Here is a 71,454-nt window from a genome sequence, read left to right as displayed (position 1 = left end):
TTCATGGGTGCAAATAAGCCCCGCGATCATCCGGCAGTAGTCCGTGGCACTTCAAAATTTCCCGGGAATTTTGTCTAGTTAGTGCCACGGCTGCGCCACGTGGCACTCCTCCTCCATTGAGATGCGCAAGCTCAATGGAGGAGGAGTGCCTCGTGCGCAGCACGAGGCACTCATACTATTGCTCAGGCTTATTATTTATTAGTGCCACGGCTGCGCCACGTGGCACTCCTCCTCCATTGAGATGCGCAAGCTCAATGGAGGAGGAGTGCCTCGTGCGCAGCACGAGGCACTCATACTATTGCTCAGGCTTATTTATTAGTGCCACGGCTGCGCCACGTGGCACGCCTCCTCCATTGAGATGCGCAAGCTCAATGGAGGAGGAGTGCCTCGTGCGCAGCACGAGGCACTAATACTATTGCTCAGGCTTATTAGTGCCACGGCTGCGCCACGTGGCACTCCTCCTCCATTGAGATGCGCAAGCTCAATGGAGGAGGAGTGCCTCGTGCGCAGCACGAGGCACTCATACTATTGCTCAGGCTTATTATTATTATTCCATATTCTTCCGTAAAAACTTCGGCGCGTAACTTGTCCCACAGCTTTGACAAAACGCGAAAAGTAAAAACGTAGAAACGTGCGCCTTAATCGGGAATCGATGGGTATGACTTTTATTAGCGATTGGCGTGCACGTTTTTGCGCAACGTGCACAAACGTGCGCTTTTTGCCCCATCCGGAACGCATTGCGTGAAGTTTGGGGCCTCACCACTCGCACACCGTTACTCAAAAAATTCTGAACCGATTTAGAAAGTTGTAGGCCCTGAATTTAACTACAGTCCTGTGGATTTTCAGAACGATGGCACGAATAGTTTTTGCACGAAGTGCAAAAACATTTCCAAATTTCCAAACTAATGGGGAGATTTTCCCATGTATTTGTATGGGGCAGCATTTCACACTTTGGGTGGGAGGAGGTTAAAAAAAAAAAAAAATCACCTTTTTTCTGAGTCACGTATCTTTCTCATACTTGCACGTAGAAACGTCATTCAAACTTCAAAACGGAGGAAAACTTCTCTTCTCTCTCCAAACCCGAAACAGTTTTTTCCTAAAATGTACACTTTTCAAGATATGAGCCCTCAAGCGAGGACTGGAAATCACTTTTTTTCAAATCTAGAGCACGGGAGTCAGTTTGCTAGAGTGTAGTTACACTGAAAAAAAAACATGATTTCTTATTTGTAACTCGAGGTCACGGCCAAACCGTAAAAGGTAGACAGATAATTTTTGGTCAGAATATAGACATAGGTGTTGTGATTTATAAAATGTGACTTTGACAGGCGTGGTGTGCACAAAATTTTAACGGGGGCGCCAACAGACACGCCAGTTCCTGTCTCTCTCTTCATTGACTCCCATGTTAAATGAAGTTTTCTTAAAAAAAATCTCATTTTTGTTTTCGAATTGCCGTTACTAACACATTTTAAGGAATATCTGTATGGAAATAACATTTAGATAATCTGGTAGGTTCTCTGTTTCTCAAAATGTTTTCGTTTTTCTGCTAAGAGCTACGGTTTGAGCGCAAAGTGGAGTGATTTCAGGTTTGTCACAACCAAAAATCCAGCTGAGTCATTCCCGCTCCCTCTGTATCAGGTTCTTGTTGCCCCTAGCAACCAGAGCTCAGCTGTTGACTGATTAGACTGACCCAGAACTGGTCACATGACTCACTCAGTACAGAATTCATAGTATAACCTGGAAAATGGAGAAATCTGAACCCTGACCTTTTAACCTTAGATGAACACACACACACACACACACACACACACACACACACACACACACACACACACACACACACACACACACACACACACACACACACACGATAGGTGTTATTATGGGATGTCAGGTGTTTTTATAGGATGTTAGTGTTATTATGGGATGTCAGGTGTTTTTATAGGATGTTAGTGTTATTATGGGATGACAGGTGTTTTTATAGGATGTTAGTGTTATTATGGGATGTCAGGTGTTTTTATAGGATGTTAGTGTTATTATGGGATGGCAGGTGTTTTTATAGGATGTTAGTGTTATTATGGGATGGCAGGTGTTTTTATAGGATGTTAGTGTTATTATGGGATGTTAGTGTTATTATGGGATGGAAGGTGTTTATTATGGGATGGTAGTGTTATTGGTGTTAGCGGTCCCGTTAGCGGTTCTGTTAGCGGTCCTGTTAGCGATCCCGTTAGCGATCCCGTTAGCGGTCCAGTTAGCGATCCCGTTAGCGGTCCAGTTAGCGACCCCGTTAGCGGTCCCGTTAGCAATCCCGTTAGCGGTCCCGTTAGCGGTTGTTAGCGATCCCGTTAGCGGTTCAGTTAGCGATTCCGTTAGCGATCCCGTTAGCGGTCCCGTTAGCGGTCCAGTTAGCGATCCCGTTAGCGGTCCAGTTAGCGACCCCGTTAGCGGTCCCGTTAGCGGTTCCGCTAGCGGTTGTTAGCGATCCCGTTAGCGGTCCCGTTAGCGGTTCAGTTAGCGATTCCGTTAGCGATCCCGTTAGCGGTCCCGTTAGCGGTCCAGTTAGCGATCCCGTTAGCGGTCCAGTTAGCGACCCCGTTAGCGGTCCCGTTAGCGGTTCCGCTAGCGGTTGTTAGCGATCCCGTTAGCGGCTTGGTTAGCGATCCCGTTAGCGGCTCGGTTAGCGGTCCCGTTAGCGGTTCAGTTAGCGATTCCGTTAGCGATCCCGTTAGCGGTCCCGTTAGCGATCCCGTTAGCGGTCCAGTTAGCGACCCCGTTAGCGGTCCCGTTAGCGGTTCCGCTAGCGGTTTTTAGCGATCCCATTAGCGGTCCCGTTAGCGGTTCAGTTAGCGATTCCGTTAGCGATCCCGTTAGCGGTCCAGTTAGCGATCCCGTTAGCGGTCCAGTTAGCGACCCCGTTAGCGGTCCCGTTAGCGGTTCCGCTAGCGGTTGTTAGCGATCCCGTTAGCGGTCCCGTTAGCGGTTCTGTTAGCGGTTCTGTTAGCGGTCCTGTTAGCGGTTCCGTTAGCGGTTGTTAGCGGTCCCGTTAGCGATCCCATTAGCGGCTCGGTTAGCAATCCCGTTAGCGGCTTGGTTAGCGGTCCCGTTAGCGGTTCAGTTAGCGATTCCGTTAGCGATCCCGTTAGCGGTACCGTTAGCGGTCCAGTTAGCGATCCCGTTAGCGGTCCAGTTAGCGACCCCGTTAGCGGTCCCGTTAGCAATCCCATTAGCGGTCCCGTTAGCGGTTCCGCTAGCGGTTGTTAGCGATCCCGTTAGCGGTTCTGTTAGCGGTTCTGTTAGCGGTCCCGTTAGCGGTTCTGTTAGCAGTTGTTAGCGGTCCGTTTAGCGATCCCATTAGCGGCTCGGTTAGCGGTCCCGTTAGCGATCCCGTTAGCGATCCCGTTAGCGATCCCGTTAGCGATCCCGTTAGCGATCCCGTTAGCGGTCCCGTTAGCGGTTCCGTTAGCGATCCCATTAGCGGTCCCGTTAGCGGTTCCGTTAGCGGTTGTTAGCGGCTCGGTTAGCGATCCCGTTAGCGGCTCGGTTAGCGGTCCCGTTAGCGGTCCCGTTAGCGATCCCGTTAGCGGTTCAGTTAGCGGTTCTATATTTTCTGTAATAACTTTTGAATGGTTTGACATAGAGAGTCATGGGTGGTGTCATTGGAATCTGTATCGAGTCCTTGACCTTCATGGGTGCAAATAAGCCCCGCGATCATCCGGCAGTAGTCCGTGGCACTTCAAAATTTCCCGGGAATTTTGTCTAGTTAGTGCCACGGCTGCGCCACGTGGCACTCCTCCTCCATTGAGCTTCGCAATGGAGGAGGAGTGCCTCGTGCGCAGCACGAGGCACTCTTAATATTGCTCAGGCTTATTATTATTTATTCCATATTCTTCCGTAAAAACTTCGGCGCGTAACTAGTCCCGCAGCTTTGAGAAAACGCGAAAAGTAAAAACGTACAAACGTGCGCCTTAATCGGGAATCGATGGGTATGACTTTTATTAGCGATTGGCGTGCACGTTTTTGCGCAACGTGCACAAACGTGCGCTTTTTGCCCCATCCGGAACGCATTGCGTGAACTTTGGGGCCTCACCACTCGCACACCGTTACTCGAAAAATTCTGAACCGATTTAGAAAGTTGTAGGCCCTGAATTTAACTACAGTCCTGTGGATTTTCAGAACGATGGCATGAATAGTTTTTGCACGAAGTGCAAAAACATTTCCAAATTTCCAAACTAATGGGGACCATGTATTTGTATGGGGCAGCATTTCACACTGTGTGTGGGATGAGGTTAAAAAAAAAAAAAATCACCTTTTTTCTGAGTCACCTATCTTTCTCATACTTGCACGTAGAAACGTCATTCAAACTTCAAAACGGAGGAAAACTTCTCTTCTCTCTCTAAACCCCAGACTGTTTTTTCCTAAAATGTACACTTTTCAAGATATGAGCCCTCAAGCGAGGACTGGAAATCACTTTTTTGTCAAATCTTCAGTGCGGTTCTAATTGATCAGAGTGCGAGAGACTTTAAAAAAATGATCATAATTTTTATTTGTAACTCGAGCTCACGGCCGAACCGTAAAAGCTAGAAAGATAATCTTTGGTCAGAATGTAGACATAGATGTTGAGATTCAAATGATGTGACTTTGACAGGCGTGGTGTGCACAAAATTTGAACGGGGGAGCCAAGAGTCACGCCAAATCCTGCCTCTGTCTCCATTGAGTCTAATGTTAAAAAAAGTTTTCTTCAAAAAAATCTCATTTTTGTTTTCGAATTGCCGTTACTAACACATTTTAAGGAATATCTGAATAAAATTAAGATTGTCAGAATCTTCCGGGTTCTGTCTCTCTCACGATGTCTTTGTTTTTCTGCTAGGAGCTACAGTTTGATTACAAGGTGAAGTTATTTGAGGCTTGTCAAATCCGAAGAACTAGCTGAGTCATTCCAACACAATATACACTACCATACTTCCGGGTCATGTGACCCAGAACTAGTCACATGACCCACTCAATGCAGACTTCATAATACTTTACCTTGGATAATGGAGGAATCTGAACCCTGACCTTTTGACCTTACATGATCCCCAGTCCTGCTGGGGACAGGTTCATGGGATATATATGTATATTATTATTATTATACATATAAATATTTACATTTGTATATTATATATACATATTAGCCCCGCCCCTTCTTCTGATTGGCCGATACGTTATAGTCCAATATCTTTTGAATGGTTTGACATAGAGACTCACGGGTGGTATCAAATGACTAAGTATCGAGCCCCTGACCCTCATTGGTGCAAATTAGCCCCGCCCCTTCTTCTGATTGGCTGATACGTTAAAGTCCAATATCTTTTGAATGGTTTGACATACAGAGACATGGGTGGTGTCAAATGACTAAGTATCGAGTCCCTGACCCTCATTGGTGCAAATTAGCCACGCCCCTTCTTCTGATTGGCTGATACGTTAAAGTCCAATATCTTTTGAATGGTTTGACATACAGAGACATGGGTGGTGTCAAATGACTAAGTATGGAGTCCCTGACCCTCATTGGTGCAAATTAGCCACGCCCCTTCTTCTGATTGGCCGATACGTTATAGTCCAATATCTTTTGAATGGTTTGACATACAGAGACATGGGTGGTGTCAAATGACCAAGTATCGAGTCCCTGACCCTCATTGGTGCAAATTAGCCACGCCCCTTCTTCTGATTGGCTGATACGTTAAAGTCCAATATCTTTTGAATGGTTTGACATACAGAAACATGGGTGGTGTCAAATGACTAAGTATCGAGTCCCTGACCCTCATTGGTGCAAATTAGCCCCGCCCCTTCTTCTGATTGGCCGATACGTTATAGTCCAATATCTTTTTAATGGTTTGACATAGAGAGTCATGGGTGGTGTCAAATGACTAAGTATCGAGTCCTTGACCTTCATGGGTGCATCCCGCGATCATCCGGCAGTAGTCCGTGGCACTTCAAAATTTCCCGGGAATTTTGGTCTAGTTATTTATTATTATTCCATATTCTTCCGTATGAACTTCGGCGCGTAACTAGTTGCGCAGCTTTGAGAAAACTCAAAAAGTAAAAACGTAGAAACGTGCGACTTAATCGGGACTTCATGGGAATGACTTTTATTAGCGATTGGCGTGCACGTTTTTGCGCAATGTGCACAAACGTGCGCTTTTTGCCCCATCGTGAACGCATTGCGTGAACTTTGGGGCCTCACCACTCGCACACCGTTACTCGAAAAATTATGAACCGATTTAGAAAGTTGTAGGCCCTGAATTTAACTACAGTCCTGTGGATTTTCAGAACGATGGCACGAATAGTTTTTGCACGAAGTGCAAAAACATTTCCAAATTTCCAAACTAATGGGGACCATGTATTTGTATGGGGCAGCATTTCACACTGTGTGTGGGATGAGGTTAAAAAAAAAAAAATTCACCTTTTTTCTGAGTCACCTATCTTTCTCATACTTGCACGTAGAAACGTCATTCAAACTTCAAAACGGAGGAAAACTTCTCTTCTCTCTCTAAACCCCGGACTGTTTTTTCCTAAAATGTACACTTTTCAAGATATGAGCCCTCAAGCGAGGACTAAAAAGCCCCCTTTTTCAAATCTAGAGTGGAGGTTTTAATTGATCAGAGTGAGCAGAACCCTGAAAAAATGACCATAATTTTTATTTGTAACTCGACCTCACGGCCGAACCGTAAAAGCTGGACAGATAATTTTTGGTCAGAATGTAGACATACATTTTGGTATTCTTAAAATGTGACTTTGACAGGCGTGGTGTGCACAAAATTTAAACGGGGAGACTAAGAGCCATGCCAATTCCTGTCTCTCTCTCCATTCACTGCAATGTTAAAAAAAAATTTCTTCAAAAAAATCTCATTTTTGTTTTCGAATTGCCGTTACTAACACATTTTAAGGAATATCTGAATAAAATTAAGATTGTCAGAATCTTCCGGGTTCTGTCTTTCTCACGATGTCTTTGTTTTTCTGCTAGGAGCTACAGTTTGATTACAAGGTGAAGTTATTTGAGGCTTGTCAAATCCGAAGAACTAGCTGAGTCATTCCAATACAATATACACTACCATACTTCCGGGTCATGTGACCCAGAACTAGTCACATGACCCACTCAATGCAGACTTCATAATACTTTACCTTGGATAATGGAGGAATCTGAACCCTGACCTTTTGACCTTACATGATCCCCAGTCCTGCTGGGGACAGGTTCATGGGATATATATGTATATTATTATTATTATACATATAAATATTTACATTTGTATATTATATATACATATTAGCCCCGCCCCTTCTTCTGATTGGCCGATACGTTATAGTCCAATATCTTTTGAATGGTTTGACATAGAGACTCACGGGTGGTATCAAATGACTAAGTATCGAGCCCCTGACCCTCATTGGTGCAAATTAGCCCCGCCCCTTCTTCTGATTGGCTGATACGTTAAAGTCCAATATCTTTTGAATGGTTTGACATACAGAGACATGGGTGGTGTCAAATGACTAAGTATCGAGTCCCTGACCCTCATTGGTGCAAATTAGCCCCGCCCCTTCTTCTGATTGGCTGATACGTTAAAGTCCAATATCTTTTGAATGGTTTGACATACAGAGACATGGGTGGTGTCAAATGACTAAGTATGGAGTCCCTGACCCTCATTGGTGCAAATTAGCCACGCCCCTTCTTCTGATTGGCCGATACGTTAAAGTCCAATATCTTTTGAATGGTTTGACATACAGAGACATGGGTGGTGTCAAATGACTAAGTATCGAGTCCATGACCCTCATTGGTGCAAATTAGCCCCGCCCCTTCTTCTGATTGGCTGATACGTTAAAGTCCAATATCTTTTGAATGGTTTGACATACAGAGACATGGGTGGTGTCAAATGACTAAGTATGGAGTCCCTGACCCTCATTGGTGCAAATTAGCCCCGCCCCTTTTTCTGATTGGCTGATACGTTAAAGTCCAATATCTTTGAATGGTTTGACATACAGAGACATGGGTGGTGTCAAATGACCAAGTATCGAGTCCCTGACCCTCATTGGTGCAAATTAGCCACGCCCCTTCTTCTGATTGGCTGATACGTTAAAGTCCAATATCTTTTGAATGGTTTGACATACAGAGACATGGGTGGTGTCAAATGACTAAGTATCGAGTCCCTGACCCTCATTGGTTCAAATTAGCCCCGCCCCTTCTTCTGATTGGCCGATACGTTATAGTCCAATATCTTTTGAATGGTTTGACATAGAGAGTCATGGGTGGTGTCAAATGACTAAGTATCGAGTCCTTGACCTTCATGGGTGCATCCCGCGATCATCCGGCAGTAGTCCGTGGCACTTCAAAATTTCCCGGGAATTTTGGTCTAGTTTATTATTATTATTATATATTCTTCCGTATAAACTTCGGCGCGTAACTAGTTGCGCAGCTTTGAGAAAACTCAAAAAGTAAAAACGTAGAAACGTGCGACTTAATCGGGACTTCATGGGAATGACTTTTATTAGTGATTGGCGTGCACGTTTTTGCGCAACGTGCACAAACGTGCGCTTTTTGCCCCATCGTGAACGCATTGCGTGAACTTTGGGGCCTCAACACTCGCACACCGTTACTCGAAAAATTATGAACCGATTTAGAAAGTTGTAGGCCCTGAATTTAACTACAGTCCTGTGGATTTTCAGAACGATGGCACGAATAGTTTTTGCACGAAGTGCAAAAACATTTCCAAATTTCCAAACTAATGGGGAAGATTTTCCCATGTATTTGTATGGGGCAGCATTTCACACTGTGGGTGTGAAATGTCCGGTGAAGGTTAAAAAAAAAAAAAAAATCACCTTTTTTCCGAGTCACCTATCTTTCTCATACTTGCACGTAGAAACGTCATTCAAACTTCAAAACGGAGGAAAACTTCTCTTCTCTCTCTAAACCCCGGACTGTTTTTTCCTAAAATGTACACTTTTCAAGATATGAGCCTTCAAGCGAGGACTAAAAAACCCCCTTTTTCAAATCTAGAGTGGAGGTTTTAATTGATCAGAGTGAGCAGAACCCTGAAAAAATGACCATAATTTTTATTTGTAACTCGACCTTACGGCCGAACCGTAAAAGCTGGACAGATAATTTTTGGTCAGAATGTAGACATACATTTTGGTATTCTTAAAATGTGACTTTGACAGGCGTGGTGTGCACAAAATTTAAACGGGGAGACTAAGAGCCATGCCAATTCCTGTCTCTCTCTCCATTCACTGCAATGTTAAAAAAACATTTCTTCAAAAAAATCTCATTTTTGTTTTCGAATTGCCGTTACTAACACATTTTAAGGAATATCTGATGAAAATTAAGATTGTCAGAATCTTCCGGGTTCTGTCTCTCTCACGATGTCTTTGTTTTTCTGCTAGGAGCTACAGTTTGATTACAAGGTGAAGTTATTTGAGGCTTGTCAAATCCGAAGAACTAGCTGAGTCATTCCAATACAATATACACTACCATACTTCCGGGTCATGTGACCCAGAACTAGTCACATGACCCACTCAATGCAGACTTCATAATACTTTACCTTGGATAATGGAGGAATCTGAACCCTGACCTTTTGACCTTACATGATCCCCAGTCCTGCTGGGGACAGGTTCATGGGATATATATGTATATTATTATTATTATACATATAAATATTTGCATTTGTATATTATATATACATATTAGCCCCGCCCCTTCTTCTGATTGGCCGATACGTTATAGTCCAATATCTTTTGAATGGTTTGACATAGAGACTCACGGGTGGTATCAAATGACTAAGTATCGAGCCCCTGACACTCATTGGTGCAAATTAGCCCCGCCCCTTCTTCTGATTGGCTGATACGTTAAAGTCCAATATCTTTTGAATGGTTTGACATACAGAGACATTGGTGGTGTCAAATGACTAAGTATCGAGTCCCTGACCCTCATTGGTGCAAATTAGCCACGCCCCTTCTTCTGATTGGCCGATACGTTATAGTCCAATATCTTTTGAATGGTTTGACATACAGAGACATGGGTGGTGTCAAATGACTAAGTATCGAGTCCCTGACCCTCATTGGTGCAAATTAGCCACGCCCCTTCTTCTGATTGGCTGATACGTTAAAGTCCAATATCTTTTGAATGGTTTGACATACAGAGACATGGGTGGTGTCAAATGACTAAGTATCGAGTCCCTGACCCTCATTGGTGCAAATTAGCCCCGCCCCTTCTTCTGATTGGCTGATACGTTAAAGTCCAATATCTTTTGAATGGTTTGACATACAGAGACATGGGTGGTGTCAAATGACTAAGTATGGAGTCCCTCACCCTCATTGGTGCAAATTAGCCACGCCCCTTCTTCTGATTGGCCGATACGTTATAGTCCAATATCTTTTGAATGGTTTGACATACAGAGACATGGGTGGTGTCAAATGACCAAGTATCGAGTCCCTGACCCTCATTGGTGCAAATTAGCCACGCCCCTTCTTCTGATTGGCTGATACGTTAAAGTCCAATATCTTTTGAATGGTTTGACATACAGAGACATGGGTGGTGTCAAATGACTAAGTATCGAGTCCCTGACCCTCATTGGTGCAAATTAGCGCCGCCCCTTCTTCTAATTGGCCGATACGTTATAGTCCAATATCTTTTGAATGGTTTGACATAGAGAGTCATGGGTGGTGTCAAATGACCAAGTATCGAGTCCTTGACCTTCATGGGTGCATCCCGCGATCATCCGGCAGTAGTCCGTGGCACTTCAAAATTTCCCGGGAATTTTGTCTAGTTATTATTATTATTCCATATTCTTCCGTATGAACTTCGGCGCGTAACTAGTTGCGCAGCTTTGAGAAAACTCAAAAAGTAAAAACGTAGAAACGTGCGACTTAATCGGGACTTCATGGGAATGACTTTTATTAGCGATTGGCGTGCACGTTTTTGCGCAACGTGCACAAACGTGCGCTTTTTGCCCCATCGTGAACGCATTGCGTGAACTTTGGGGCCTCAACACTCGCTCACCGTTACTCGAAAAATTATGAACCGATTTAGAAAGTTGTAGGCCCTGAATTTAACTACAGTCCTGTGGATTTTCAGAACGATGGCACGAATAGTTTTTGCACGAAGTGCAAAAACATTTCCAAATTTCCAAACTAATGGGGAAGATTTTCCCATGTATTTGTATGGGGCAGCATTTCACACTGTGGGTGTGAAATGTCCGGTGAAGGTTAAAAAAAAAAAAAAATCACCTTTTTTCTGAGTCACCTATCTTTCTCATACTTGCACGTAGAAACGTCATTCAAACTTCAAAACGGAGGAAAACTTCTCTTCTCTCTCTAAACCCCGGACTGTTTTTTCCTAAAATGTACACTTTTCAAGATATGAGCCTTCAAGCGAGGACTAAAAAACCCCCTTTTTCAAATCTAGAGTGGAGCTTCGAATTGATCAGAGTGAGCAGAACCCTGAAAAAATGACCATAATTTTTATTTGTAACTCGACCTCACGGCCGAACCGTAAAAGCTGGACAGATAATTTTTGGTCAGAATGTAGACATACATTTTGGTATTCTTAAAATGTGACTTTGACAGGCGTGGTGTGCACAAAATTTAAACGGGGAGACTAAGAGCCATGCCAATTCCTGTCTCGCTGTCCATTCACTGCAATGTTAAAATAAAATTTCTTCAAAAAAATCTCATTTTTGTTTTCGAATTGCCGTTACTAACACATTTTAAGGAATATCTGATGAAAATTAAGATTGTCAGAATCTTCCGGGTTCTGTCTCTCTCACGATGTCTTTGTTTTTCTGCTAGGAGCTACAGTTTGATTACAAGGTGAAGTTATTTGAGGCTTGTCAAATCCGAAGAACTAGCTGAGTCATTCCAATACAATATACACTACCATACTTCCGGGTCATGTGACCCAGAACTAGTCACATGACCCACTCAATGCAGACTTCATAATACTTTACCTTGGATAATGGAGGAATCTGAACCCTGACCTTTTGACCTTACATGATCCCCAGTCCTGATGGGGACAGGTTCATGGGATATATATGTATATTATTATTATTATACATATAAATATTTACATTTGTATATTATATATACATATTAGCCCCGCCCCTTCTTCTGATTGGCCGATACGTTATAGTCCAATATCTTTTGAATGGTTTGACATAGAGACTCACGGGTGGTATCAAATGACTAAGTATCGAGCCCCTGACCCTCATTGGTGCAAATTAGCCCCGCCCCTTCTTCTGATTGGCTGATACGTTAAAGTCCAATATCTTTTGAATGGTTTGACATACAGAGACATGGGTGGTGTCAAATGACTAAGTATCGAGTCCCTGACCCTCATTGGTGCAAATTAGCCACGCCCCTTCTTCTGATTGGCCGATACGTTATAGTCCAATATCTTTTGAATGGTTTGACATACAGAGACATGGGTGGTGTCAAATGACTAAGTATGGAGTCCCTGACCCTCATTGGTGCAAATTAGCCACGCCCCTTCTTCTGATTGGCTGATACGTTAAAGTCCAATATCTTTTGAATGGTTTGACATACAGAGACATGGGTGGTGTCAAATGACTAAGTATCGAGTCCCTGACCCTCATTGGTGCAAATTAGCCCCGCCCCTTCTTCTGATTGGCTGATACGTTAAAGTCCAATATCTTTTGAATGGTTTGACATACAGAGACATGGGTGGTGTCAAATGACTAAGTATGGAGTCCCTGACCCTCATTGGTGCAAATTAGCCACGCCCCTTCTTCTGATTGGCCGATACGTTATAGTCCAATATCTTTTGAATGGTTTGACATACAGAGACATGGGTGGTGTCAAATGACCAAGTATCGAGTCCCTGACCCTCATTGGTGCAAATTAGCCACGCCCCTTCTTCTGATTGGCTGATACGTTAAAGTCCAATATCTTTTGAATGGTTTGACATACAGAGACATGGGTGGTGTCAAATGACTAAGTATCGAGTCCCTGACCCTCATTGGTGCAAATTAGCCACGCCCCTTCTTCTGATTGGCCGATAAGTTATAGTCCAATATCTTTTGAATGGTTTGACATAGAGAGTCACGGGTGGTGTCAAATGACTAAGTATCGAGTCCTTGACCTTCATGGGTGCATCCCGCGATCATCCGGCAGTAGTCCGTGGCACTTCAAAATTTCCCGGGAATTTTGGTCTAGTTATTATATATTCTTCCGTAAAAACTTTGTCCGGCTACTCCTCCTACAGCTTTGAGAAAACGCGAAAAGTAAAAACGTAGAAACGTGCGCCTTAATCGGGAATCGATGGGTATGACTTTTATTAGCGATTGGCGTGCACGTTTTTGCGCAACGTGCACAAACGTGCGCTTTTTGCCCCATCCGGAACGCATTGCATGAACTTTGGGGCCTCACCACTCGCACACCGTTACTCGAAAAATTATGAACCGATTTAGAAAGTTGTAGGCCCTGAATTTAACTACAGTCCTGTGGATTTTCAGAACGATGGCACGAATAGTTTTTGCACGAAGTGCAAAAACATTTCCAAATTTCCAAACTAATGGGGAAGATTTTCCCATGCATTTCAATGGCGCCATTATAAGCGGATGGGAAAATGTTGAGAAAAAAAAGACAAAATTCACCTTTTTTCCGAGTCACGTATCTTTCTCATACTTGCACGTAGAAACGTCATTCAAACTTCAAAACGGAGGAAAACTTCTCTTCTCTCTCTAAACCCCGGACTGTTTTTTCCTAAAATGTACACTTTTCAAGATATGAGCCCTCAAGCGAGGTCTGGAAATCACTTTTTTTCAAATCTAGAGCACGGGAGTCAGTTTGCTAGAGTGTAGTTACACTGAAAAAAAAACATGATTTCTTATTTGTAACTCGAGGTCACGGCCAAACCGTAAAAGGTAGACAGATCATTTTTGGTCAGAATATAGACATAGGTGTTGTGATTTATAAAATGTGACTTTCACAGGCGTGGTGTGCACAAAATTTTAACGGTGGAGCCAACAGACACGCCAATTCCTGTCTGTCTCTTCATTGACTCCCATGTTAAATGAAGTTTTCTTAAAAAAAATCTCATTTTTGTTTTCGAATTGCCGTTACTAACACATTTTAAGGAATATCTGAATAAAATTAAGATTGTCAGAATCTTCCGGGTTCTGTCTCTCTCACGATGTCTTTGTTTTTCTGATAGGAGCTACAGTTTGATTACAAGGTGAAGTTATTTGAGGCTTGTCAAATCCAAAAAACTAGCTGAGTCATTCCTATACAATATACACTACCATACTTCCGGGTCATGTGACCCAGAACTGGTCACATGACACATCAATGCAGACTTCATAATACTTTACCTTGGATAATGGAGGAATCTGAACCCTGACCTTACATGATCCCCATTTTATTTTTATAGGATGTTAGTGTTATTATGGGATGGCAGGTGTTTTTTTAAGGTTTTTAGCGTTATTATGGGATGGCAGGTGTTTTTATAGGATGTTAGTGTTATTATGGGATGGTAGGTGTTTATTATGGGATGGTAGTGTTATTGGTGTTAGCGGTCCCGTTAGCGGTTCTGTTAGCGGTCCTGTTAGCGATCCCGTTAGCGGTCCAGTTAGCGATCCCGTTAGCGGTCCAGTTAGCGACCCCGTTAGCAATCCCGTTAGCGGTCCCGTTAGCGGTTGTTAGCGATCCCGTTAGCAATCCCGTTAGCGGCTCGGTTAGCGGTCCCGTTAGCGATCCCGTTAGCGATCCCGTTAGCGGTCCCGTTAGCGGTCCCGTTAGCGGTCCCGTTAGCGGTTCCGTTAGCGATCCCGTTAGCGGTTCAGTTAGCGGTTCTGTTAGCGGTACTGTTAGCGGTTTCGTTAGCGGTTGTTAGCGGTCCCGTTAGCGACCCCATTAGCGGCTCCGTTAGCGATCCCGTTAGCGATCCCGTTAGCGGTCCCGTTAGCGGTCCCGTTAGCGGTCCCGTTAGCGGTCCCGTTAGCGGTCCCGTTAGCGATCCCATTAGCGGTCCCGTTAGCGGTCCCGTTAGCGGTCCCGTTAGCGGTTCCGTTAGCGGTTGTTAGCGGCTCGGTTAGCGATTCCGTTAGCGGCTCGGTTAGCGGTCCCGTTAGCGGTCCCGTTAGCGATCCCTTTAGCGATCCCGTTAGCGGTTCAGTTAGCGATCCCGTTAGAGGTTCCGTTAGCGGTTCTGTTAGCTATCCCGTTAGCGGTCCCGTTAGCGGTCTTGTTAGCGGTTCTATTAGCCTATTACATATTTTCTGTAATAACTTTTGAATGGTTTGACATAGAGAGTCATGGGTGGTGTCAAATGACTAAGTATCGAGTCCTTGACCTTCATGGGTGCAAATAAGCCCCGCGATCATCCGGCAGTAGTCCGTGGCACTTCAAAATTTCCCGGGAATTTTGGTCTAGTTATTATGGGCATGCCAAGTAATGGCATGACCATATTGCAATCGTCCAGAATGGCCCAAAGGGCAATGTTGCTAGCATTTTGCTAACAAGCTAAAGTCGCAAAAGTCCCACTGCGCACCAGCGGGTGTACAGCATGACCCCGCTCTGATGTGGAAAAAAAAAATCCCCAAAAACTAAAACACGGCCGGAAAAACGAGGAAAAACATGAAAATGAAGGCGATATATTAGTATCTAGAAAAGGTTTCCCTTTTCTTTTTATTATTATTCTTATTCCGCACTTTTTTTCGTCCGTTAATGCGGCCCGAACCGGAATGTGCACCCATGCATGGCATACATCGTTGGATGCGTCTCCATCATGCCTCGATGGGCATTACTTTTCTCCGTAATAGGGGTTACCGGGGCAACGCTAGTTGCCAAAAAGCAAAAAAAAAGGCGAAAATTCCCACGCTTATTGCTCGGCCGAACTTTGTCGTAGAGACATCGTTCAAACTTTCAAACACTCGGCCTGATTGTCCCTAAAGGTACGTACAAGCTCATTATGCCAAGTATTACAGTTTTTGTGATATTGACCTTTCTTTTTTTTTTTTTTTTCCATTTGACTTTGGACGCTTGTTGCTAGGCAACAGGTTATCGTAGAGACATGGTACAAATGTTTCCCGACTCGGCACGCTGTGGACTTCAACATACTCAAATTTCATGAAGCTGGGATTTAAGGAAATTTTATGTCAAAATCCAGGCCACATGGCCCCATTCATTCGGATGGAGTTTTTTACCATGGTGAAAAATAAACCTATCCGTTAACATAGCCTGAACCGGAACATGCACCCATACATGGCATACATCGTTGGATGCGTCTCCATGGTTCCTCGATGGGCATTACTTTTCTCAGTAAAAAGTGTTACCGTGGCAACGCTAGATGCCAAAAAGCAAAAAAAAAGGCGAAAATTCGGACGCTTATTGCTCGGCCGAACTTTATCGTAGAGACATGGTTGAAACTTTCAAACACTCGGCCCGATTGGCAGTAACGGCCCCTACAACCTCATTATGCTAATTACCACAGTTTTCGCGATATTGACCTTTCATTTTTTTTTTTTTATTTCTGTTTGAATTTGGACGCTTGTTGCTAGGCAACAGGTTATCGTAGAGACATCGTACAAATGTCCCCTGACTCGGCACGCTGTGGAATTCAACATACTCAAATTTCATGAAGCTGGGAATTAAGGAAATTTTATGTCAAAATCCAGGCCAAATGGCCCCATTCATTCGGATGGGGTTTTGTACCATGGTGAAAAAAAAAACCTATCCGTTAACGTAGCCTGAACCGGAACGTGCACCCATGCACGGCATACATCGTTAGATGCGTCTCCATCTTGCCTCGATGGGCATTACTTTTCTAAGTCAAAAGCGTTACCGTGGCAACGCTAGATGCCAAAAAGCGCGCCCCATTAATAACTATTGGGAGCACAGGAATGAATGAAATACAAGCGTAAAAACACCTCAAACTGACATAGAACCACCCCGAACACAACCACTACAGCCCCAAACCAAAGCAGCAAGAGGGGACGAATGGGCAGTAGGGCATGCCCATATCAAAATTTCCAGAAATTTTCTAGTTATTATTCTTATTCCGCACTTTTTTTCGTCCGTTAATGCGGCCCGAACCGCAACGTGCACCCATGCATGACATACATCGTTGGATGCGTCTCCATCGTGATTCGATGGGTATTACTTTTCTCCGTAATAGGGGTTACTGTGGCAACGCTAGTTGCCAAAAAGCAAAAAAAAAAGGCGAAAATTCCCGCGCTTATTACTCGGCCGAACTTTATCGTAGAGACATCGTTCAAACTTTGAAACACTCGGCTCGATAGTCTTTAAAGGACCATACAACTTCATCATGCTAGTTATTACGGTTTTTGCGATATTTAACTTTCAATTTAAAAAAAAAATCACTTTTATTTTGGACGCTTGTTGCTAGGCAACGGTTTATCGTACAGACATCATTACAACATTGACCAACCCGGGACGCTTTGTACTGCAACATATTTTAGTCTCGTCATGCTTGCTATTACGGTTTTTGAGATATTCCACATTGTTCATTTTGAGGCTAACGGAACTTCGGATGCTTGTTGCGCGGCAACACGGTATCGCAGAGACTTGGTTCCAACGTCAAAAGACTCAGCTTGATGTGGACTACAACATACTGAGGTCTCATTACGCTGTCGTTTACAGCTTTTGAGATATTAAAGCCAAATTGTCCCATTCTATCCTATGGGGCTTGTTACCATGGCAACAAAAACCAATGCATTTGTATGGGGGACCATGTGAATAAACAATCTGTTAATACTGCCCGAACCGGAACGTGCACCCATGCATGGCATATATCGTTGGATGCGTCTCCATCGTGCCTTAATGTGCATTACTTTTTTCAGTCAAAAGTGTTACTGTGGCAACGCTAGATGCCAAAAAGCACAAAAAAAGGCGAAAATTCAGACGCTTATTGCTCGGCCGGACTTTATCGTAGAGACATCGTTCAAACTTTCAAACACTCGGCCTGATTGGCACATACGGACCCTACAACCTCATTATGCCAATTTTTAAAGTTTTTGCGATATTGACCTTTCTTTTTTTTTTTTAATTTCCGTTTGACTTTGGACGCTTGTTGCTAGGTAACAGGTTATCGTAGAGACATCGTACAAATGTTTCCCGACTCGGCACGCTGTGGACTTCAACATACTCAAATTTCATGAAGCTGGGATTTAAGGAAATTTTATGTCAAAATCCAGGCCAAAAGGCCCCATTCATTCGGATGGGATTTTGTACCACAGTGAAAAAAAAAACCTATCCGTTAACGTAGCCTGAACCGGAACATGCACCCATGCATGGCGTACATCGTTAGATGCGTCTCCATCTTGCCTCGATGGGCATTACTATTCTCAGTCAAAAGCGTTACCGTGGCAACGCTAGATGCCAAAAAGCGCGCCCCATTAATAACTATTGGGAGCACAGGAATGAATGAAATACAAGCGTAAAAACACCTCAAACTGACATAGAACCACCCTAAACACAACCACTACAGCCCCAAACCAAAGCAGCAAGAGGGGACAAATGGGCGGTAGGGCATGCCCATATCAAAATTTCCAGAAATTTTCTAGTTTACTTTACAGTCCTGCTGACGTTCAGATGAAGTTAAATTAAGATTGGAATACGACACCAACAGCTAACAGTAGTACAAACAACACTGTGCATGCGCATGAGGCGCATGGACGACAAGTAGTTTGACCAGGAGGGTTTGAGGAGTTAAACTAGTCGGACTCAGATGAACAGGATCAGGACGGTAAATAAAAGTTCTGCAGCTCCTGTAGCAGGAAGTGTCGCGTCTCCAGCTGCTGTCTCGCTGTGAGCGCGTTTATACGAGCGCGTTTATCTACGAGCGTGCTCATTTCTGGAGCGAAGTGCGGCTCCTCGGTGTTACGACTGTAGACGGCAAACAGGGGCGGTGAACATTATTTATACTGAGCTGGAAAATGTAAAGTAAATTCAGGCCAACATGCTGCAGGCACGTCACACTGGTAATAAAATATTTAAACCGACGCAGAAAGGTCAGTTCAGCTCCCCGAGGAAGGGAGAGGTCGACAAGTTGTTCACTTCGAAACAAAGATGTTAAAGAAGATATCAATAAACATAAAAATACACTATCTAGAGTATATAAACAGTAAATACCTTCAGAACAGAGCAGCTAAACGGAATCTGACATCAAATCTGTATTTCTATGGAAAAATTGAGTATCAGTAGCCTATATTCACATAATCTGTAAATCTTAAGCAATGAACGTATGTTACACTTACCGTCGGTTATGTGAAACAAACTCTGCATTTTTATTCACAAAGTTCGGTTTAAGTGCCGTCGAAAGCTCAAATGTCCTGAGGAACTGTCCCGAAATGAAAGCTGAACATGTTTTAATTCCTCTGGTGCAGGAGACGGACCCAAGGTCGCACCAGCGAAGCTGAAAATTAGTAAAATAAAAAGTATGTGTCTTCACACACTGGAGTCGCAAAAAGTCTCCAATAAGACCTGGAAAAGTCGTTATATTTCACTTTTTTTCCCCCAAAGAGGTCGTCAGCGAACTCTCCCAGAACAACACTGAATCGCAATCGCAAAAGCAAATGCGCGCTCCCGCGAATGAGGGAGGCAGGAATATTCTTCAGCATAATAAGGCAAGGCAAGTTTATATAGCACAATTCAACTGACACAAGGTAATTCAAAGTTCTTTACATCAACATTAAAAGCGGCAAGACATAATTAGACAGTAAATAACAAATACAATGAAATAAAATTATGAGAAAAGAAGGAATAATAAAAAGTAAAAATAATAAAAAGCACAAGTTGCTGAAAACTAAGGGCAGTAGAGTACCGCAGGTAAGTATTTAATTTAGGAGCACGCTTCAGTAAACAGTAATGTTTTTAGACCTGATTATATAATATAAAAACAACTATATAATAATATGCTGTTGCAGCAGCAAGGGCTTTTCCATCACATAGACATGGAGGGATTTACTATAGTGTACTATAGCTCATTTCCCCACTGTAGCCTATTAACCTTGGTTTATCTTTCAAAAATATACATTTGTGTATAAAAAAATCAATGTGTACTATGAATAGATTTAAGACCAAGTGTGTACAAGTTCCCCTAATAATAATAAAAATAATTTGACTTTGGTTCTAGGTACTTCTCGTGTTGACAAGTATCACTCCCTCCTCTTGATTTCCTCTCAAATCCATCAACAAACTTCAGCTAATCCGTAACTCAGCTGTCCATATTATCACAAGAAGATCCTCCATTGATGATATTACTCCTGTTTTCCCAATCTGAACTTTTACACACCAACACCCCATCTCAGGTCTCAGGTCATCGTCCTCCATCCAGGTAACAGTCCTATCTGCTCGTTGGGTCACCAGATCCTTCAGCTGCTCTGCCCCTCGTCTCTGGAGTTCTCTCCCACCTCACATACGCAGTACTGACTCTTTTCAGACTTTAAATCCATATACTGAAGACACATGTTTTGAATTTTCTTTGTAGCCTATTTTTTTTCTTGTTTTGCAGATTTTTGTTGCATTACCTTGTGGGATTGTTATTGTGTTTTACGGTGACATTGGGTACCTTGAGAGGTGGTGTTAATAAGTTTAACGGATTTTGGAAATCATAAAACATCAATTTTTCTCAAAATAAAGCAACACTGTTGCAGGATTTCTGATGCGATTTAATTTCAATTCAATTCAGTGAATTGAAAGAGTTTGATCTATATAGCATTTGTAACAATACAAGTTGTCTCTAGCTTTGGTTTGCTTTGTTAATCCTCCCAGTTCTTTCTTACAGACAGACGATCAAAAACTCAGTCCATCACTTTTTCTATAAAAGATAAGCTTATTTCAGACAAAAAAAAAAACAATTAACATGTTTTGCTTCAAAAGCAAGTTACACAGTCAAATGTGTCTCCAGACCTGAATCATGTTTCATGGACACAAAGTTGTATTGTCCTTTCCTTTCACTGTCCGTCACTATATAGAAAATAAAAAAATTTAACATGGAGGTCAAAGAAAACAGACTCACTTGTGGAAACATCTCCAGGTTGTCATCTTAGGAACTGTACTTCTGGCTTCAAACAGGAGAACAAAGTCCATTCGTGGGTTTTATTTTGAGCATCAATTGGATTATACCATACTTGTGTCAGAGGTATGTGCACATTGGGTATAGATTTTTTTATTTTGTGTACATTCATTAAAAACAGATTCATTTATTAATATAGCTCTATATAGGGGTTCTATATGTTCAAAATGTGTGGGTATTCAGATGTGTATATGTATTTATATGGCGTCCGTATTAATGGTGCCATCGGTGTAAACCGGAGTCAAGTTCTCTCGTCTGATTTATGTCTGACCTGGCAATAAAGCTTTTTCTGATTCTGATTCTGATATACAGATACATAGATTCCAGTGGCGAACCATGAGCACTACCGAATCTATTAAACTCTATACAAGTGTTTGGCATGTCTGGAATTAATCAATAAATGAATGAATCAAATGAAATAGTCAATTATAACACAACAGTATATACTGTACTAAGATGTATTATTATCATTTATTTTCTTCTACTGATTGTCACTAACTCTCCAACAAGTTTTTTATTTTTTCTGGTGCTATAAAAGTACAATTATTACAGTTAGATTTTGTTACTAACAGTAAAAAAATCCCATCGCCGGCCGTACTCAAACATTTTCCTCCACAATCTGTGTGAGCTGAACCAGTTCCTGCCTTGATCTGCTTCCTGTTTCACACCTGGAACAACAAAGAGACTTTGTCTCTTTTATACTGAAAAATATTCAGATACGATTCCTTTGCAGTTGCAGGGAATTAAATATGTCCATTTAATGAAATGACTTACTTTGCGTATGGCTGACAGAAGGCCATCGTTCCATTCGCAAAGGTCCCGTTCCTGCAGTCGGAGCAATGGATGTCTGTGGACGCTGTTCCTGCACAGACACAGATGATATGATGGAAGTGGTGATGCAAGTATCAACGTAAAGGGATCAGGGTGTTATATAAGAACAACTGATGGTGCATTTACTCACTTGAGAATAAAAAAATGTAATTAATTAAATCATAAAAAGACGCAGTATGACAGTCATGAGGTATGACGGACAGCAGCCAAACCAGTACTAGTTTCATTATAAGAAAAATTGATCTTCACAGGAGTTTTGACGCTGAAGAGACTGAAATTGTAAACGTACATAGATAAAGCAAGCCACCTTTATAATTGTTAGCATGACATTTTCAGATATACAGTAATGATTAGAAGAAATATTATCCATCCAAGAACTGAGCCGGTCAGCTGGTGACCCATCAAAGTTGGCTAACAATTATTGTGTTTTATATGAAGTCCATCACTTTATCTTAGTATAACAAGACTAGATATGATGTTTTGATACTGGAACATCAAATCGAACTGTACAAACCGTGTAACAAGCTGCACGACAAAGCAATTGCCATTTTACAGTCCCAGAGAAGTTAGAGCCACAAACAAGTTTAAACAAGTCAAAAGTGCAAGAGGAACTTTTGAATAATAAATAATTAAAAAATCCTTTTGCACACAGTTCAGTTTCATGCTTCAGTGCCAGAAGCTGCTGTCTGTGGATGTCCTGATGTGGCTGCATGAAATAAAAATGATCTGCAAGAATCTGGAAATCCAATTTATCATCTTCACATTTGTTGTTACAAGAAGTTTGTGGAGAGATGTGCTGAAATGTTAGTATTTGTACCACGAGTAGTGCAAAGAGCACATACGCAGAGACGGCTCCTTTGTGCCAAATGGTGCACAGACAAATAAGGTAAGTATTGCCAAGAGCACTGCTCAGTAAATATGCTGTAATCTGATGAACACCTAACTAACACGTTGCTCGTACAGAACATTAGAAAACCAACCTTTTTCACCGATGCATTGTCCTGGTTCACAGCTCTTGTGCTTCTGTGCCGCTACGCAGCCGTGTGACGTTGAATCGATGCAGAAGAACCCTTCAACTGGTTCACAGGTGGTATCTGATGTCAATGTACACGGCGACTTCTCTTTCAGACCAGAACCTGTGAACACGTTCAGAGGTTACATGTGAAGATGAACTCTGTTAGGAAAATGAATAAAAACTCAGGAGCACGTCCAGATTCTGCAAGGCAGAGTTTCATTTCTTGCATACACTCATCAGAGACCAGGACGCTATGCTCAAATTGTTAAAGGCTGCTTCTCTTCTCCTTTTGTTCTCTTCTCACAACAACGTGTCTGCTGGCTACATCAGCTTATACAGTTAGCCATTGTGTGCGTGTCTCTCCTGGCTCTGTTCTTCATTCTCTCTGTCTGTTTTCTCTTTTCCTGCTCTGCCCAGCTGGTCTTCAGCAGGAGGGTCCCCCCTTATGATCCAGGTTCCTGCTCAAGGTTTCTTCCCTCTTAAGAAGGGGAGTTTTCCTTGCCACTGTTTGGCTTAAGGCTTTTCTCCCACTAGGGGAGTTTTTACCTGCCATTGTTTATGTAATAATTGCTCGGGGTTCATGTTCTGGGTCTATGGAAAGCACTTAGAGGCAACTTCTGTTGTAATAGACGTTATATAAATAAAATTGAATTGAATTGAACAACAACCTCCTCAACTCCTCCAGCAGATGTTGAGGAATCCAGGGACCTTGGTGCTTAAGTAATAATCTGATCTGATCTACGCCGCTGCTAAGCGACAGGAGACCTGTGTAAAGTAAGCCGACAGGAGTTCCAGGACATCCCGAGCTGAAACAGCTCCATCAGCACCAGTGACACGTTTGAACAGAATGTAGTTTACAGAGAGTTAAAAACTGTTAAACAGGGACAATATACTGTCTAAACAAAATCAAAACATTTAATTTTCCTATCAATATTTTTTGTAAGGCCACATGAGGCCACAACTCATTCTTGAATCACACTTGAATCACTTCTTTTTTTTTTCTTCTTCTTTTTTAAAATATTTTCATCCCGTTTTTTTCCCCCCATTTTATCACCCAGTGCTCTAGCTAAGTCAGTCCTGGGCATTGCTCCCTCTAGCAACCCCGGGAGGGCCCTTCACTGAGCTCAGGTCTCCTCCTTAACCTGAGGAGTGAGCAGGCCGCTTCTTTTCACCAGACAGGGTGGGGTTTCTCTGGCCGGACGTAGCGCGTGGAAGAATCACGTTATTCCAGCCAGATCCTCCCCCCATCTGGCGCCCCGGTTGGCCAGAGGGGGCATGTATAGCCCAGAACTGTTGCATGTTTTTGTGAGGGTAGCTCACATTAGCTACCCAAGGGAACACGGGGAGAACATGCAAACCCCCATGACTTCAGCATCGAATCGAACCCAGGACTTTCTTGCTGTGAGACGGCTGCACTACCAGCTGCGCCACCCTGCCCCGAATCACACTCTTTCTTGACCAAATACAGTGTTTTTTGTTCCTGGCAAACGTTTTATTTTATTTTTTTCCCTTTCAGAGAAATAATTTTAACACTAATTTACTTGGATTGAAAGATGATGATCGCTGTTCGTTGTGAGACCATGTTGTTCTTAATTTAGTGAAACAAACCTTCAATTAAATGAGAATTGTAAATCAGAGATGCGCTGATTTAAATGTTCTTTGCTAATCCTGATTAATGATTTCCTTTAAGCTGCGACCCGCTGATACCAATATTGGCCACATTTTGAACTTAATCAACAATGAAACCGCATATAAGTCAAAGTACCACCATAGAAATCTATCAACCTTGAGGCCCAGATTGAGGCTCTGGAGCTAGATCTATACCAAAATGGTGGTCCAGAGAAACACAAGGAGCTCCTGTTGTTGAGAACTAGGTATAAAGAGTCTCTACTAGTAAAAGGCTGGCAAGCTTCTTCATGGAGAATTAAAAAACTTCAATCTCATAGAGCTATAAACTCAATTCAAAATGGAGACCATACACTGGATCCAGGTGAAATTAACTCCTCCTTCAGAATATTTTACGAATCCCTGTATCAATCAGAACACCCAGTTGACACAGTTACAGTCTTAATTTTGGACAAACTGGACATCCCAACAGATGTTATGATAAGACTAAACTGGACAAACGTTTAACAGTTGATGAAATGTCAGAAGCTGTGTGCAATATGAAAAGTGGTCCGGATGGAATCTCTATAGAAATCTATAAACTGTTCCAAGATAAATTGCTCCCACCTCCGCTGGAAATGTTTGAGGTAGCATATGAGTCAGGAATTTTGTCCCCCATCCCTATGAACTGCACTCATCACCCTGGTCCCAAAGCCTGACAAACCACCCGCAGAAAAGGGATCTTATTGTCCTTTATCACTAATTTACTTTGACACAAAAATAGGCGTAAATCCTCGGCAAGGAGGGTAGAGAAGTATGTGACCAGACCAGACCAATGACCAGAAGGGTTTTGTTTTAGGATGCCAAGCTTTTCAAAATATACAGAGATTATTAAATATATTAAATTAAAAGCGTGATGCTAAAGATAATGCAATCCTGTCGCTGGAGGTCGAAAAAGCCTCCAACAGGATTAAATGGAAATACCTGATGGAGGTTCTGGCCAGATTTGGATTGGGCAATAGTTTTCTGCTCTTGTATACAGATCCAACAGTTAAGATTTTGACAAACAACCAGATATTCCAACCATTTAGGTGACACAGAGGCACACAAGGCTGCCCCTTGTCCCGTTTCCTGTTTTTGTTTGCTATTGAGCCACTATCACCTTGGGCTGTTCCAGAAGTTGAAAATGTTGTCACCTCTAAGTATGATCCTTCAGTACAGTCAGTTACTGAATCTCTGGATAGATGGAAGCTGATGCCAGGCTAAATGTAGTGATGATGTTGGACTCTGCTGCACTGCATTTGGGAATGCCAACAATATCCAGTCATTTTGGAAAGATGTAACCGTAAATGATTTGACATGTGACTAATATAGTGGTTCCCTCTGAGGCACAGCTCTGTATATTAGCCATTTACCCTGATCACTTTGCACCTGGCCGCAAAGATGCACCCATGATCTGTCCTTGCTTCAGACTAGGAGAGTGATGCATTGAGGTGGAAAAATACGGACGACCCCACACCTGGAATGTGGTGACGGGAAATGGCGTCATGCTTGGCACTGGAGAAATTAACTTATGTTGTCAAAGAGAAACTAAACAAGTTCACAAAGATATGAGACGCTTTCATGCAGTTTATGGAAAGTGACCAGACTGAAATCAATAATTAAACTTGCGGCGCTTGTGGAAGCTGGCATGTCTGTTATACACTAAACAGGACCACTGTTGTGTTTATTTTATTTATTTATTTTTTTTCATTTCCATTTTCTGTTGCTTGTTTATTTTTTATTGTTTTTATTTATTTATTTTTTCTTTCTTGAATGTTTATGCTGTTGGCTCTGCCGCTCTGTTTTAGCCCATTAACCTTTGTTTGCTTCGGTACTTTGAGCAGGATGATGCTGTTATAAATCCTGGATTAAGTTTGTTGGTCCAAAAGTTTTGGTTGCACCATCAGTCGTTTGTTTTTTGTTTTACTTGCCTTACAGGTTTCACAAATTGCCTTTTTTGCTATGCTGTATTCACAGTAGGAAGTGAACGCAACACGCTCCACAGTGACATCATGATGACTGTTGTGACCCAATTAGCCACGGTGGTGAATGGAACGATAGATGAAACATTCTTGACACGCACCTTAGGTTTGTTTGTTGTCTGCTTCGCCGATCTTCTCTCTCTCTCTTTATTGTTGTGGGATGTTGTTTTCTTTGCAGTTTATATGACATTTAATAAAGTGTGGTTTAACATGCATGCGTGCGGTAAGAAACGTTATTCTCCTTGTGGTTCCAAAGTCACTGAGCCCACACACCTGTGTCTATTTAACACCTAATTGCGTGACGTGACCCATTACCAAGGTTATTGCTGCCCCCTTGTGGCCTTGTATATAAATAACACCCAAAATAACTTCCAACCAAAAGAAACCAAAAACACCCATATTGGCTCCAACAATGACATCACTGTGGAGTACAAAACACACTGCACCGGGATGTCATGATGATGTCTTTACTGACACAGGTAAAACTAAAGAAATTACTGTAATTCTCAGTTTTCTAAACTGATTTGCTTCTTTACTAAGTTACATGAATAAACATAGAAATAAAACCAAAAAAAGAAACTTTCAAGGTTGTGTCTACGATCCACCTTCTGGACAAAGAAGATTTCTGCTCGTATCGATTGATTTCAGCAGCCAGTATTGGCTGATTCCAGTCAGACACAGCTTACATATCTGCCCATTTGTCTGTTTTATCACTAAAATACACCTCTAGCCAAATGAAGCGCTGCAGCTTCTCCGGTTCACCTCTGAACAGAGTATTTGTAGGAGCACATGTAGACGGAGAGAGTTTGAATTAAAAGTGAACAGAAAACCTACCTGGGTCACAGGTAGTACATGGATGGCATCGTTTCAGCCCATTAAGTTTCTCCATAACAGTTCCAGCGACGCAGGGCACACAAGATGTACTTCTGAACTCTGTGCAGTCTGTTTTAACTCGACTCCCTGCAGGAGAGCAAATCATTTTATCAAAGCTGTGAAGTAAAGCCTGTAATCTTGTACGTCAACAATCCTGTGCAGACCAGAGTAAATTATCACTCATTCGGTGAGTTTTTCTCCCTTAAAAAAGAAAAAGAGATTTGGTTTCTTTAATGACAATTTTCCACATGTAAACATGAAGAGCAGCAGGAAAGTGATTTGGACTCACCAGCGGGGCACATGGGGCAGCAGGCACTACCAGTCTGATACTCGGTTCGATAACACGAGGACATGTGAACGCTGAAGGCTCTTATCACAATCATCTGTGAAAACTGAGAAAATGTTATGGTCAAGTTCCACTTACAAGCAGATAGGAATGGGCGATATTTTACTGTTCACGATATGCCGTCAAAAAAATTCCCCACGGTAAGAATTTGTCATCTTGCGGTAAAAACGATAAATTCCCGTTGATGACGTTTTTGTGTGAAGTCGGATATGGTATCGACGCACAACGTACAGGAAGGAAGGAAGGAAGGAAGGAAGGAAGGAAGGAAGGAAGGAAGGAAGGAAGGAAGGAAGGAAGGAAGGAAGGAAGGAAGGAAGGAAGGAAGGAAGGAAGGAAGGAAGGAAGGAAGGAAGGAAGGAAGGAAATGAGCCAGAAAGAAAGAAAGAAAGAAAGAAAGAAAGAAAGAAAGAAAGAAAGAAAGAAAGAAAGAAAGAAAGAAAGAAAGAAAGAAAGAAAGAAAGAAAAAATTCCCGTTGATACGTTTTTGTGTAACAAACAAGGCGGATCTGAGTCATTCCAGTTTTGCAGTACAGGTGGACTCATTTAATTGGTTTTTATTAATTCAATGTAATTAGTGTAGTTTAGTAGTATTTAGTATTCTTTTAGAGCAGTGTTTTAGGGGCTCCAAAGCCTGAATGTGGTGATAGATTTATAGTTACAAAGGTGGAGTTGAATTGATATTTTTTGTTATCGTTATCGGGATAAATGCCAGAAATTATCGTGATACATTTTTTAGCCCATCCCTACAAGCAGATCTACACTTTTGCACTTTTTCAACTTACAATGAATTAAATTCAGTTATACTCTAGAATTACTTTATTGATCCCCGAAGGGGAATTAATCATTAAGCTAAAGGTTAATAGTTGAATTAATTACTTAAATTACATATTGACTAAGTGTCATTGTTTTTGTCAGAGCAGAAGTCCAACTGGTTGAATTCAAAGCATCACTGATGGCTCAGATCCCTCCAGTCTGTCCCTAAGCAAACAGCAGCAAACCAGTAACACTGAACAGCAGGATTTCCCTGGGTGGGCCTCAGCCATTATCAGTATACACAATCATTTCCTGCTGCTACAAATGCAACAAATGGGTTTACCAGCAGAGAAGCAACTGTGAAACAATTTCTTCTTAAGGTCATTGTTCCGGGGCGTGATGGGAGCTTTCTTGAGCTGAGGACACTATCTCGCTGTTGAAGCTGCTCCCAGTCAACACCTGAAGACAAAGAGGAATCATTTTACTGTCATTTGATGTGTAGCAGCTGGACTTGTAGTTCTTGAGACCGGTCTTGCTCTTGATTCAAGATTCAAGATTCAAGACAACTTTATTTATCCCTTGAAGATAATTTGAGACCACTTTTTTGTGGTCTTGGTCTTGTCTCGGTCTCGGGTCTCTCGGTCTCGCTGTGTCTCGGACTCAGATAATTGAGATGCCATTGCACACCAAGGTGACAGAATCTGGTGATCACCAGTTCTTCAGTGTAATTTGTCTACTATAATGGTAAATAATGCAATTTCATGTTGGTATTCGTGTGTATCTTTAATATTTAAAATTCACATTTCATCTACAAATTAAGTACAATTTAAATCAGTAACATTTACTATTCATTAGAGTTTTCTGAGGTGGAGGGGGGTGTTGGAGGCTGGTTATTTTGCTAGATGACTTTGGGACTAGTTAGTAGTCGTGTCAATCCTTAAAAGCACAAAAGAGTAAATAAGTTAGAACAGACATGACTAGTGCCTGTTAAAAGTGCAATAATCTATTTAATAGTGTTCAGAATGATTGTGGCAGATGGAATGAATGATTTTGTGTAAATGTTTTTCCGGGCCAGTGGAATTTTATACCTTTTGCCTGACGGCAGTAGTTGAGGTGAGTGGTGGAGGATGAGAGGATGAGGGGATGAGAGGATGAGAGGGGTCTTCTGTGATCAGAGTGGCCTTCCTGACCACAGAGCGGTTGTAGAGATCAGACAGGGGTGTGTGCTGTGATCTGCATAATTTGCTGGCCTGGTTTTTTATTCGGGAGAGTCTGGTTTTGTGTTTGGTGGTGAGCAAGTTGTACCAGGATGAGATGTTGAATGTAAGAATGGATTCAATGAGTGAACGGTAAACCAGAGTTAAAATGTCTTTGCTGATATTAAATGTCCTTAGATTCCTCAGCAGGTGGAGGCGCTGTTGTGCCTTTTTATACCGGTAAATAAGTCTGTATGCTGTGTGAAGGACAGGCAGGTGTGGATCTCAGTCCCCAGGTATTTGAAGGACTGGACCTGCTCTGTTCTCTACCAGCTGCCCCTGGATGCTGAGCAGCTGGAAAAGAGATGGTGCTGCCTTGCTTCTGCCTCCACAGCACAGCTCTGTTGTTTTGTCAATGTTCAGCTGGAGTGAGTTCTCAGTGAAGGTTTGGACCAGGTTGCTGACTGCCTGCTGGTACTGAGTCAGGGCATCAGAACCAGTCATGTGGGCCACCATGTCGTCTGCATATTTAAAAAGTGTCATTCCTTCACTGCTGCAAGAGATGTTGTTGGTATATGCAGAGAAGAGGATGGGGGATAAAACACAACCTTGAGGAAGCCCTGTGTTTAAAACCAGTTTGCTCGATTTAAAACCATTCACAAGCACTTTTTGTGGTATGTGCTGTAAAAAGTTATAAATCCATAAAAGCAGTGTTGGGTACAGCTGAAGATCTGACAGGCGGTGCAGCAGGGTGCTGGTGTTTACAGTGTTAAAAGCAGAGAAGTCCATGAATAAAATCCTGGTGTGTAGAGTCCATGTGCTTTGTGACGGTGTCTAAAAGTGTGAAATTATTTAATCTCAGCTGATTGATGAAAACATTTATAGTGAGTTCACACATCAGAACTCCACTTCTCTGTGTTACTGTGCTGCAGTTAAATACAACATCATTTGTAAACTAGCTGAACTAGGATGGTGCTGATGTTACACCTCACACAAGATGATGAAATAACCAGGTTTTTTTAGGTCTCGGTGTTGAACTAGTCTTGGTCTTGATTTGGTCGGTATTGGTCTTGGTATTGGTCTTGATACTCTCCGGTCTTGGTAGTGTCTTGGGCTCGGTTTTAGGCGGTCTTGACTACAAGTCTAGTAGCAGCCGTAGCTACTGTGATGAGGAAAGAAGAGTAATTATAAGAACCGGCTTCATCTGGAGCTTCACTGCTGAGAACACATTATGATCGAAATCTATAAAAACACCTATTGATTCATAAATGGTTAGTTAAGATATATATAAAAGGTTGAGGAATGAATTAGGAAGTAACCACAATTAAACAGTAAAGAATGACCAACGGACATGTGACCACAAAGTACTGGGTTATGGTGCAATCAGACAGTGATGTAACTTAACCTTTGAGTCCATTCTCAGTGTTTTTGGATCGTTTTTTCTTGGTCAATCTACTCTGATCATTCTGATCAACCAATCACAGGAGCCTGGGGTGGTTTTATACACAAGCTTGTCTATAATTTCATTCACAACTCCTCAGATAACTCCCTCTTTCATTTTCTCTGTCCCGTGTTCAGTGTGGTGCACACAATAAACCTTTAACAATCACTTTAAAACAACTATAATGTACCTGTCTAGGATGTGCTTATAACACTGTTATAAGATGACAAATCAAATCAATTATTTTATTAGGTCCTCAGTCACAGAAGACATTCAGGCTTACAGAAAATTACTTTTAAATAAATCACTTTTTAGAAGGTTTTGAAACAGATTCAAGGGCACAAACAAGTCCACATCTGAGGAAAAGGATAGTTAGAGTTCCTCGGTGGTATTGCGCCTGTCCGACTATATTTCTATGTTAAAAAAAAAAACAGTGTATTGAGACAGGTGTTTCTCTTCTGCAGGTAAAACCGCACATTTCGGTGCTGCTCTGAAACCGTTTTATGAGCTGCTTCTAATGAACAACAGCAGGTATTTACTCAGAGAAGAGAAAAAAAAATCATGTTAAAAACAGTTAAGAACAGGATTCTGCTGCGTTTTTTTACGTTGCTGCTACTTTTCTTCAACATCTATCGTCTTAATCCACGAACCTTAATTGTGCTATTTTGAATTTTTGCAGAGTTTTAAGCGTTTAGACCTGAGCTCTGCGTACTTACCGTCGACGCGATGCTGAAGCGCAGATTTCAACTTTGCGTCACAGAACAGAAGATCTCTGTCCACCGGGTACACCGCCCCCCCACCACCCCCACATTATTTGCTTAACCTTCATTTAATTGTAACACTTCATGTACGAGGACACGATACAAAATAATGTGGTTTTTGAGCCGATATTGAAATAAGGCAAATTAAATCTTATAGGAAGACGGACACATGACACTTACACCATGTCATTATTTATTTAACATACATAAAACCAAAATCCAGAAACAGTCTGTGAAGAACTGAGTAAATCCAATGATTCAATGACTTCAAATCATTTTATTTATTATATTTATTTATTTATATTTATTAACACGGTTCATTGTGTTTTGTAGACTTCATTGTGCCTTGTGAGATCTAATTGCAGCTTTAGCTGAGAGTTCAGAACAACAATAGAGTGTGAACAATACAAAGACATTAGATCTAAGTTCTTTCCTAAGATATTAAACAAGTCCAGGATTTTGATTCCCTCTCAGATCACGACAAAATCCAACATTTAATTGGAGAAAAAAAGGAAAGTGCTTTAGAAACAGCTAAATACACCAGTTCATGTCATCGATGAAGAGAAACACAACATGACAACACTCTCATAGCCCTGCCTATTAATGTAAAATAGTTCTGTATATATATATATATGTATGTATGTATGTATGTATGTATGTATGTATGTATGTATGTATGTATGTATGTATGTATGTATGTATGTATATACTGTATGCATGTGTTAGTTATTTAATGTTAAATATTTATTGTAATTGTATTAATATTTCATGTATTAATTGTATTGTAATTGTATGTATATGTATGCATATGTATGCTTTCGGCAACAATGGTTACCATTCATCCCAATAAAGCCAATTTTCATTTTAATTTGAGTTCAGACTTGTCAGGTCTAAACACCTAAAACATCAGACATATAAGGAAAGAAAGGCACAAAGTCAGAATTGTGATTACTCGCGAGGAGAGTAGAGTGGGACCATACAGTTACAATCTCCACCACTCTGCCAGTCTCAGCACTCTCCTCACCTTTTATTGATCAGGAACACCCTAGTCACATAAACATGAGTCAGCGTAAGGGAAAGGGGTTGAGGCTGCTCACGCCTTCTACTGTAGAGAATAATATATGTTGATGGGTACAGATAACTGTCTGAGGGTCAGACAGGGTGCAGTCACACTTCTCCGTCTTGTGACATTTGACCGTTGCTTTCCTGTCTGATAAACACGTTATCTCATAACACACACACACACACACACACACATACATTACTAATTGTTTAAAGCTGTCATTGATAAGAGGATGTGAGCATCATTGCATCGGTGTCGAAACTGCTGTTTCTGCAAGTCTCGGTGAAGACATATAAAAAACAAGGCACAGGGTCAATAGTTCAGAGTTATTGTTGACAAATGATAAATGATAACTCAAACATACATATCATTTATACCTATATACATAATTATTCCAACAAGACTTGACAAAAAAGGTGCCAGTCCCGTGGGAGCAAAACAGCTTCACGTCAAGCCCCACACCATCACTCCTCTGCCACCGTGCTCCACAGTGGGTATGGAGTGATTTAGTTGATGCTTTTGTTTTCACCCCACGCTAACTGGGGTGAGAGTCTGAGATGCTCCACATTCAGACCTGATGGGGGACTTACTGGGACATCCTCCCCTGAGAAGATTGGCAGCTGTTTATTCAACGATATTCCTCAGGATTTAATGTTTGACTTCAAATGGCCTTGTAACTCTTTTCCAGACTCCCAGGCAGCAACATATATTCCTCTGAAATCAGCCCAAAAGCATTTCTTCCTCACCATTGTAATAAAATGGGAGGTGCAATTTATGAGCATAAATATCAGAACCATAAATATTTGTACAAAACAGCGTCACCATGATGTTTATAACCTAAATAAAATTTAACAAATCAAAAACAAGTAATTTGATAACAGGATGTTGAAAAGTATTTACAACAGATGATTTACTTACATTTTTTCTTACTATCCTGAAATATATTTTACATTCTAAAAGACTGAAGTATGACTTCAGATTAGAATCATGGCGTTTCATAGAAACTCTGCGTTCTTAACCAGCTAATGTGCACCGAAGGCTGTGCAGTCATGTACAGTTCGATGACACAGAAGGGATGATGATGAAGAAGTGTAATAGTTGTGATCTTTTTTTCTCATCTTAAACTATTCACTTCATTAATTTATGTTTAGGATCATCAATAGTATTTGGGGGTTTGGACTCCACAAGCATCATATTTTATACATGAATTTCTAAAACTTCTCTTCCACCCCCGTATTTAAAACAAATAATCAAAGTTTTTTAGAATACAAATTTAAAAAAATTTAACCAATAAACAAAAAAGTACATAAATTACCAAATATATTAATAATGATACAAAAATTATTATTTAGAAACTGTTCTGGGCAAAATTGGGAATGTTCTTAACTGTAATATATAATAAACATATTAAATAATATTAATATGATGTCAGGTATTAAAGTGTTAATGTATTTCCCTTCAGGGTTTAATAAACTGTCTTTGAATTTGAAATGAATTTGAATTGATTGGAGAATCATGATGTTTTAAAAATCTACAGGAGTGCAGGAGTTTGCTGTTCAGCTACCAGATAAAGAGGTGGCAAACGAGGCAGCTGAGGGCTAATAAGCTGAAGCACTTGGTAAAGGAAGAGCTGCTGCGTAAGGCTCTGGACCTGACGACCCTCAGGAGAACCTCCACCGGGTAATGGTCGCTCACATCCAGCGCCTGCATTCAAAATAAGAAATAAACATTACCGACATAAGCACACATCTGTTGGGTGAAAATATATTTTTACTCATTTGATTTATTTTTTATATACCTTTTTTATTTATTTTTAATTGTAGTAAAAATAAAATAAATGTTTGTTTTTCTTTGTTAATGTTATATTCATTTTAAAATAGATATATAGACAACAGTAATTAATGATTTAACCCTATAATTGATGCAGTTAGCAGCTTCTCGTTCTCATCGGTTCTCCATCATACATACGGTCTTAGAGGAAGACATATGTCACCCCGGACATAAATACGTAAGCCGCACCAGATACACGCCAATAAAAAAGTAAAACAATAAATTTTTTACAGTGGGCTTGATTTGTTATCCTATCTCACTGGTGTTTCTTCAAAAGTCACTTTCACTGTTGCATTTTGATGCAACAGAGTGTCTAGGTGACAGCGTTGCACGCGCACGCACACACACACACACACACACACACACACACACACACACACACACACACACACACACACACACACACACACACTCACCTGTTCTTCTGTTAGTCCGTATTCTGTCTGGAAGTTGAACGGCTTGGCCGAGGAAGGTACGACTGCTCTGTTAAACGTTGGTCCGTTCACCACAATCCTGTTGGAGAGTTGTAGTCAGATTTGGTTGTTTTGGCTGTTGTCATGGTAACAATAATAAGTATACAATGGGGGTTATGGGGCATATTATTGTTTGTGTCATCGCTCACGTTGTGTGAAATGTGTCTGTGAGCTGAAAAAACCAAAAGGAAGAAGCAACACTGATTGTCATTTGAAATGACTTATTAAAAGTCCAGTGTTTTGTCAACTTTACACCAAAAACTCAGTTTATTTCAATAAATATCTGGTTTAACTATTCATCTAGTCATGTTGGATATTTTGGCTTTTGCATCCTGCTCCTGCTGGAGATCTTCTTCTTTTGTGCTAAAATGATTCTTCTCTGCTTTTCTAGCAGTTCTTCTTTGTCAAAAGTATTTTTTTTGAAAGGATGAGATGTAAGAAATGTCTCCTGCCTTTTAAACTATTGTACCATCTTTGAAGGACATTTCTTGATGATGGAATGCTCGTTATTATCTCAGGTGAGAAGATGAGTTTCCTGCTTCACTAAATGCTGTAACTACGCCACCTGCTGACGTAAATTGGTACCTGCATTGTTACTTTGCAGTCAATTTGCTGTATGACTGTTATACATCTATGCTCACTGGAGTTAAACAACATGACAGCTTTCAAATTATGCAAGTTGTACTCTTATTCTGCTGCTTTAAAGACATAACACTGATATAACAGATAAATACATATATTTGTTTGCAGGTAACTGATGTTAACAGTACTTCTCAGTCCAGGTCCTCACAGCTCTGCATTTTAAATGAAGAGCTGAAGGAGCCTCCTGCTTTACTGCATTGTTCCCAAACACCGCTCCCATGACCTTTGCTGACCTTCACATGAAATGAGGATTTTGAGGAGTTCACCTGTCGTAGGAGCAGGACGTGCTGGATCGTACGGTGGTGTCACTGTCCTCCGGTATGAGCCAGAACAGGTTGCTGTCTGTTATCAGCCGTACTTTGATCCTGTTCTTCTTAGCCAGGTAACCACAGTCGGCGTTGAAGTCCCCGAGAAGCATCACATTCTGATCGTAAACGGTGAGACTCGTGGTCACTGGTCAGGCTCACGTTACCGTCGACTCAACTGTGAACCTGCTCTGAAAGAGGACGTGGGGCTTTACCTCCGTTCTCCACATCTTCTTCACGCGCTGCAGGACGTCATACAGGGCGTCCAGCTCCTTCGTGGTGTTGGTCGGAGTGGTGTGCTGGGGGATGAGGACGAACTCCTTTATGGCTGGAAATACAGGAGACCGTTAGGGAGGGAGGGCACAGCTTTCACATCCTAAACTATCGCTCATCTTTTGATCATCTGATGCGGAAATCCTTAAAATACAACCACTCAAAATAAAATATACTGTGAGAGGTTCTCTCTTATCATGCCATACATGTCATATTGTGTGGAGGTTTGGGGGAATACGTATAGAACTTATATAGACCCTATAGTTAAACTCCAGAAAAGAGCTGTAAGAATAATAAATAAAGTTTCTTATCGTGACACTACTAATAAATTATTTGTAGAGTCATGCATATTAAAATTCATAGATATTGTATATTTAAAAACATTAGAAATTTTGTTTCGCGTTAAGAATAATAGCCTTCCTGCTTGTTTTCAGCATTTCTTTAAATTAAGAGAAACAAATTATAATTTAAGAAGGCTGTGGGTCTTTGAAAGATGTCGTGTGAGGACTAATGTTAAATATAGATGTGTTTCATTTTTGGGAGTCAAATTATGGAATCAACTTAGTGATGAAGTGAAACTGTGTAAATCTCTGTTGAATTTTAAAAAAATATTGAAAAGTAAAATAATTAAGGATTACAATGCTAAATGATTGGAGTATAATTTGGTTAAGCAGAACAATTTAAAGGGAAATTTCTCTTTTTGTTTCTTTTCATATTGCAGATAATCTGGGTTTTCTGTTGGAAAGTACAGGGTAGGCAAATATAAGCTTTGGCTTCAGCCTATTCCTTTTTCGGTTACAGAGTTTATTATTATTTTTTTGTGTGAAACTGATGAGTGTAAACTTGTATGAAAGTGTTTTGTCATTTACACACACACACACACACACACACACACACACACACACACACACACACACACACACACACACACACACACAGTTTGAATTGCAAATAATGTAATGTAACCGAAATAAACAATTCATTCATTCATTCATTCATTCAGGTTCAAGGAAGAAATTCTATGACATATGGCAGCCCTTTATAAACCATTTCAACGAATTAGTTCAGCTTCCTCCTGATTGAACCCATCAAGTACTTGTTTTTTTAGTATGTACCCATCCTCTCATGCTAGCTGAATTGTTTTCTTGGTCCTGTTGAGCTACTAAATCAAATCAAATCAAATCAAATCAAATCAAATCAAATCAAATCATTGGAGCTACTAGCCAAGAGATCCATCCCCAGCCAGTATTAGGTGCTACAAAATTGCTTAGATGAAAGTGTGTGTGTGTGTGTGTGTGTGTGTGTGTGTGTGTGTGTGTGTGTGTGTGTGTGTGTGTGTGTGTGTGTGTGTGTGTGTGTGTGTGTGTGGTGGTGAGAGGTGGGGTTGGGGGGGTCAAGGGGATGATTCTATGTGGGGGTGTAGGGGAGGGAGGGGCGCCTTTTTTTCTTTTTTCTAGTTTTTCAATTTTATTTTATTCCTTTTGGGGTAATATTGTCTATTGCAGTTTTTTGTTGTTTTTTTTTTTACCTTTATAATATATTAGTGTAATATGTTACTATTTTATATATATATTTGTGTTTTGGGTGTTTTGTGTTTTGGGGGGTTATAAAAAAGAAAAAAGATCAAATCCAACCACTCACAGGTTTTAGCAGCTTTGAAGCGAACGACGAAAGGCTCTCTGGCAAAGGCGTCTTCGTCTCCCGGGAGGTCGTCCGGGTACTGGTACTGCCCGGTGACTGTCACCGTGTCCGTCCTGTACCCAGAGGATCAGAAACACAGCGTCACCGTATGTATTTGGGCTCCATGTCGGGGTGGATGGAGCGGCACGAGCAGCTCACCTGTAAACAAACACGTACTGCTCCCGGTACGAGTCGGACCGGCCCAGCCTCTCACTGGCCACGTGTCCGTACCCGTGTTTGGGGTCGTATCTGGATAACAAAGAGACGCAGACCGGAACGTGAAGACTGTGTTTAACTGTAATACCATTCATTTGTTTTTTAGACCGTTACTTTGTCACTAATTGAATAAAAATGCAACTAAAAAAACAGAACACCAAAGTCGATCTCTTGTGGTGAGTTCAGTAGAAGTTGCACTGATGTGTGTGAGGGGGAGAATCACCGTTTGAGCTGCTGGAGCAGTTCTGGTACAGCTTTGCCTTTACTGTCTCTGACCTCCTGAAGCAAGCACACGTCACACCGAGTGATGATCTGAAACACAACGTGGGGGGGTCTCAGTCAACTAATACCACTTCAGCGTCACTCCCACTCAACCTTCTATCACTCGCAGTGCTGCAACTGGTCCATTGTTGAATTTTAAAAAAGGATATCAAATATTTAAGACCAACTTGAGACAGTGATCTAAAAAGGAATGACATGAAAACCGGTTAGGAAACCCGTACCCTGGCAAGAATCAGCATGACATCGTTCTTCTTGGATTTGGAGTCCCCAAAGTGATAGAGGTTGAAGGCACAGATTCTAAAATCTGACCCCCCCAGGGAATCATTCACCCCCAGCAGGATGGAGAGCAGGAGGAGAGACGAGGACAGCATGGTCCAGAGCTGCAGAGAGACACTTATCGTGAGTGCAAAACACAAGCAAAGTCACATTTTATGAAGAATTCAGGCGTGTGGAGACAATAACTGCAAACATGCAGAATAACAGAAGAAGAGACGAGGGAAGGGGCACTTCTTACTAGCTTTTCATCGATGCAGGAATGACCGTTTGAAAAAATAAACACCCTCTTTAGGCTCACTGATAACATCATGGTTTGCTAGACACAAACATTTCTTGCCCCAGTGCTGGGCTGATGTACGATTCTCTACAGACATGAATGTCTGTATGTGGTAACCACCTTTTATGTAACATCAAGAAAGTTGTCAAAAGAGTTTCGTCTTCAAAATGTGGTTTTTGTCTTCTACAAAATAATAAATACAGAGCAAACCTTCTCTGAGATTTTCTGGTGATTCGATATGATTTTTTAATGTTGCTCTGATGCCACAATAAGTGCAGGGACACAACATATTTTCTTCTTGTGAAGGGTGAGGGATTTTCCACTGTGTTAAAGAAATAGAGAAGAAGCACCTTCACTAAGTTTTGCAGAGATTGTTTGTATATTCTGGTCTAAATAACTTCCTGTTTTCCGGACCAACTCGGCGCCAACATTAAAGTTCAGCTTCCTGTTTGATTGCTATAGTAACTGAGCTTGAAGACCATTTTAAGTTTGGCTTCTTCACAGAGATTTCAAACCCCTTCCAGCACCAGAACATGTAGAACCCAATCTCCACCCATCCATGACCTACACCTGCTTATTCCAGTTCAGGGTCAATTCATGACATCAGTCATGTCTCCACCAGGAAAGATTCACGTGTACAATATCCATCAGGTGATGTTTATTTGTGATTTAGGAAAAAATAATGATAAATTACATTTAATTTCTCTCGATGTCCTGATTTGTTCTACCACTGTTCTCCCGGCAACCAGAAACTCTGAGTTTCTGACTCTGACCTAAGACAAATCAGCTTAGATGCCGCAGGAATTTGGACGAGTCAACAGGGAGATTTCCCAGAATAGCAGCTGACACTTTGTTTCGTTTATCATCAAATTAATGTTGCCATTTTGAGCTCTGAATTTCTACTTCCAGGCAGCAAAGATGTCACCCTCTTTGTTTAAAGCTGACCCAAGTAGGATAATCATTAATGAGCAGACATGTTTGTCTCTCGTTGCTGAGCTCTAGTTTAATGATAACAAGGCGCCATCGGGCCAACGTGGATGAGGAAACGTCTATTTCTATCAGCAACGTAGTGAATGCGGATTTAATCACAGTCAGTATTCATAAAGTTTAAGAAATAAAGTAAGAAAATAACTGGGACTTTTTGTTTCTCTTTGAGATGTTTGGTCATTTCGTGTGTCTCCTAAAAATATTATCTAAGGTAATGTAATTAGATGATCTTGTTTTGTTTTTTCTTCAGTTCAAATCAACTCAAAGCTACTTGATTCATCCCTGAAGGCAAATTGCATTATATGCAGTAACTTGCAATAATTTAATCTCAAAGATCTCAAAGAGTCCATGTGGAAGTTTGTCGCTGCAGGCGGGCGGGACGGAGCTCGTGTAGCTCCGTGTTGTGGCAGATCTGATGAAAAGTGTCTCGTGAAGACGGGGCTCAGGGTTGTGTTTTTTTGTTTTTGTGAAGGATCCGGCTCCATAAGAGTCCCAACTCCAGATCCAGGCTTTGTTTTCAGTTTATCAGTTTGTTCAGTGCTGTAGTCACCGCAACACCAACAGGTGTGACTGAACGCTCCAGACATTACAGACAGACTTACAGAAGATAAGCAGAAGTTGCTTATCTTCTGCTGCATTGATAGACCTAAGTACATGACGCTTCAGCCTCCGTAACCCTGCGATGTCTGACATCTGAAAGAACATCCAAAAAAGTGTTGACTATATATTTAAATGAAAAACACTTCCAAATTTGTATTTAATCATTTCTAAATAATTATTTTTCCTGTCATTATGAATACATTAGGTAAGTTTCTGTATTTTTTATTTGGTTGCTTATATTTCTGATCTTTTTTTTTCCTGTGTTGATTATGGGGAGGTTCAGAGGGTCGAGCTTCCTTTGCTTTTTTTGTTTTCATTTTATCTCAACTTTGCATTATTTTTGATCTGATTTCATCTGGATCTGTTTGATCCAAAGTTGATTGAATTTAAATGACCTGAACCTGAGGATAGAGGCGTATCACGCTGCTCTGTTCAGGTAATCTCGTCAGGACTCAGGCGGGTGAAACCTGGACGTCATGGTGAACATGGGAGACTTCATCATGTGCAGCTGGATGAGTTTGTGCTGCTGTCACAACAAATATGTCTCTTGATTTTTCAGCTGGCCAGTTATTATGTAGAAAAACAAGTGTTTAGATCGAAAGCATCACTTCCTGAGGAAATGCCTGCAGATGCATATTTTCCGACACCTGCAGCTGTAAATTGAAGAATCTCCTTCCAGTTTCTGAAGTCACCATTTTACCTTACTGCTGCAGTGGGTTTTACTTCATTACATGTTAAGTTTTGAAGAGATATTTTTGCTTGAATAATATAATTTAAGTGTATCAGTGTGGAATTATCTCATCTAGAGTTACACTCATGGACACCACACAGTGTTGGAGTAACTTTGGTTCAGTTTCAAATGATTAAATCCTTTACAAATGTTAGAATATAAGACTCAATGTGTCTACACAGTATTATTCAGTAATTCTGCTGTAGTTGGACCTTTTCTCCCGCCAGGATGCAGCTGGTCTTCACTGTGCAGTACACAGTAATGTATGTACTATATGTGTGTAGGAAACTGTCACCACCCTCTCTGTTTACTGTTCCTGTGACAGACATTTGTTACAAAAGTGCTCTGGAAGACTTTTAAGACATTAAAACATACGAGTACTTCTCGGTGTACATCAGGAAGAAATCTCTTAACATGTCAGTTCTGCTGGGACTTGCTCGGGTCAAGTGTTTCACTGCCTCAGTCAGAAACACACGCAGACACACGGAGATCAGGTTACATGTGAGGTTGGTTAGTCTCTCTGTTACGATCAGGGTTAGTGAAAACTAGTTGACAGAAACTCACCAGCGTAGTCCCCTTGTGTGATCAGTACTGTGTGTGTTTCTTGCCGCCCAGCTCCTCTCTGGTGAAACTCAAAGCTGCCCAGGCTTATGTGGTTCCTGTGGGAGGGACTGGGAGGGACTAAAACAACTCTCAGGCTGGTTTTGCTGCTGTAGGCCACTCAGCAGAGCTCCTGCGCTGAAGTCAGCGGCTCATACGTTACTCTGTCTGAGGCTTTCTCTCTAATACACCAACACAGGAGAAATAAGATGAAGCTTATTGTCACACAGCGCTTAGATGCCAAAGAACATGAGATCAGCAGTTATAAGTATGAAACTCTGCGTTCAGAGGTCTGACTTCCTGGTTTTCAGATTCAGACGACTTTATTAATCCCTTTGGGAGGTTCCCTCGGAGAAGTTGACATCTCCATCTCACACACTCAGCACTGTCATATACAAATAAAACACCCATATAAAGATAAAAAGATAAAAACAAAAATGAAAATAAAAGTGCAGTGCCATAAATAGAATTATATGAAAAGGAAAAAAGTGAAATATTGCCGTTATTGCAGTTTGCTGTTGGCTTTATTTTCTAAGCATAGCTTTTGTGATGTAACATGAATTCTTTCAAATGCTTTCAACGGATCTAAAATGCTAAAACAGAATTTTAAAAAGGCAGGAAGTTAAACATCTCTTTTATGCGGTTTCTTATCTGAAAGTTCAGTAATTTACCAACAGAGCACTTGGTTTGCAAACTACTTGGTTTTCTGTGGCATTATCTTTGATTACAGTTGCTAATTGAGTATTAGCAGAGCAGCAAGGTAGACAAAAAGCTCCCCTCAGTAAACGCTCACTAAAACTATTATGACCTGTAATAGATTTCATTTGTTTCAGTTCAATTTAGGAGTAAAATGTTAGAAATCAAATGTCAAAGTGCTCTCTTGATCAGGACAATCAGGAAGAAGTGCAAGAGACGTCAGAGATAGTGAGGACTTTACATCCACTCAACCTAAACATACTTCCCTTTACAGAGACCAGGCCGCTGCGCTCACACATGAAAACTGAAGCATCTGAAATAACACCTATTATATTAAATTTAATGGGGCCGTGTTGAATATTTACTGCAAAGCAAGACTTGTTTCCCCAACGTGTCAAATAATCCAGAGGCCGTGCATGTAGAAGTTTTACTTTTTGATGACATTTCTTTTACATTAGAACCCCCACCCAATCATTTTGTTCTTTAACTTCAATGTAATTTATTGCAGCGACATACACACATTTGTTCTCATCTGACAAAGCACAAAGGCATATTTTATACTAACGCTTAAAATCTTAATTGCAATGTCTTGCAGCATATCAGAGAAGTTTTTACCTGAATTTATTCAAACTTTTATATAACATCCAGTCCAACATGTATTACTTTATTGCAGAAGATTAAGGATTAAACCTTTCAATTGTCACTTTTTCCCCACTTTGACTACCTCCCCCCCGATCAAGTCTGAGCATCACATTTACCGAAGATCAATGTAGAGGCTCATGCAAATAAAAGTCACCACAATCACTTTGTATTCAAACTTATTTTTATTGTTTGACTGGTCATGATGTCTTTAGTTGGTGTGCAGGGCCTTCCAGCGGGACAGGGGGCCACTGCTGGGCATGTACTTCACCCCGCAGCCATCGGAGACCAAGCGCTTCTCTGCCATCATTTCGTCAAAGTCGCAGGCGTTGAACTTGGTGAAGCCATACTTCTTGGAGATATGGATCTGAATAGGACAGCAACAGCAGAAGTCAATACCAGCATCGATACACTCGACCGGGTTACAGTTCTGAAATATGACTTGATTTTGTCTCAGTGGTCCCTTAAAGAGCTCAGCACCTCCCAGCCGAGAACATACACAACCAAAGAGTTGCTATCTGCAGCCTTTGCACACCAGAATCGCACAGCAGCGAGACTAGTCGGCTTAATAAGCTGCAGGGCCGAACGCTGGCGGCCACGAGTCGCTCCGACTCAGCTGACGTGCACCCGTGTTCGTCATTCAACACCGGCCGGCGTAAGAGTGGCCGAGTGTGAGGCCGGTTTACCTTCTGGCGACCAGGGAACTTGAACTTGGCTCTGCGCAGAGCCTCGACCACATGCTCCTTGTTCTGGGTCTTGGTACGCACGGACATGATCACCTGTCCGATGTGCACACGGGCCACGGTGCCCTGGGGTTTACCGAAAGCACCGCGCATTCCAGTCTGGAGCCTGACGAACAAAAACAAAAAAAATTCACGTTAAGAGAAACAGCGCCACTCAGTCACCTCGACCAGAACATTTGTGAAGCCGAGAGCCTCACCTATCAGCCCCAGCACAGGACAACATTTTGTTGATGCGGATGACATGGAAGGGATGCAGACGCATGCGGATGTGGAAACCGTCCTTCCCGCAGGTCTTCACCATGTACTTGTTAGCACAGATACGAGCAGCCTCCAGAGCTACCGGCAGGAGATGGAGCAGAAACAAGAACATTTAAAAAGCAAAGCCAGTGTTGGTGGGCGCTTGTGCTTCACATCATTGAATCATCTGAGGTATCAAGATACATCTGTGCACAAACTACATTTACTTTACAAATCATCTGGCTTCCTATTAACGTGTAATACTAAACACTAAAACTTAGGAAAGACTGCGATAAGCACCCTTTAACAACAGGGTACAATCTTCTGCCGGCTCAGTAAGATAAATGGGTTGAAACGCAGCCTTAACTCTAACTCTGATGTACAATCCCAGTTCACACCAACTCCTTACCTTCTGAGGACAGCTGCTCGTACTCATCTGAGACCATGTGGCCGCACAGGGGGAACTCATCTACCTTGGCCTTCTTCCTGCCCAAGTCAAAAATCCTGATCTTTGGATCTACATGGGACCAAAAAAATAAAAAACAGTTGAATGAAAGGCCAACACCAGCATCACATACTGTTCAGTCTGAGGACAACGGGGACATTTTGTCTCAGTGGTCCCTTAAAGCGCTCAGCACCACCCAGCTGAGGACATACACAACCAGAGAGTTACTGTTTGCAGCTTTTGCACACCAGAACTGCACATGAGCTGAACTGGTCGGCTTAATAAGCTGCAGGACTAACGGCAGGTCACCAGGACGTCAGCCTTTACAGTCAAACCCCAAGGACAAAAGAGGAAAAATAAATATAAAACAATTCAAGTTCAAGCTTAAACTAAAAAGAATGGCCGACATTTTCTGTTAAAGCGATGGCGTTTAATCCCTGAGACACAGGTCACATCAGTGGTAATGCTCATCATCACATTTAAACAGTCAAAGATGAGCATTATCCAGCAATCATGCAGGAGACTGTTGCGTCTTTACAGTCAGTTCTCCATCATGTCATGTGATTGACTGTTTCACATACAAGTGCTGGATGTGAGCAGTTGATTTTGTTTTGATACAAACAAGTTTAGTATAAAAGTTATACAGGAAGAGAATCTTACAACAGTTTCTCACTTCCTTACAGAGTACAGCTGCTAAAAAACTTTAGAAAAAAAAACATACTCCAGCAACATCTGGTAATGGTCTGATCTGCTTGTGGGGGATGAGAAACTGCAGCACAAACTAAAATACTCTAGCATTTGGCAGAATTTTATTTTGCTCAATTCATGTTAACACTTGAATTCTGAATTAAACTCATCAAGTTTGGAAAGTGGTCTTTTTTTTTTTTTTTTTTTTTTAAATTGAAGTGAAATTCCTTAGAAAAGCCCCAACAGACGCTTCTGCAAATGCTTATTTGTTCATTCGATTGCAGCATTTCATGCTTCCTCTGTGCAGAGTTTGATATACAATATCTCTAAATCTGGAGTAATCAGACTACTGTCTCAAACTGGTATTACACAGTACCAGTGTTACCCAACATCACAGTTCACATCTGAAAGGGGCTCTAATATGGTTACTGAGCTGAAGATGATCAACTCGCCTTCTGAAAAGTGAACAAACGTAAAGTATGAGATAAAGGTCTTACCAGGCACACCCCTGCAGAAGCGTGACTTGGGGTAGGGCTTGTTTTTGCAGTAGCGGTAGCTGTGGGGGGAAAAGATGTGAAATCGTCAAGACGGAAACATCTCAAAGCAGTATGTCTCAAAAAATTGCAATTGTATTATTTTTTAACGTCCACCTGTCTGTGTAGATGTCTGCTACATGCTTGCTGACATCCTGACCTGCCCCCCGTCCCCTCTGAACACCTCAGTGTCTGCTCTCTACATCTGTTTATATAGTCATCCCTGTACTGCACCAGTTAGCCATTGTGTCTGTGTCTCTCCTTTCTCTGGTCTTCAGCAGGAGGGTCCACCTTATGATCCAGGTCCTGCTCAAGGTTTCTTCCCCCCTAAAGGGGAGTTTTTACCTGCCATTGTTTATGTAATAATTGCTCGGGGGTTTATGTTTATGTTCTGGGTCTCTGGAAAGCGCCTAGAGACAACTTCTGTTATAATAGACGCTATATAAATAAATTGAAATTCAAACACAGCTAACATTTGCAATCAAACTAAAAAAATGATCACTCCAGTCACTTTTTAAGGACACAGAAGGTGAAATGGAACCTGCGTTGGACAAGATGTTGTAGCCGATTCAATGAAACAAATACCCAAAAGAAACAGCACTTTCCTACGATCAATGATGAACATGTTAAGCAAAAAACCAGGGGAGAAGCTCATTAACAATAAATTAAAAAGGTTTACAGCAGAATCTCAGACACTTAACTCCACTTGACGGATAATAATTGTCACTGGTGACATTTTTAACGATTTGTGTCTTGATTTTCATCTCATGCATACAGCAGCTGTATGGCCATCCTCCAGTCTACTACACTTGCCTTTGTTAGTTAGTGGTTGTAACTCCTCTAAAGTAAATAACAGTTGAATGAAAGGCCAACACCAGCATCACATACTGTTCAGTCTGAGGACAACGGGGATATTTTGTCTCAGTGGTCCCTTAAAGCGCTCAGCACCACCCAGCTGAGGACTTACACAACCAGAGAGTTACTGTCTGCAGCTTTTGCACACCAGAACTGCACATGAGCTGAACTGGTCGGCTTAATAAGCTGCAGGACTAAGGGCAGGTCACCAGGACGCCAGCCTTTACAGTCAAACCCCAAGGACAAAAGAGGAAAAATAATAATTGTCACTGGTGACATTTTTAACGATTTGTGTCGTGATTTTCATCTCATGCATACAGCAGCTGTAAGGCCATCCTCCAGTCTACTACATTTGCCTTTGTTAGTTAGTGGTTGTAACTCCTCTAAAATAAATAATTTCCCAGAAACAGCCTTAAATGCACTTTAAATAAAGCTTAACAGGGCAGAAACCTGCCCTGTTAAGAGTTAAACTAGTGATTATCACGTCCCACAGACACTATAGTATCCACTCGACTAGCCAACCGATCAACTAGTGATTGTCTGTCATTTCTGAGCTTTAAGATGCAACATATGTTCATAAAAACACATTTTGATACGAACTACAGCTACAGAGCGGTTCGTGGTTGTTCATTGAGCTGGCTGATCTCAGCCCAGTAAAGCAGAAGGCTGTATGGGACTAAACTGACACCGTTATGAATCCGATACATAATAAAACCACTAACTCCAGCATTCTGGCGGTGTCTGGCCCTGAATAAAGCTGAATAAAGGCGGGTTTCTGGAGGCCGCCGGCACATGGTGCGGAGCCATTTTCCCCGCAGCTCGGCCTCGCTGCTCAAAGTGTTCACGCAGACTTACCAGCGGGCTGGTCGGCGGCCCATGGTTGCAGCCTGTAAACAAACACACAAAACGTGTTATTTCGTTAAATTTGGGCTAAGATCCACAAGAAATAGCCTTAATCATGCTTATTTGAAGAACCCCGACGACAACGCGCTCCCTCCACGCACTCACCTAATGGAGGAAAGGAAGAGGAACTCACTTCCGCCGCGTCATGACGCGTCATCGCCAGGACTATTTTATATTGGATATGTAAATGTTTTAATGTGAGAGTGTTTTTTTTTGTTATACTTATGGTCAATCTAAAAATAATAATATTTATTTATATGAAAAAGATAGTTATCTGCTAAAGAAAAAGCTGCCGTAGAATGCTGGGAATTGTAGTTTCACAAGGTGCAACCCGGGGACAAGCAACATGGCGACCTCTACTGTCCCAATCATGTTAAATCATGGGGTCGTTGAACTTTTCTAACAACTCATGACTGTGAATCATCTCAAAGCCCACTCAAACTATATCAAATAGCCCATTCCCCCCCAAAATCAAGGAAACTAATTTTAAATTGATTAATAAAATGTATCCAACCTCTGAATTTTTGAGACAAAGATTTAAATTTAAAGTTGACCCCTGTGCTTTTTGTAATGAATCTGAAGAATCACTGATCACATGTTTCTATTGTGTCCTGTCTCACAAATTTTTTGGCTGATATTAGAAATTTGCTATCTTTAAAAATGAATGACATTCCAAAATTAGAAATCGCTAACATTATTTTTTATATAGATAGAATTGACAAATCATTGTCCTTCTTGGTTGATGTCATTCTCTTACTGGCTAAATATCACATACATTGTTGTAAGTGGAGAAAAATGAAGCCCTCTTTCCAATTTTTTCTAAATGATTTTAAAAGTTTTTTTGTTTCTATAGAAAATATTAAGTCAAATAACTCTGCAAAAAATTATTAGCCGATATATCAAAGTATCTTTTATTTTAAGTCTCTTTCTGAAATGTCGATGCTATTTGCTTTAAAATGCCTTACTGTTCCTTTGCATTAACTTTACTTGTCTATCTTATTTTTTGTTTATATGTCTCTTGTTCATGATACCTCCCAAATGTTCTATTTTCTTATATTATATTTCCTCTACTAGCAGTTTGTATAAAATGTGTTTTTCTTATTTATAAATTGTGTTCAATAAAAAAAAAAAAAATGACTGTGAATCATTCTGTGTCTGTGTTTACCATGGTTTTCCAAAGGTAACACAAAAAAGGAAGGAATTTTGTGTTTGGTAAATTTTTTTATCTTGTAAAACTGCTTCTTGGAAATACATCTATACTTTTTAAAAGCCTGTCTATTTTCCTTTTAAATTGTGCCACATTGGTAAGGATCATACATGTGGGATGAGCAGCAGAGCCGAGCATGTGGGTTGTGTCCATGACTATTGTTTTGAGCTCCTGGTACCCCAAGTTGCTGCCAATCAGGTGTCAATCCTGCACTAAGGTTCTGTAGGCTGTCTTCTACAGATTTGTTTTCAAGGTTTGCAGGACTGACGGCTCTCTCCCCAGACAATCTGGAACAGACTACAAGCAGCCCAATCTCCGGTCTCATAGGTCTGCCAGCAGGCCAGCCGTGACTGCCCTTCACCATCAGGCCTGTTTGCACTGGTGCTGGAAACATGTGCACTGGAACCTGGAATCATGTGCAGGAATGTTTTGTTCAGCCATGAGTCCAGATTCTGCCTATGGCCATTGGATCATGGGGTCAAAGTGTGGAGAAGACATGGAGAACACCATGCTCATTGCTGCACAGATAGAGTAACATCTTTCGGTGGAGGCAGTGTGATGGTTCGGGGGAGGCATCCCCTTCACTGGAAAAATTAGGCTTGTCATCATTGGAGACAATTTTAATGCAGAGAAATACCAAGATAAGATTCAGCAGCCCATGGAAACCCCAGATCTCCACAGTCTATGACCGAAGTTTAACCTAACACTCGCCTCCACAGAGGGGTTTTATCTCCAGAGGATGGGAATGGCCTCTGGGGGGGATGGCCTACCAGCAGTCCTGACCTCAACCCCAAGAATAGATCAGTCCTACAGCAGTGTGGGACCAGCATGATGAGGAGGAGCCAGGCTGGTGTGGCTGTGTTTGGTTCTTCCACCTGTTACTGAGGCTCCTGTTTGTTGAATGGATCAATTGTTAATAACCAAACAATTAATCCTATACCAAATAACCAAAATGTACTGTTTCTTTAAACTTCAATCATCCAAACACCATTTGAAAGGGAAATAACCCCCCCTGTCTCATCTCAATATATATTAATGGTTAATAGTTTGGTAAAACCTAAAGCCTATGCATTTTAATCTTCAAACGAAGGTTTGTGTGTGTGTGTGTGTGTGTGTGTGTGTGTGTGTGTGTGTGTGTGTGTGTGTGTGTGTGTGTGTGTGTGTGTGTGTGTGTGTGTGTGTGTGTGTGTGTGTTCCGCCAAACAGACAAGACAGTGTTGGGTGCAGCTTGGTGAGTGTGTGATGCGTTGTAGTGTGTGTGAATAAATGTATAATGTGTTGTGTTTGAAAAGAGAGAGACATAAGACAGGTAGGTATTTATAAGCAGGAGAGGATAGAGAAAGGGGAGGTATTTTGTTTATCAATGAATACATTTGGTGTGTGACGTGTGTAGTGTGTGTAGTGTGTGTAGTGTGTGTAGTGTGTGTAGTGTGTGCAGTGTGTTTAGCGCGTGTGCAATAAACAGGCTTTCCAACGGTATAAGATTTATTGCCATTTCCTTCCTTTTTGTTTCTATTAACGTTTTACTCCGGCAACGCTGAATAATGTTCTTGGTGTTTAGATTTTTTTCAATTCCATTTCTAGACTGTTTTAAAGATAGTTAACTATTATGATTGTTGATGTAAAAATTAAACTGCTCTATCCAGTTCTGTTATGCTTCCAAATAAAACCGGTGGAATTTTCTGAAGTCATTCATATCTTGATCTATACACACTTATGTCAAAAAACACACACACACACACATACACACTAATATGTTGTTGGGCCATTACTTTGATCACAGTCACTGTAACTTGTGACACCCTTTCCATAAACTTATGCACTCTTGCATAAATGTTTCACCAAAATCACATGTACCTAATGGAGAAATTGGTTTCTGTGTAAAGTCTTCTCCAGTGTCGCTCAGGGATTCTGAACCGCATTATGGTTTGGACTTTGTGGTGGGCGATTCTATGTCTAAAAAATCATGTCTCTCTCCCCAAAACTGCTCTTCAACTATTGAAGTCGATGAACAGGCTGCTGATACTGTCACCTTGGAACATGCTTGTGCTGTTAGGGAGGAAAATGTTTGGTGATGGGTCAACCAACTTCTCTCTGGGAAGAGTCAAATTACGTATTACATGTGAACTTTGTCACAGACTTTTTTGATAATAATTGATAATAGTTTCCAAAGCAGATTTGTGTGCAACAGCAGATTCCTGGTACTAACACATTCAAAAGGAGATACAGCTGCTCCTGATGTTGCAAAACATCTAAATGTTAACAAAGTGTCAGCAAGGCCTACTTGAACTGTCTCTTTCCTGCATCGAGTGACTGATTTGAGTGTAAAAACGCGTCCTCCAAAGTGGCCATTAGGGGGCAGTGTTGTACCACGGATCTCAAGCCCTCGCTCCCCTGCACTAATAACGCTTTAAAAAGTAACAATGAGCTCATATCTGAAGCCTTGTTATTGCAGAGCAAATGCCCTGAGTTATTACTCCGTGGTTGGGGTAATTTGAGGAATCTAAACTTTGTTCTGGCTCTGATCACTCTAAGATCTGCTCAAAGGACCAAAATAAAAAAGGGAGGGAGAAATAAGCACTGTAGGCCAAGCTGAAGGACGTGGACCATGGGTTCAGGCATGGGGTTTGGTGTCCTCAGATGTATCAAGTTTGTATCAGAAGAGTCAGAGGGGGACATGGCAACACAGTGTGGCTCTAACAACACAAAGGCGATATCTCAGCGAGGAAAGTCTTTCAACTCTGACTGTGATGTCTGCACAGCGTCATGTGAAGGTCAGCTGTCAGCGCACTATCTTCAGAGGTCCTCCTGTTTTGTCTGAATCCCCACAAGACTTTTCCTGCGTCTGAGTTGAAGGCCAGCAATGATGGAGTGGCGATGGAAGGGGAGCAAGGACCAAAAAAGGTCCTGGAGTGAGTCCCTGTTTCTGGTGGCCAATGACAGACAAACGCAGACACTAAAACCTCCAGTTCAGAAATAGACGGATAGTTTTCCAGCCAACGCTAGAAAGCAGAGGATTTTTTTTCCCATTTAGATTTAAGGGTGCTTATTTTGTTGCGATGATAGAGATTATAGGTTTCTGCTTAAAACTTAACTCAGTTATAATATAGAAAAGTTATTTCAAGGGAAAAAGAACAAAACACAAAAAGAGATTAGCACTACATTAAAACAAAATGTTAAAATAGTAACAACATTTACAAAAGCAAATAGTAAATACCAATAGGTATTAAATGAAGTAACAATTAAAAAAAACATTCAGAAATGAGCACACTACACACAAATACATAATTTATGAGCAGATAGGACTTTAAATGGATTAAAGCAGTGAATTACATATACAGTAAGCTCTTTCAAAGAGGTTTGTTTGAAGCCTTGTCTTAAAAGCAGATAGTGGCTCTTTCAGACACAAATCGCATTTATTTGCCAGTTTGGAACAAAGTATGTGAGAAAAAAGGGACTTTTCGAACAGACCTTAGGTTCCATTAAACACTGTTAATAAGCAAGCTGCTTTTTTCTAATGTGAAAACTGGAATCCAATTCATAAATAGCTTGGAATGTGCTCTCTGACGTAGCGTGGCAACAGCTTTATCGGATGAGGCTGAACTCCAGACATGTTGTCTTTGACACAAGCAGCCTGCACTTTCTGTATCTTGTTTGACAGTCCAGTTTCTCAGTGTGGTCCTGCGCTGTCATGAGTTGTGGCTGCTTGAACGTTTTGGGTGTGTTCAGCTGGACGACCTTAGCGTAACATAAGCAGCCTCCATCGACTTTCTGAAAGGCGTGTGAGTCCCCGGGCCAAACTGGGAGCTTGTTTCCAAAAGGCAGGAGCCTAAAAAAGTAAACGTTTTTCGTTTAGAGCCAGAAATGACCTTCCAGTCTTACAGCACGGATGCCTTGCTGGTTGTTAATGAGACATGGAATCTTTAAGGGGAAAAAATATCACTTTTTCTGTGCTTGAAACTTTTTATTTGGGGGTTTCAGGTGATAGCCTCTTATAAAACCCTGTCCGTCACTGGAGGCCAAGGTCTGAAATGCCTTCATCCAGCAAGTCACTCAGAACTGCAGAGTACTGCGACACCACAGATTCAGAGCAGAGTAGAAGTCTTCAGCCTCCGTATCTTTCAAGCTTCACATCATAACACACATGTTGTAGGATCGAGGGGGCATTATAAAGTAATGACTGTAATCTTAAAGCAGTAACACCTGCAGAAAAGAGGGGTGGGTTGCACTGAGAGTCATATAATCGTGTTTTGATCAAAGCATCGCACAGAAATTCCATTAATGTTTCAGGAAAACGCATCAACTTTAATATACCTAATGTCTCATTTCATTTGAGACTGAGGTATGCCCTGAAGGTCTTTATATTTGTGGAGAATGTATTTAAATCTTGTAGGATGCCACGACAAACAGACTAACAAGGGAGGAAATATAATCTCTTTTGGTGGTGCCTGTCAGCATTCTGGCGACGACATTTTGGACAGCTGAAAGGTTTTCAGCAACTTCTTAACTGTTTCACACTCGAAATACGTGTGTCAGTGTCTTCTGTCTCCAAGGTCTGTTCTGTTTAAATGTGAAGGAAGCAAAATACATTATCATTATAGTTCCAAACTTAGCAGGCTTTTTGGTTTCAGAGAAGCTCCAGTGCAAACAAACGTCCTTCCAGGTATTTACTTCCCTCGTTAATATTGAAGGTATGACTTGCTGTTGCGTCTGGTTTTTGCTAAGACAACTGTTTCCTAAATAACATTTCGAAAATAATTGTAAAGAGAAAAGGTGGAGTGCAGATTAACAAAGATGATTGATGATAACAAGCACCTTGCTGTCAAAACAATGGTTTCTATATGTTAACTCAGTCTCATGAAGCTCTCTTGATGGTCTAAAAATAGAGGGAGATCATCTGCATGGTCCATGCAGCATGGAGGTACCGCACCCTCACACATCTACCCGCACACTGAGTCATGTTTCAGCTCCGAGGACATTTCTCTGCCTTACATTCATTTCCTGGAGACCCAGAACCACAGCGTGCATAATGCAAAACCAAACGTTTATGCAATTATTATTGAAGTCTCTTTGTGAAGGACTCATCAAGAGAGTTTCTGCCACAAGTTCCTCTACGCTTTCTTGCATTGTGTAAAGCCCAAACTAAACCCTACATTTAACCGTTAGGATGCTGGATGGGAATCATAATCCTCTAAAAGAATAACATGAACTCTTCAGAATTGTTTTGTTTTCTTTTTTTACAACATAAAGGTATTTTTGGACTTTAAAATGTATGTTTATGTTTGTCTGTATTATATATAGTGTATGCTTTTCCTTTTTGATTTTTCTCATAGTAAAATTGTCATATTCATTTATTACAATAAATTAACAACGACAATGTTGAATATTTATTTGGTTTTATTGTAATCTGCAGACTTTGGACACGCTTGGACACTGCTAGCATAATGGACAGGTTTTTGACTGAGCTTGTTTGACGGGGAGTTATTCTGTTATCCAATGAATAAAAACAGTTACATTTGAAATAGTTACACTGTAAATGGGTTTATTGTTTTCTTATTTAACACTAGAACCATCGAGGCGGTCTCACGGATGTTTAGGGGGTTTTATTATGTTAATAACTTGTTTAAACCAAATACAAATACAAATTGATATGAATTGGTTTTGTATCCTGATCTGAAATTATCACAACAAATTAAGTATAAAAGCCAACGCCGTTCCTCACAATAGCACAACCAGCGTCTGCTGAAGCGGAGCTGGCTGATGTCGGCTTCAGCACTGACATCACAAAAATAAAAAGATAATAATTACAATTATAGAAACACAAACCAAATTAAGTTATTGTAAAAATAATAATACTTTAAATCCAGCAAATCTACAAATCTCTGTCGTAACCCTTCAACTTCAATTATTTCCTTAGCTCTAACACTAACCAGGACCAGAAATTATATTCTGCTTCCTCAACTTTAGTCCTCACAAGGTCCATCCAACAAATGGTCCTAATAAAGTGGCAAAAACAAGAACGCACACATACACAAACACACACATGTATCCGTCCATGATCATTTTTTGAAGGGTGTGGTCATTAACACCCCGTGTGCTGCTGTCAAAACGGAAGTGTGTGTGGGAGGTGCATATTGTCCCTGTGAGCTTAAGGCCCAAATGTGAGAGTCGAGGTCAACTCAAAATTTTCAGTAGGTTGTCAAGTTTCTCCATCTGAAAAATGGATGGCAAAGGGCACAGAAATACAGCTGAGAAATAGAGTGCACAGATGGATGGGTGGGGTTAAAAAGTATTGTATTAACACGATTCAGATGGTAACTTTTGTAACATGAATTACCAGCAAATAAAGTCATGCGTTCTATACCAATAAACTTGTGGAAAAATACCATCAATATATGACGGATTATTAAATAATTTATATGTAAAAGAAAATGGAAGAAAAACAAAACAACAGGTTGCACAACAGCACAACAACAGTATTCTGTGCATGGAACAGTTCATCCGGATCTGGCCCGGTTTAGTCTCTGATTACATTTCTGTCATAGCTGGCTCTAAACAGTCCATCTTCGTTACCCCACAGCACATCCTGCAGGACCGGGGAGTGTGTGTGTGTGTGTGTGTGTGTGTGTGTGCGTGTGCGTGTGCGTGTGCGTGTGCGTGTGCGTGTGCGTGTGCGTGTGCGTGTGCGTGTGTCTGTGTGCGTGCGTGCGTGCGTGCGTGCGTGCGTGCGTGCGTGCGTGCGTGCGTGCGTGCGTGCGTGCGTGCGTGCGTGCGTGCGTGTGTGTGTGTATACACTGTAAAAGCTGCCAGAGTAAAGAGACACATGTGTTTTAGGGACAAAAGAGTCTGCATAATAAAGGATATACAAATGTAGTAAGAGGGCTTAGTTTAATTTTAAGACCCTGTAAGGGTTTAAGGCCCTTCAGACATAAGTCCTTAAAATTAGAGCTCAAGTAGAGTTCTGCAAGTCTGCTAATGGGTCAAAAACCCAAATAGTGCTACAAGAGCTGCCTCTAACAGCGAGTCAACTCATTTACAGCCTAGTTCACAACACGGTTATGGTCTCTATAGCTGGTTTTAACATCCATGACAATTCACTGCTAAAATTATGTAAAGCCGCATCATGTATCATTGCGACCATGACAGCTGACTATAGCTAGTAGCTGACAACCATTTAGCTCCTTAGCTACTACTGTCTTGACTTCTGAGCTATAAATAAAGATCTAACAGAGCACACTCTGGCATCTAATCCCTATTTTAAATAGGCCTTGAATGTCTTAAAAACAAGCTTTTGATTGTTTTTGCTAAATAAATTAGAAATTCAGCCTCTGATCCATGTCTTTATCATCTCAGTCTCTAACCTCATTATCTAAGCAGGATTCTGAGTGGGTGGGGCTATGATAATGAGGCACTGTGCTGATTGGCTGCCTGAATGACGCGATACACCACTACGAAAAAAATGGCGGAAGCTCCGGCCGGCGGGGTTAGTTGTGGGCGTGGTTTCACGCATCGGAGGCCAACCTATGTAAATCGCGCCCGTAACGACGGGCGCAGAATCTGAACGCTCGTAGATCCACATCACACTGGATGGATCATCCGGGCGGCTGTACAGACACTGCAGAATTTGGTTGTTTTCCTCCTTCTCTGAGTTGGCAGGCTGAGGGGAGACCACTTTATATATGTTAAAGCAAGAAAAAACCTGTTTTTCATAATAGGTCCCCTTTAAAAATAATATGGCTTCAGGTGCTGTTAACTATACTAAGGGGCTGGTTTCTGATGGGCCTGGAAGGATTCGAATGTGGGGCTTAACAAAGCAGCCTGAAATAGCTATCCTCTCCCCCCTGGTTGAAGGCTGTTAGCTAGGGCTAGTCACAGAACGGCAGCTGGACCACCTCTAGCTCATCAGCTACTTGCTCTTGTAGCAGCTGGGTCCTCTGGTTGGGCAACCTTCACCTCCCATCATTTCATCCCAAATTGACCAGCCTGACCACTTGCCAACAAAACAAGGCGGCCAGGGTTGAAATAAGGACCGGTCCCTGCCTCCATTTGGCCGCCACATGAGCAGCAGCCTGAGTGAGCATGTCTGAAAGGAGCTCTGGCTCTTTTAAGCTCTGGTATCAATTGTTTTGAATGTCATGTTGGCATCAACATTTGAAATGGGAATGCTTGGAAAGATTTGACCAGAATGAACATCAGTTAGCATCAGGAGTTAGCATAAGCTAAGTCAGCCTAGAAAAAATCAAATATAGAATAAGATAAAGTACATAAAGTAAGATAAAGTAAGACTATTTGTTTTCAAAACAAAAGCGAAACTCTGAATTTGCAATAAAGGTATCACTGCAGGGGGTCGGTGTTTCTATTATTGTACTAAAGGTGGCCTTTCCGGTCAGCTTCCTTTTCATCACGACCATCTGCCTGTTTTTGGAGTAATTGCGTTTGACCAGAATTAGTTACCAACATGTGTGCAGTAAGACATAACAGACGATTTGAACCCACTCTTTAGAAAACATATGCGTGATGTTTTATACATGTGCCAAGATGACAAGATGACACACTAAAACGTAAAAACATAGAAGCATCTGTTGCAAAGCTTTTCTGCTAATAGATCCTTGACTTAATTTACCATAAAGTACTTTTCCCATGGATTTGAAGTGAATAAGGTCTGTTATTATTCCATGGAGGTTTAATGTGAATACATACTCCCCCCTTGATCCAAAATAATTTTAAAAAAGTGAGTTATTTTCATCCCCTTTCTAACAACGGAAAGTCTACTTGCCAAGAAGGAACCCTTCAGCAGATACAGAGGGGGAAACACTAATGCACACATGCAGGGGCTTCTCAGGCTGGAAGCACCTCAGGAAACTAGAAGACTATTGACCCATATGTCATTTGTGTAATTTTATGTCAACAGAGCATGGTCCATCTGTGAGTCTTTGTAGCGTGTTCATAAGGACTTGTCAACATTTTCTGCGCACGTATGTACTGGTTTAATCCTAAGACATAGGACTGTGTGGTAAAATGTTAAAACCTACCGGGGTCAGTTCACTAACACAACATCGTTCCACACAACTGCTCAGCTACAGACTTAAGGACGCACAGTGGATGTTCATTTTCACTTTTTTCACATGCCTCAACCAACTTGAGTCATGTCTCCGGGAGGAACACCTGGGTGCCACAAACAACTGGTCCTTCCTCGCTTTCACTGACAATGTGTGTAAATGTGTTCGACACCCTTTCTGAGATGCCTAACGTTGTCGTCTGCACCGTTGTCCTTGTTGATAGGGTTAGGGCATTTGAATGAATGGACATTGTAATCCATTCAGAGTTTAGGAAGAAGCCAGAGTACCTGGGAAAAACTCACATCATATAAATAGTAAGAAACTGGCTGGGATTTGAAGCAGAAGCCTTCCTTCTGTGAGGCCAAAGTGACACCCATCACACCATCATGCCCAACGCCAACAACACCTGGTATTTACAGGCTGCCTCTCATCCATACAACCTCTGACTTGGCCCAATCTTGCCCAGTTTCTGAGATAAGACATGACCTGGAATGCTCTGCGTCGGTTGGACATAAACCAAATTGTTCATTCTTAGGTCTCGGTTTGGTTTCTAGTGTAAAGTGGTGTTTACTTTTGTCATCGAAACCGTTGTTATGCAAGATTTAAAACAAAAGATTACAGTTAAATCAAGAACATCTACGCTACTCGTGTACCCCCCTCCGGAGCAACAACTGTTTGACACAGCGGCCACCAGCTGTTTCTGGAAGAACGTGAACTGTCGGTTGGATTTCTTGAATAAGACATTTGGTGCTTAAACTCCACCGACACAGAGAATTAGATGCTGACAAAGTAACAAGGCATTTCCTGGGAGCTGAAGGATGGGACACAGCGCTTTCTGCCGGATTGTGTAACAGCAGGGATTTTTTGCTGACTGGGCTTTTGGTGTCCCAGTATTGTTGACTGGGAAGTGAAAATGAAACGTTTCCACAGAGACAGAGAGCAGAGAAAACATAATATGTGACTCATTACTCCTTGCCATCCTCCTTATCAAATGCTCAGTGGTTTTCTTTTTTTTTAATATTCTTTTATCTATCAATAAATTCCTTCTTACCGCTTCATTGTGGCAGCCTGGCGTATCAGTCGCCATCAAAACTGAAACGCCAGGCTGACTGGGGCCTGAGTAACTTCAGAATTTCCTGCTTTGTTTGTTTTTTGTTTTTTAATTCCTTATAAATTCAGTAATACTTCCAAGTAAACTGTCAATATTCATATGAGAAGTCAGAGAGCGTTTCTTGTATCGCGTTAAGACGTGTTTGTTACCTGGGGATATAATTTCAGTCTACTGACATAACATGACAACAGCTCTGTGCTGCCAGCGCAAAGACAGAAATAGGAAAACAAAAAAATGGGGAGACAGTTGAATGGACCAAAATAATTGTATATTTTTCAAATAAATCAATATCATAAGAAAACTGGGTTAGAAGGATGAAAAGCACAAGTGAGAGACGGGTTAATGAAGTTCTGACTTTCTGTATTTGTTCTGGTTTTAATATAAACATAAAGGGTAAAGTTTCAGATCATTGATTCTGTTTCATTTAGTCTTATCATGGACCACCTTTGTGACACACCTCCCAGAAGACGCCAGAGAGCATTGAAGGTTTTAGAAATAAATCAGGACCTGCCTTCTTGGTTTGGGTATTCATTCATTCTCAGCTGTTTAAATTTCTGTTTACCCACAAAATTTAGCAGGTTTTACCACATGATGCGTTATTTTTTCAATAAATTTTTAGTCATGTTCCTAACAGAATTTTTCTTTCTTCATTTGCCACTTTTAATTTACTAGTTTTAATAATTGTCACATCAGTTTATATTATTTGTAATGTGGCCCACAACTTAATATATGTTTTGGATTTATTTTATGATATTCAGCACATTTATTCTCTAACAGTAACCTTTTAGGAGTGTAGTATTTTGATAACTTTTTGATTTTGTTTTTATCTACTGCTATCAGGAATCCATGACATTTAGGAACCCTCTTTTATGAGTTCTTCGGTCTCTCAGTTTTGATTTTATGTATTAATTTTTATTTAGCACCACATCCAGACATGTCAGACGCACCGTACAGATAACGCATGATCGATTGATTTGTATTTCAGACACCGTCCCACCTTTTTTGGGAAGGTATTAGTAAATGTGTTGAGCTTAAATCAAACTCTTGTCTCTCTTCTGGTCTCCGTTTCTGCTTGTCTTGTCTCTGCAGGTCTGTGTGTCAGAGCGAAATGCTTCAGTGATGAGATCATATGATGTCATGCAGTTCATGAGGGAGCAGCCTTCCGATAACTCTGCCTCAACTTTGGTGCGTGTGTGTGTGTGTGTGTGTGAGATAGTGTGTTTTTACACAGCGCCTTGACACGAGAATTCCCCCCCTCTTGGCATTTTACTTTTGTGTTTATGTGTATTAGGAACTGTAATTTAAATGGTATGTTTGGTCCAAGTTGGTATGGATAAGCTAAAAATAAAAAAGTGAAACTTAAAAACTTATTCAGGGCTATCTTTGGCCTGTTGAGATCATAGTAACACAGATGATGCTGCAAATCTGCACAGCAGGGACTCGATTGTTTGAGAAAAATAAAAAGTAACCTACTGCCTCGAGAGCATCTGTTCACAGTGAAGCACGGTGGTGGCAGCATCATGGGAAAACTGTCAGGATCAAAGTAATGAAGTACTGGGACTGGGACTACATTAAGTTCAATATTTATTTTATGACAGTTTCTTCCAGCAGTTCATGACATTTTTATCCATCCATCCAAAAAAGTGTTCCACCTTTAAAAAAAACATCGAGGGGATAACAGAAATAACTTCCAACATCAGTTGTCGACTGGTTATAATTATCTCAGGGAAGTAAACAGGGGTGAGCACTAGTGAAAGGTCTGTCTATGTCCGTGAGCATTTTAACCGTGATGACAGAAACTGTCTTCTACTGCCGGCCGGCTTCCACCAAGCAGATCTGCAGCTGTAGCTGTCGATGATAAAAATTGGGCTAACTGTGACGTTAGCAGGGGAGCTTTGCCAGTTGGAACCAGACACAGTCCAGTGGTGCAGATGGCCTCGCAGTTAAAAAAAAAGTTCATTTGTAACTTCAATGGGTTGGGCTTGAGTCAGACTCCAACACTGGGCACTCAAGACTGGAGACAGAGACGCAACTGCTATGAGCTAAACCTGCCCTTGTATTACTCTAGTTACCATCAGCTTCCAGTCTGAGTTAGGTTCAAGTTAGTTCTGTCCTTATATGGTGAAAACTACCAGAGCCCATTTCCCCATCCGTATACTGTCCCCTGACCATCAGTCTCATGTGGACTGAGGAGCTTGGTGGAAGGATTTGACATATGGACAATCGCTTGTCCAGCCAAAAGGATGACTATGCAAGGAGAAAAGATTCAAGAACAACCTAAAAACGGTAAAAAAGAAGATCCCTGTTTCCTCTCAGCCCCCCTTTGTTTCAAACATGAAAAAGATTCTGATTTAAGCCACTTCTACGCACACACAAGGAATGCATCATTTTCAAATACTTTGAGCTGCAGTTCACCCCCGCTGACGTCATTATTTTTTTCTATGAACATCTGTTTCCACTGAATCCGGTCCAGAGAAGGTGAAGAGGACGACTGTCACTGTGTATTTCACCATGTGCTCATGTGGGGAGGCTGAAGTGACAACTGACAAAGAAGAAGGGTTTTCACAAAAACACACAAACCGCGCAGTTGTGATACCATCCTGAGTGCGTGTGCTCCACCTGAGTTATTTAGCAGGGGGTGATGTAATGTGCACTAGTCCAAGTATTTTGAACTTACACAAGCATCCACATGTAACTGACAAGTCAGTGAGCCAGCATGCTCACAGTGATGTCATTGGCATTAGTAAGCCCCCCGAAACATAACTCCATCCGACCCCAGAGGTGAATGTGTTTACAGAAGCTCGCCCCCGCATATGAGTGGAACAAACAAACACTTGCAACATCACCAGCAAAAGTCCAGAAGATTTAAGGAAAGAGAGAAAAAGGGGGGAGCAGATAGCGGGAGGGAGGGTGAGAGATCAGTCAGTCATACCAGCACATTCCTCCCCCCTTATATGGACAAAACTATTGGAGCTCATCTCCCCATCTCTAAGCTGCACACACAGACACACAAATAAAGAGTCTAAAACTACAAACAGACAATCTTTTTTTAAAGGTCCTGACCCAGATTTAAGAATGATCATCTCTGTTCTGGTGCTCTTACAGCAAACCTGTCATGAGAGCCGTTCCCGGCAGCCCATCCCCCCCCCCCCCCCCCCCTGCATCACTACTGTTTGTAAGCACTTCTCCTCACTGACTCTGTTTGGTCCGGTCGATTCCCTCTGTGCAGACGAGGGAGCAGAAAACCCGAGAGAGGCATGCTGGTCACAAGGGAGGCCAACAGAGCTTGCTTGAAAAAAAAACATGAGAAATAAGGGCAGAAAAGGGGTAGAAACACAATGGGTGGTGGAGTTTTCTGGGGGGTGAACGACTAGGCTGGAAGATGGAGAAACTGAGTTAGTGAGCGGAGGCTAAGGCACACAGGCCGAGAAAAGAGAAGGAGAGGAAGGGAGAGCTTACCTTAAAAGGCTTTGTTTGTAGATGGAGACGGCCGTGAGTGTTTAAAAGTGCTTGTGTATGTGCGTTCCCAGGTTGTTAAATGTCCCCAACCTATATTAACAGACTGCTGGAGGGGATTAGGAAGATTTATAAAGCGGAATACAGGCAAAACCTCAGAAGGGATACAGTTGTAGAGATGATAGAGCAGTTTAACACTTGATTGTAGGTTGTGAGTGTGTGTGTGGATATCTCCTGCCGAAATGACCAGTAACTACTGGCAATGGATTCCTGTACCCAGCCACAACCTCCTTTTAAAGATTTCAAATGTGTGTTGAAGCATTGTATTCTCTAAGAATGCACAAACGCAGAATTTACTGATAGAGATTGTTGTTTTTTTTTGCAGCAACTCCCTTGCAAAGATGAGTGGATTACACGAACACACACAAAGAGATTCATGCAGTTTCATGTACTCATTATCCAACAGGAACTGAAGATCTGGGATCAGGTCCAGGTTTTTCTCTCTCTGTCTCAATTTGTCAGCCCTGTTCTCCTTCGATCTGGGTGATTCTCTTAATATGGCCAGGGAGGGAGTGAGACGCAGCAGGCGGAGTGGGATGTTGAAAGTAGTTAAAATGTCCTGGGCTCCTTCTGGTTTTGCTCCTTCACTCCCTTTCCAAACTAGAGTCAAAGCTTGTTTGATCTGCGCGCGAGAACGCAGGTGAGTTCTGACGCTTCAAAACACGCAAAGTGTAAGAGGTCAAAATGTTTTAGGCAATGAGAGGTTTAATTAACTTTGACAACCAAACCACTGGAGACAGAATGTCGAAGCTCCTGAAATTTTCCAGACTGACTGACCTTCTTTTCTCAAGATAATGTCAGATGGATCTCAAAAACCATTTAGGCAATTTGTTTGTACTCTGAAACATGACACGTATGAGCATTCCTCGACCAAATAAGTTGACCTTTTCCCCAACACGCACCCTAAAGCACGTCCTCATGTTGGAACTGCAGCAACAGGACAAGACCCTGGACTCCCCCATCCAGACTCAGGTCTCTTCTTTATTATATGCTAATTATACTCTATTTTTATTATTATAATAATGACTGATAGGATTATTGGATAGTCTTAGACAGGCAGCTTCTTTGAAGATGACAGGACTTGTGTGATATTCTGTAGGTCTAATTCGTCTCTTCAGTTCCTACGGCAGCGGTTCTCGAGCTTTTTTGACCTCATCCCAAAAATGTCTGCAAGGTAACTGTTTTGGCAACAGAACAACATTTCATTCAAAACTGCGTCAGCACACCCAAAAAACTCCAGAAGTGTTGTGAATAACTCCTAGAGTCTCACCAGATACTTTCCTTTGGAGAGCCCAGCATACCTCGGTACAGGGCCTTAGGCGCTGAAACACCCCATCATTTCTCCACACAGGTCTCTGAAGAACCTGTCATTAAGTGGCTGGGTTTTGATTTTATATATTGCTCTAATTGTTATGACGAGTAACAAGTGGAGTGAAGTTCTGGTGCTTTTACAGTAAGCCACTATGTTATTCATGTACATCACACAGTGTTGTCAACACTTGGGGTGCACACACTTCTTCAGCAAAGTGGCAAAACCGCGGTATCTGCTCGCCACCGCGGGAGCTCCATCTGTGGCACGAGTGAGGACGTTGGGTATCAGAATACACTTGTCCTGCAGATGTGTCTGTGGTGAGAAAGTCCTCAGCGACATCTCTCGCCGTCACATACAGTATTGGATATAGGCCATTATGAGAACACCCTTCCCATCCGTTGTAGTTTGATCCACCTGGACACTGAGCAGATGTTCACAGAGCGTGGCACACATCAGTATCTGGTGCCATCTCTTGGAATCTCCGTGCCACATTGACACTGCTGACTGGGCTGACTTTGGTAACTGGTGATGGGTCTCGCTCCATTTTCTTTTGTAAGAAAAGAGATTGGTTAGCGTCAGCTTTGAAGTCTTGAGGGTTTGGAAGTATGCAGCATAGGATAAAGCATTGTCAAGAATTTTTATTTATGCCATCATTTGAAGATGAGGATTTCATTGCCTCATTTGAAAAAGACTGTACACAAAGCAGACCCATTTAGAGTTGAGAAAAGCGTTACTACGGTATTGGGCATTGTATCGCTTGTACTTGTATTGTTTTACTTTGATTGTGTTTTGATATTACATTTTTATGGGTAATCATGCTTGCATCACTTTTATTGGTCATCACTGTCTTTCCGGCTTGCAGGGATTTGTTTATAGGCGTTGCTAGGGAGATCATTATCTGCTTCCCAGTCTTTCGTCAAAGGCGAGCATACTGAGGATGAGTCAAGCCAGTTGGTTTCCTTTCATCACTTCCAGTGCTGAACAGAGGCGCTCCAGGCCACCCTGGCCCCAGGTTTCTAGCTTCACATCTCCGTGCACCCTGGCAGGGCTGAATGGTGCTGGAGGCAGCTTCAAGAAATGTGTTTTACGATTAAGTATCTCTGGTTTAATTTATGGCTTTTCTAATCGACTTTGTTTACAGCAGGCTTCCTTCTCTTACAACTGCCGTCAACATTTGTTAGACATGTCACATTTCATTTTAGAATAACTCCAGGTACCTTTGGCATTATCTCTCAGTGTATACTCACTCGCTGACCTGCGTCTTATGATGGCCATGGTAATTCTGTTTAGCATACTTTATACAGTGTATTAAAAAGATTTGTTCACTGAATCAGTCAGTAATTGATCGTAATTTTGACGGACTGCTCTGACACAGAGCTGAAAGGTTTGTAAATCGGCTCATGATTCTTGGCCTCCAACAGTATTTACACTTCAACAAACATACCAGATCCTTCTTATAAATCCTGGCATTGTGGATGTTTCTTTGCAGAATTTTGGAAGTTAATAGAGGTTGTTTGTTTTTTTTAATTAACTGGTGTACAGTTCTGCATTGCTCTTGGAGTTGTTGAGCCTGATTCTGGGAGTTTAAGCCCCTGATTATCGCTCAAGACTCATGCTCACTGTTGACTTTCAGTACATTCAGCTATATGCTATTTCAGCACTTTATTGGATAGAGCACTGATCCTGATGCAGCTGCAGCTGCCGCAACGAGAAGATTTGCTTCTTTGCAATACAGGCCAGGCTTAATTATTTAATCTTTGGTTAACTGAGAAGGTCTATTAAAACAAATTAACAGTTTGTACTGGCAGAAGCTTAAAAGTTCTGAATAATTAATAACCAGTTTAGCTCAAAAGTGTAATGGACATACTTTATTTGGATTTGCATGTCTCTGGCATAACTGGATATGGAGTCAGTCAATCAGCCATCAAAATGTAGTTTCAAGCTTTTTTTGGCCTCATTTATATGGTGCAGTTGTGCTATATACTACTTAATCATTATGCACGCAAGGGCTTGGCCTTTGAATAATCATTTGAATGATCATCCTCTGCCTTCTGTTGACCATTTTCACAACAGTGGTAATGGGAGCCGCAAAAACTAAACATGTTTCTATCCATCTTTTTTTAAATGGGGCTCTTATTCTTCTTTGTTTTGAAGAGAAGTCTTTGAGGATGAGATCCCAGGAGAGTTATGTTCAAAAGAAAAGCACGTTCAGTGGAAACGCCGCCCCCCCACAGCGGTGCCATTGTGCAATTTCAGAGCTAGTAAACTTGCCAGGCAGTACCTCGTGTTATTTTAACCATTCCAAACTAAGTTAGAGCCTGGTTAAGATCACACTTTAAGCTAAAAAGACAGTCTTTAACACTGTTTATGGAACATTACAAGACATGTTTTTATAGGTTGCATGGTTTATGGATCCAAAAGAAAATGTTCATGCACTTGGTCACTTGTTAGCTGAAAGTCGCATGTTTTGGAAATAAAAATGAGACATGAATGCTCTTGTACGACCAGTATAGGTCTTTTATGGAGAAGGACCATGTTTTTACAGTTTGGGCTGCAGCTAAACAATCACACAGTCTTCGGTTCCTCAAAGTAGACACTTTTTGTCTCGACAAAAGAGTTGTGGGTAAAAGACTGAACAAAGTCATCACTGTTTATATAAACCACCATGAAGAAAACTGCCCAAGAAACCTAAGAAATATTGTGATACCACCGGAAATCAGTACTTTGGTCTAATAAATCCAGATTTAAGACTTTTGGGACACATTGGTGTGATCTTCAGAGATGCAGAGATGGATGATTTCTTCAGCACCTGTGATTAAAGTATGAATTGGGCGGTGTGATGGGAAGCATTGGTGGAGACAAGGTCGGCCAATATTTCATGGCAATTCCTACAAAAACATCCCATCACAGTATGGAATCCATCAAGTTTAAGGTTTCCAGGACCACCATTAACCTTTACATCAGGACACTGAAACAAAACCCGTTGCCAAACACTTTAAGAGTTTCTGTTAACAAAAAGACACAACGAGGGAAAGTTGTCGGTTCAGTGAATGGGGAATTTACATTTCTAAAATGCCCCAACGGCACCATTGATAAAGGTAGAGTGATATGTGTTTTTGCTCACAACTGAAGCAGCTCAAGTTTAGCCACATAAACGCAAAGCACCCGGTCGCGAGCGCAGCCACAGCTAACGTTAGCAGCAACGATGTTGCCACAGCAACGCTCTGCCCCAAACTAGACTGGAGGAGAGCAGCCCGGCATGCGCACGTCTGAGACCGAGAGGCTGGTGAATGTTCTTGCCAAGGATTACTATTGCAACAACACATCATCAGTAGGGTAAAACTAACCTGTCTCACGACGGTCTAATCCCAGCTCACGTTCCTATGGCTGGGACTGCTTCTGTTCAGGTCTGTTAAAAAAATAAATACTTTATAAACCAATTTTTTTAGTTGTTATATCAATCTTTTGATCATTCACAATAATGTAATGAATTTAAAGGAAAACACCTCAAGTTGAGGGCTTTTCTCAGCAATTTTTAGGTGAGATTAAAAAAGAGATTAATTAGATTAATTAATTACAGATCTTAATTAATTGATCACAAAATGTTCTTAATCGCTTGACACATATATACATATATATATATATATATATATATATATATATATATATATATATATATATATATATATATATATATATATATATATATATATATATATATATATATAGTTAATTAGTTTTATCCTGCATAAAAGGGTTAATTTCACTCTTTGTTCATCAGTAGTGGTAAGCAACACTAAATTGTACTCTAAGCTCCTCTTCCTGTTTACAAATGTCCATTACCTCAATGCGAGCCATTACCTGTTTCACTAATAGGGTCTGACATATGCTGATGACACAACAAAAAGGACAAGATAATAGCCAGCAGCAGGCCGGCGAATGTTCTTGCCAAGTGAATGTAAATGGCTAGGACTGCATCTGTTCAAGTCTGTTAAAACAATAAATAAATTACTTTATAAAGCCACTTGTTTTGTTTTTTGTTTTTCACTGCATGTTTTTACTAAAACGACCCCTCGGCCATTTGAAAAGAAAATGAAATATGTGAACATTGGCAGAAAAACAAATGGATTTTAAAACCGCTGAGCAAAGGTTGCCAAAAAGCAATTTGTTTCACCCTTGAAAAATACTTTTAAGATGTTTGAACGGCTAAAAATACAGTAGAGGAAGGAAAAAAGTATTTTCTTCATAAATTCTTTAAATACACATGTTGGACATCTAAGGGCTTGTGTTTCAGTGTAACACGTCATTTGTTTGGACAAGAATAAACTGTCTCTTGTACTTTAGACATGATGTCATCGCCATGCATTTCTGGATTTCTTTATTCTTTGCTCATTTAATATTCAAAAGTATGTGCTGAAACGTAAAATCAAGAGAGTGCAGGCTTTGAAAGAGAAAGAGACCACCAAAACTGAAGACAGACCAGACGATGAGAAGTCAGAGCAGGCCAGGTGAAGTTACTTCACTGCTCTCTGTTTAGTCACTTGCTATGCCTTCGGCTCCAACCAGCTGGTTTGACTGTAGTTGACTCACACACTCATACACACACACACACCTACACGATATGCTTACACATATGCTTGGCATGTGAGAGTATTGATGATTTCATCCCCACAGTGGTTAGAGGACCAGATGACCACATAGCATTTAGCTTGATTACCCCTCAGCTTGGATAGTGTGCGAATACAGAGGAGAAAAAACAGGCCCACTCTTTCCACCAGCGCACACACACACACACACACACACACACACACACATGCACACACACACAGACAAAGACACATACACTCACAAAGGGCTTTCCCAAAAGGAAACCCTTTGTGGAGATAACAGCACAGTTTCCATGACATACAGTATTCATTAACGCAGGAAAGAGAACTGCACCCATGCATGATTTACTCACACACACAACACAGACACATTTGCGAACATGTCATTATTCCTGGGACTCTGACGTCCTGAGTGACTTAGACCACAGCAGACATCAGAGCCTGGTGAGTCAGTGTGATTGCTCCACTCTATGACTTCATATCCACAGTAGTGTGCTGTGCTTGTAGCAAGAGCTGATTCCACACCATAGGTGTGTTAAAGCAGCGCATGTGCAGGTGCTGGAGGGTTTAAGCTCCGCTGATGAGTCTTGTTTTGGCTTCAGAACAATACATGCATTGATCTAAGATTTTCGCAGTGAAGGACCCGTCCTATTTTGGGTCAATTCAGTTGTGGACTTCAGGGATAAATTAAAAAGTTTTAAAGTTTAAAAAAAAAAAGTTTAAGGAAGACACGTTATGTTCATTTTTCACAATTACATAATTCCTTGGAATATATAGTCTGTGATATAATTTGGTTAAAGTACAACATGGATATAGTTAGGGATGGGAATAGAGAACCGGTTCTTGTTCAGAACCGATTCCCAGTGTTTAAATTCCTTGGAATTCCCTTTTCGATCCCAGTTAGCGCGAAGACATCATCACGCACGTTGCTTAACCTGCATAAGCCAGCAGTCAATAGTAAATATTTCAAATATTTCAAATAGTAAACATTTCAGTAAAAAAGACAACAGGGCAAATCGCAACACTTGCCAAATTAATATTTCATCAAAGGGATGAAATACTACCAACATGCAAAACATTTGCGTGCACAGCATGCAATAACAATCAATGAATGTCGCGTTGTCTATCCGCTCGGGTCCAACGTCAGTAATTCTGAACCCAGCAGCAGCAGCAACGTTAGCATGTCCTTGGATAATAATACTGCAGGTAACTAATTAACTAACCAACACTGCCTATCATATTAGCACCATTTGCCTCATTGTTGTTCTTTTTTTCCAAATGAGAATTGATATAGAACTGACTCGTTAAGCAGAATTGAAAGAGTTACAGCCAAGGTGCAACCTTCAAGTTTCAAAACTGAGACCAACACGGATGCACGGAAAAGTGAAGTATTAGGGGCCGGCACCAAAAGTCAGCCCATTTCTGTTGACCTTCATGTTAAAATGTCCAACCTTACAACAGAAATGAATGCAGTTACAGCCTGAAGCAAAAACTGTTTTGGTCTCAATAGGTTTTATTAATGATGGCGTTAAGTGGGTGCGTTTTTGACTGCTGGTGTGTCAGTGAAGATCTAGAAGAGTATGAGTTTAATTATCTTAAAGATATATGCCTTGTTAATTATACTAACAGACCTCTGTGACAGTGAGTTGTCCTGGAAGGGTTCAGGGGCAAAGGTGACTCTGCTGGAGTTCCAGATGCGTCCGTGATTGTAGCAGCTGGAGCTCCGACTGGAGCCAGCAGCCCTCCATATTCACTTTCTGCAGCCCGTGTTTCAGATGTCAGCAGTCCTCTTTACAGATGTGTCTGAAACAGTGACTGATGAACAGATTTGATCAGAATGACTGTAAAGAAAATTAAATAAGTTAGCATCAAGGGTTAGAAAGATGAGCTCAGTTAAAATAGCTAGATTGTGGTAGCTGATAAGGTGGCCTGGTTCCAAGCAAACGCCAGGCTTGTTTGTTCAGGTCATTTCCTCATTTTTTTATATACTGGGGTTTGGTGAAAGTCATCTCCTGTTAAAATGGTGACAGGCAGAGCTTTCACCGTAGACTGTATAAGAAAAACTGGACAAACCTCTGTGACAGCAGCCATGGGTTTCTCAAGAGTGCCAATTTTTCCTTGTACTGTTTTGTTGTAAATTGTTGGAATGAACGGGCCTTGGAGGCCGGCTGGAACACAACCACCTTATTGCAATCACTGTTACCCTGACTAAGCTTTTACAAACCAACGATGCTAATTAATATTACCTCAATTAAAGTGTTGCGACCAAAACAACATCTGAAATGAACGCTGACAGAGCTGAAAGGAGGACAGAGCTCAGCTGGGACTCCCCGCGGTGCAGGCCAGGGGTTAGGCCTGTTGTGCTCCGCCAAGACTATCACGGCGCCTGTGGATCCCAGCTGACTTCCACATGGAGTAGATCTGAAATGATATGCTGTGGCACCTGGATCCTTCAGCCTGTCTACGCTGAAGGAGCTGCGGAGCTGCTGGCAGAAGTCTGTAGAGGGATCTCCTGTTTCAAATGATGTTTCGGTGGTGAAATCAGATATGACAACTGTGTTTACCCAAACTTTTGATTAGCACAAGCTGCCTGCTGCTTATGTAAGCTTCGTCGTCAGACCTTTATAGGCCAACCCATAATCTGTCGTAGCATTTGTCTGTTAGTGAAATGAAAAGCACAACAGCACTAAATATCTTTAAAATACTCTGTTTAGTCTTTATTCACAGCTCGGACGCTCTGTTCAGAGGTTAATACACT

General features: G+C 41.4%; 3 protein-coding genes and 3 non-coding genes across 9 annotated transcripts; all 6 read right to left on the bottom strand.

The window, feature by feature from the left end:
* Positions 1-19,652: 19,652 nt before the first annotated feature.
* On the bottom strand, positions 19,653-31,946 carry LOC133456297 (tumor necrosis factor receptor superfamily member 14-like). 4 transcript variants are annotated; one of them, XM_061734764.1, is made up of 8 exons: positions 31,868-31,946; positions 30,703-30,872; positions 28,858-28,973; positions 27,705-27,798; positions 27,377-27,502; positions 22,879-23,034; positions 21,842-21,929; positions 19,653-21,735 (listed from the first exon to the last, which is right to left on the bottom strand). In XM_061734764.1, exons 3-8 carry the CDS (start codon positions 28,897-28,899, stop codon positions 21,666-21,668), a joined length of 576 nt encoding a protein of 191 aa, XP_061590748.1. In that variant the 5' UTR covers positions 28,900-28,973; positions 30,703-30,872; positions 31,868-31,946; the 3' UTR covers positions 19,653-21,665. The 4 variants fall into 4 exon arrangements, with proteins under 4 accessions (XP_061590748.1, XP_061590747.1, XP_061590750.1 ...); XM_061734762.1 differs by having other exon boundaries at positions 19,654-21,735; positions 27,705-27,807; XM_061734763.1 differs by lacking the exon at positions 30,703-30,872 and having other exon boundaries at positions 27,705-27,807; positions 31,868-31,897.
* A 908-nt stretch (positions 31,947-32,854) lies between these two features.
* dnase1l1 (deoxyribonuclease I-like 1) lies at positions 32,855-42,183 on the bottom strand. Its single transcript, XM_061735569.1, has 9 exons — positions 42,111-42,183; positions 38,898-39,056; positions 38,618-38,706; positions 38,338-38,427; positions 38,140-38,252; positions 36,441-36,553; positions 36,187-36,344; positions 35,222-35,318; positions 32,855-34,679 (listed from the first exon to the last, which is right to left on the bottom strand). The coding sequence occupies exons 2-9, from the start codon at positions 39,045-39,047 to the stop codon at positions 34,536-34,538; spliced, it is 954 nt and encodes a 317-aa protein (XP_061591553.1). The 5' UTR covers positions 39,048-39,056; positions 42,111-42,183; the 3' UTR covers positions 32,855-34,535.
* A 1,464-nt stretch (positions 42,184-43,647) lies between these two features.
* On the bottom strand, positions 43,648-47,980 carry rpl10 (ribosomal protein L10). The gene is made up of 7 exons (XM_061735570.1): positions 47,957-47,980; positions 47,837-47,868; positions 46,091-46,149; positions 44,871-44,978; positions 44,422-44,560; positions 44,168-44,330; positions 43,648-43,848 (listed from the first exon to the last, which is right to left on the bottom strand). Exons 2-7 carry the CDS (start codon positions 47,857-47,859, stop codon positions 43,693-43,695), a joined length of 648 nt encoding a protein of 215 aa, XP_061591554.1. The 5' UTR covers positions 47,860-47,868; positions 47,957-47,980; the 3' UTR covers positions 43,648-43,692.
* On the bottom strand, positions 43,928-44,060 carry LOC133457597 (small nucleolar RNA SNORA70). Its single transcript, XR_009783884.1, has one exon. It is a non-coding gene; the product is annotated as a small nucleolar RNA SNORA70 (small nucleolar RNA).
* Positions 45,066-45,198, bottom strand: LOC133457596 (small nucleolar RNA SNORA70). The gene has a single exon (XR_009783883.1). It is a non-coding gene; the product is annotated as a small nucleolar RNA SNORA70 (small nucleolar RNA).
* Positions 47,041-47,173, bottom strand: LOC133457598 (small nucleolar RNA SNORA70). Its single transcript, XR_009783885.1, has one exon. It is a non-coding gene; the product is annotated as a small nucleolar RNA SNORA70 (small nucleolar RNA).
* Positions 47,981-71,454: the final 23,474 nt, after the last annotated feature.

Source organism: Cololabis saira, chromosome 12 (assembly GCF_033807715.1).
Source record: "Cololabis saira isolate AMF1-May2022 chromosome 12, fColSai1.1, whole genome shotgun sequence".
Lineage (NCBI taxonomy): Eukaryota > Metazoa > Chordata > Actinopteri > Beloniformes > Belonidae > Cololabis > Cololabis saira.
The sequence above is the reverse complement of the archived record's forward strand: the minus strand, read 5'-3'. Positions and strand labels throughout refer to the sequence as shown.

Bases quoted from the DNA above. Each gene is read 5' to 3' on its own strand.
- LOC133456297 (XM_061734762.1), bottom strand. From the start codon at position 28,899: ATGACCTTAAGAAGAAATTGTTTCACAGTTGCTTCTCTGCTG. The intron at 27,503-27,704 runs GTGAGTCCAAAT...GCTCTCCTGCAG, and splicing joins CTGCCCCATGTGCCCCGCTG to GGAGTCGAGTTAAAACAGAC. The intron at 21,930-22,878 runs GTTGGTTTTCTA...GTGTCTGTGCAG, and splicing joins ACAATGCATCGGTGAAAAAG to GAACAGCGTCCACAGACATC.
- dnase1l1 (XM_061735569.1), bottom strand. From the start codon at position 39,047: ATGCTGTCCTCGTCTCTCCTCCTGCTCTCCATCCTGCTGGGGGTGAAT. The intron at 35,319-36,186 runs GTGAACTCCTCA...ACTCTCCAACAG, and splicing joins ACGTCCTGCTCCTACGACAG to GATTGTGGTGAACGGACCAA. The intron at 34,680-35,221 runs GTGAGTGTGTGT...TTTTGAATGCAG, and splicing joins ACGGACTAACAGAAGAACAG to GCGCTGGATGTGAGCGACCA.
- rpl10 (XM_061735570.1), bottom strand. From the start codon at position 47,859: ATGGGCCGCCGACCAGCCCGCTG. The intron at 44,979-46,090 runs GTAAGACCTTTA...GGTCCCATGTAG, and splicing joins CTTCTGCAGGGGTGTGCCTG to ATCCAAAGATCAGGATTTTT. The intron at 44,561-44,870 runs GTAAGGAGTTGG...TCCTGCCGGTAG, and splicing joins CGAGCAGCTGTCCTCAGAAG to CTCTGGAGGCTGCTCGTATC.